Genomic DNA, 72089 nt, shown 5'->3' on the forward strand with positions numbered 1-72089 from the left:
CATTAATTCTAACTTGGATGGCGTTTGTTGTAGCAAATGACTTAATATCTTTATCTTCATTAGGCATAACTTTCAATTTCAAAAGATCAACATCAGCAGCAAGACTATCAACTTTAGAAGCAAGTATATCAATTTTCTCAAGCTTTTCTTCAACAGATTTGTTAAAAGCAGTTTGTGTACTAATAAATTCTTTAAGCATGGCTTCAAGTCCAGGGGTGTATTCCTATTATTGCTGTAAGAATTCCCATAAGAATTACCATAACTGTTACCATTATTATAAGGATATGGCCTATAGTTGTTTCTAGAATTGTTCCGATAAGCATTGTTGTTGAAATTATTATTTTTAATGAAGTTCACATCAACATGTTCTTCTTGGGCAACTAATGAAGCTAACGGAACATTATTAGGATCAACATTAGTCCTACCATTCACAAGCATAGACATAATAGCATCAATCTTATCACTCAAGGAGGAGGTTTCTTCGACATAATTTACCTTCTTACCTTGTGGAGCTCTTTCCGTGTGCCATTCAGAGTAATTAATCATCATATTATCAAGAAGCTTTGTTGCGGTGCCTAGAGTGATGGACATAAAGGTACCTCCAGCAGCTGAATCCAATAGGTTCCATGAAGAAAAATTCAGTCCGGCATAAAAGGTTTGGATGATCATCCAAGTAGTCAGTCCATGGGTTGGGCAATTTTTAACCAAAGATTTCATTCTTTCCCATGCTTGGGCAACATGCTCAGTATCCAATTGCTTAAAATTCATTATGCTACTTCTCAAAGATATAATTTTAGCAGGAGGATAATATCTACCAACGAAAGCATCCTTACATTTAGTCCATGAATCAATACTATTTTTGGGCAGAGATAGCAACCAATCTTTAGCTCTTCCTCTTAATGAGAAAGGAAACAATTTTAATTTTATAATGTCACCATCTACATCCTTATACTTTTGAATTTCACATAGTTCAATAAAATTATTAAGATGGGCAGCAGCATCATCAGAACTAACACCAGAAAATTGCTCTCTCATAACAAGATTTAGTAAAGCAGGTTTAATTTCAAAGAATTCTGTTGTAGTAGCAGGTGGAGCAATAGGTGTGCATAAGAAATCATTATTATTTGTGTTTGTGTAGTCACACAACTTAGTATTTTCAGGAGTACCCATTTTAGCAATAGTAAATAAAGCAAACTAGATAAAGTAAATGCAAGTAACTAATTTTTTTTGTGTTTTTAATATGGAGAACGAAAACAAGAAAGTAAATAAAGTAAATCTAGCAACTAATTTTTTTGTGTTTTGATATAATGCAGCAAACAAAGTAGTAAATAAAATAAAGCAAGACAAAAACAAAGTAAAGAGATTGGAGGTGGAGACTCCCCTTGCAGCGTGTCTTGATCTCCCCGGCAACGGCGCGAGAAAAAGCTTTGCTGCTTGTGACGGTAAAGCACACGTCCGTTGGGAACCCCAAGAGGAAGGTATGATGCATACAGCGGCAAGTTTTTCCCTCAGTAAGAAACCAAGGTTATCGAACCAGTAGGAGCCAAGAAGCACATTGAAGGTTGATCGCGGCGGAGTGTAGTGCGGCGCAACACCAGGGATTCCGGCGCCAACGTGGAACCTGCACAACACAAACAAGATACTTTGCCCCAACTTAACAGTGAGGTTGTCAATCTCACCGGCTTGCTGTAACAAAGGATTAGATGTATAGTGTGGATGATGATGTTTGCAGAAAATAGTAGAACGAGTATTGCAGTAGATTGTATTCGATGTAAAAGAATGGACCGGGGTCCACAGTTCACTAGTGGTGTCTCTCCCAAAAGATAAATAGCATGTTGGGTGAACAAATTACAGTTGGGCAATTGACAAATAAAGAGGGCATGACCATGCACATACATGTTATGATGAGTAGTGTGAGATTTAATTGGGCATTACGACAAAGTACATAGACCGCTATCCAACATGCATCTATGCCTAAAAAGTCCACCTTCAGGTTATCATCCGAACCCCCTCCAGTATTAAGTTGCAAACAATAGACAATTGCATTAAGTATGGTGCGTAATGTAATCAACAAATACATCCTTAGACATAGCATTGATGTTTTTTTCCCTAGTGGCAACAACACATCCACAACCTTAGAACTTTCTGCCACTGTCCCAGATTTAATGGAGGCATGAACCCACTATCGAGCATAAATACTCCCTCTTGGAGTTACAAGTAACGACTTGGCCAGAGCCTCTACTAATAACGGAGAGCATGCAAGATCATAAACAACACATAGATAGATTGATAATCAACATAGCATAGTATTCCATATTCATCGGATCCCAACAAACGCAACATGTAGCATTACAAATAGATGATCTTGATCATGTTAGGCAGCTCACAAGATCCAACAATGATAGCACAATTAGGAGAAGACGACCATCTAGCTACTGCTATGGACCCATAGTCCAGGGGTGAACTACTCACACATCACTCCGGAGGCGACCATGGCGGCTCCGGGAGATGATTCCCCACTCCGGCAGGGTGCCGGAGGCGATCTCCTGAATCCCCCGAGATGGGATTGGCGGCGGCGGCGTATCTGGAAGGTTTTCCGTATCGTGGCTCTCGGTACTGGGGTATTCGCGATGAAGACTTTAAGTAGGCGGAAGGGCGGAGTCGGAGGGCTGACGAGGGGGCCACACGCTAGGGCCGCGCGGGCCCCCTTGGGCCGCGCCGCCCTAGTGTGGCGGCGCCTCGTCGCCCCACTTCGGTTCCCTTTCGGTCTTCTGGAAGCTTCGTGGAAAAATAGGCCCCTGGGCGTTGATTTCGTCCAATTCCAAGAATATTTCCTTACTAGGATTTCTGAAACCAAAAACAGCAGAAAACAACAACTGGCTCTTCGGCATCTCGTTAATAGGTTAGTGCCGGAAAATGCATAAATATGACATAAAGTATGTATAAAACATGTGAGTATCATCAATAAAGTAGCATGGAACATAAGAAATTATAGATACGTTTGAGACGTATCAATGCCCAAGGCATCCCCTTCTTCATCAACAACTTATCAGGTCACCTCTAGTGAAACTATATTTTAATTCCGTCACATCTTATGTGCTTTACTTGGAGCGTCTGTGTGCTTTTATTTTCGTTTTGTTATTTTCATTCTCTGAATAAAATCGGATCCTAACATGCTTGCGTGGGAGAGTGACACGCTCCGCTTTTTCATATGAACACCGGTGTTCTTCGTTTTACTTTTAATGTTCATGGCAAAAGCTGAAAGCCGCTGCACTTATTGCTATTTGGTTGGAAACAGAAAATGCTTCATGTGGTAATTGGTATATTATCTTAAATAATTTGATACTTGGCAATTGTTTTGAGCTCTCAAGTAGATCATGTTTAAGCTCTTGCATCATGTAGTTTAAACCTATTAGTGGAGAACTACCGTAGAGCTTGTTGAAATTTGGTTTGCATGTATGGTCTCTCTAAGGTCTAGATATTTTCTGGTAAAAGTGTTTGAGAAACAAGGAAGACAGTGTAGAGTCTTATAATGCTTGCAATATGTTCTTATGTAAGTTTTGCTGTACCGGTTCATACTTGTGTTTGCTTCAAACAACCTTGCTACCCAAGCCTTGTACTTAGAGGGAATACTTCTCATGCATCCAAAACCTTGAGCCAAAACCTATGCCATTTGTGTCCACCATAACTACCTACTATGTGGTATTTTTCTGCCATTCCAAGTAAATACTTCATGTGCTACCTTTAAACAATTCAAAACTTTATTACTCCTTATTTGTGTCAATGTTTGTGGTGTATGTGGTGTTTTATCTTTCAATCTTGTTGGGCAGACTTTCACCAATGGACTAGTGGCACATCCGCTTATCCAATAATTTTGCAAAAAAAGCTGGCAACGGTATTCCCAGCCCCAATTAATCAACTTTCATTAATAATTCTCTTCACATGTTTTGCCCTGATTCATCAGTAAACAACTTAATTTTGCAAATAGACACTCCTCCATGGTATGTGAAATGTTGGAAGGCACCCAAGGATTCGGTTAGCCATGGCTTGTGAAAGCAAAAGGTTGGGAGGAGTGTCATCTCTAAATAAAACTAAAGTACATGTGTAAACAAAAGAGAAGAGGGATGATCTACCTTGCTGGTAGAGATAACGTCCTTCATGGGAGCCGCTCTTTGAAAGTATTTTTGACAAGGGGGTTAGAGTGCCCACTACCATTCATTGACAACAACAAACACCTCTCAAAACTTTACTTTTATGCTCTCTATATGATTTCAAAACTTGAAAAGCTCTAGCACATGATTTAATCCCTGCTTCCCTCTGCGAAGGGCCTTTCTTTTACTTTATGTTGAGTCGGTTTACCTACTTCTTTCTATCTTAGAAGCAAACACTTGTGTCAACTGTGTGCATTGATTCTTACATGCTTGCTTATTGCACTCATCATATTACTTTGTGTTGACAATTATCCATGAGATATACATGTTGAAAGTTGAAAGAAATTGCTGAAACTTAAATCTTCCTTTGTGTTGCTTCAAAACCTTCTATTAAGAATCTATTGCGTTATGAGTTAACTCTTATGCAAGACTTTTTGATGTTTGTCTTGAAAGTACTATTCATGAAAAGTCTTTGCTATATGATTCAGTTGTTTAGTCATTATCTATTTGTTAGCAAACTATAGACTATTGCTTTGAGTCACTTCATTCATCTCATATGCTTTACAACAGTATTGATCAAGATTATGTTGGTAGCATGTCACTTCAGAAATTATTCTTTTTATCGTTTACCTACTCGAGGGCGAGTAGGAACTAAGCTTGGGGATGCTTGATACGTCTCCAACGTATCTATAATTTCTTATGTTCCATGCTAGTTTTATGACAGTAACTACATGTTTTATTCATACTTTATATCATTTTTATGCATTATTCGAGACTAACCTATTAACAAGATGCCGAAGCGCCAGTTCCTGTTTTCTGCTGTTTTTGGTTTCAGAAATTCTACACAGGAAATATTCTCGGAATTGGACGAAACAAAAGCCCACGGCCCTATTTTCCACGGAGTGTTCCAGAACATCGAAGAAGAGTCGGAGACGGCCAGCAGGGGGGCCACCCCATAGGGCAGCGCGGCCCCACCTCCAGGCGCGCCGAGGTGTGGGGAGCCCACCCCCTGGCTCCCCCGACGCTGCCTCTTCGCCTATATATTCCTTCGTATCGGAAAACCCTAGTACCGAGAGCCAAAATACGAGAAAAGTTCCAGAGACGCCGCCGCCGTCAACCCCATCTCGGGGGGTTCTGAAGATCACCTCCGGACCCTGCCGGAGAGGGGAATCATCACCGGAGGGCTCTACATCACCATGCCCGCCTCCAGACTGATGCGTGAGTAGTTCATCCTTGGACTATGGGTCCATAGCAGTAGCTAGATGGTTGCCTTCTCCTCTTATGCCATCATGTTTAGATCTTGTGAGCTGCCTATCATGATCAAGATCATCTTATTGTAATGCTACATGTTGTGTTTGTTGGGATCCGATGAATATGGAATACTATGTCAAGTTGATTATTGATCTATCATATATGTTGTTTATGATCTTGCATGATCTCCGTTGCTAGTAGAGGCTCTGGCCAAGTTGATACTTGTAACTCCAAGGGGGGGTATTTATGCTAGATAGTGGGTTCATGCCTCCATTGAATCTGGGATAGTGACAAAAAGTTCTAAGGTTGTGGATGTGCTGTTGCCACTAGGGATAAAACATCAATGCTTTATCTAAGGATATTTGTATTGTTTACATTACGCACAGTACTTAATGCAATTGTCTGTTGTTTGCAACTTAATACTGGAAGGGGTGCGGATGCTAACCTGAAGGTGGACTTTTTAGGTATAGATGCATGCTGGATGGTGTTCTATGTTCTTTGTCGTAATACCCTAAGTAAATCTCATAGTAGTCACCATGATATGTATGTGGATTGTTATGCTCTCTCTATTTGTCAATTGCCCAACTGTAATTTGTTCACCCAACATGTTATTTATCTTATTGGAGAGACACCACTAGTGAACTATGGACCCCGGTCCATTCTTTTACATCTGAAATACAACCTAATGTAATCATGGTTCTCTTTTGTTTTCTGCAAGCAAACATCATTCTCCACACCATACGTTTAATCCTTTGTTTTCAGCAAGCCGGTGAGATTGACAACCTCACTGTTAAGTTGGGACAAAGTATTTTGATTGTGTTGTGCAGGTTCCACGTTGGCGCCGGAATCCCTGGTGTTGCGCCGCACTACACTCCTTCATCAACAACCTTCACGTGGCCTTCATCTCCTACTGGTTCGATAACCTTGGTTTCTTACTGAGGGAAAACTCGCTGCTGTACGCATCATACCTTCCTCTTTGGGTTCCCAACGGACGTGTGTTTTACCGTCACAAGCAAGGAGCACTAGCACTGCCCACTATATTAGAGGAGAAAAAAATACACTACAAGAATGTAGAAATTGATCATTGCTACAGTTTGTTTTCTGTTTGTTCCAAATTACATTTCATTTCTTGGATATACACATAGCACTGCTCATTATATTAGAAAGAGATTTTTTGCAAGACAATTATAGCACCTATATGATGAGTCTCGGAGTAATATTTGTAGTAGTTCTGGAGAATGCTTCTATATATTCGGATTCGGTGCCCTTATGCTGCTGCAACTCTAGGACATTTGAAAAAAAGATGACCTTTCAGTTTTTCTCATGCAAGTCAATTGCAGTTTTTTATCAAATTAAATTTCAATTAAAGTAAGTATAATCTTATTCTTGTTGAGATATTATATAGCTATTTTTTATATGCTTTGTGAGATACGTTAAATAGCGGTCCGGCAGCAGCATCACACGTGAAGGGCAGACGATGGTGAACACTCTTGAGTATAAGCTGATCTACATACCTTGGTTCATGATTTACCTTGGTCATTACCACCTCCCTAAATTCAAATATAGCTTATCCACCTAATGTTAAGATGACCAACTGAAAACACTGTGTCTATAAAATGGGATCTCTAACTTTATCTTCTACTAATAACTCTTACTGGATGCCTAATAGGCCAAACCTCAAATTATCATGCCTGCCATTGTACATAGTTCCCAAGTCACGAAGTAAGAATGCAGTGTATTAATGGGGCATCTTTCTCCCTGTAATTGAGATTCACTTCGGATTTTTGAGTCAAATTGAGTTCTTCTTGTTAGTAAGTTTTAGCCACTCTATAAGCATGACTAACTTGATAATGATGACTTGTTACAAGATTACTAAATTAATATTTTAACATAAACTTACAATGGAGAAAGAGCAAAACCAAAAAAGACTGGAGATGGGGTGGATGGACACTAGCTGGAGCTTGAAAGGATTACTAACCGAAGAGGATGAAGGCCTATTTCAAAAAGAAAAAATGTTTTTAATACTTTAGCTATGCCCACGAATGAACTGCATTTTCTATATTTTCTTTTTCCAGGGCTCTACTCATGTTTTGACTTGTTTCTCTTCTTTTTTCATTTGCAAGAACTTTGTAGCGTGGTTTCTTTAATGAAGATCAATGATGCTCGTTATCTCTAATTTATTTTTACGGTTTTCATTGAGGCGACCTTTAAGTTTTTTCTTACTCATTAGTTTAACTTAATATGATCTTGTCGCATTTAATTGTTTAGATATTACATTGTTTGACTTAATAATTTCCTTATGGCCTATAGACACAAAAGAGTGCCAGCAACATTTGGTGCAAATTTGCGGTGGAGGCTAAGGCGGATCGTGGTGACAAAGGAAGGCTAACCAGTATCAAAATCTTATAGTCCCCACCACCAATGGCGAATATAGAGAGATAATGTCTTCATTATTTTGAATGTTACATGTATAAATTACTTTTCTATTAATATGATAAAAAATACAATAGGCATGACTGGGGCATATGAGCCGAATAAGATCATGGCTTGGGATGATGGAGCAGAGGGACAATGCAGGCCGGAGGATGGGGTGTGAAGGAGATCACAATCAAGGCAACAATCAATTACTTCTATATTTCTTTATGTTATCCCATAGCAACTCCGAAGTCATGAGCTTTTTAAATGAATATGGTGATTTTCCAAAGTCTTAGAAAACACCGATGTGCATCGGCCAGTTCCATGTTGGGTTAGGGTGAATGTGGAGTTCATTAATTTTATTATTGTTGGAGTGGGATTCGTTTGCTAATAGAAAAAAAAGCCGTAGCAACGCACGGGCATTTAACTAGTGCTTTGTAACAAGTGAGTAAAAAAAAAGTCTCGCATAGTCTCCACTTTCTTTCTTAAAAAATATATACAAACGCAAACGTTCACTTACACACGTCATAGAGTAGCTACAAGACTACTTTTCTTTTGACATTGCTACAAGACTACTACTAGCACCCAAGAGTATTTGAGGACACACGTGAAAATTAAACCAAAGAAATCCTTGTAAGATGTAGTCGCAGATGAGTGCATGGAAATCCAGAAACAGCAACGAAAACCCCGCGGGAGAAATTCCAAAAGTATTGCTTCTCATATGAGCCAAACAAACTAAGTTTGCAAAAGTATTGCATCCTCTGTTCACTAATATGACATGTTTAGGCGAACTAATTTAGTGCCCAATCCCCTGTATAATGAAAACGTTCCATACTGTTTCCATTTACGGAATCTTAATCGAATCTCAAAATTAGTTTTATCCAAACCAAGCAAACCGTGCAGACAATCCGTTTCCATATCGAGTACCAGTTGCAGAGTCTGCCGAATCAGGACCGTACCTCTGTTTCTTTCATCTTCTTCTTCCCGGCGCGTCAAAGATTTGCGCGTAGTCCGGCGAGATCTCCAGGCCAACGGCGAATCGGGCGGCGAAGATGGGGGACCGGGCGGAGGAGGGCCAGCTTGCCGGCTTCGCGCGCGGGCGCCACGCGGCGTACCTGCAGGCGATGGCCCTGGAGCTCCCCAGGGACTACGCCAATCAGGAGGTCATGCACCTCACCCTCGCCTACTTCGCCGTCGCCGGCCTCTCCCTGCTCCGGGCGCTCGACTGGGTAAGCCGAGATCTGCTACGCTATTTCCCGCTCTCCGCTCGCGCGAATTGCGCGGGAATCGCAGGGGAATCTCTTGTGATTTGTCATGTTCAAGCTTGGATCTCGAGGGTACCCATTGCTTGGGCACTGTCTCGTAGCTTTGCGAAGTAGAATTTGGCTTAAATGCATAATTGCAGGCTTCCTGCTTAATTACACATACTAGTAGAACTAGTGCACTGCGAATTCTTCTCGATTTGAACACGTTAATTAATCCACCTGCAAATAGTAGAATTATTTCAAGGAAATCGCAGAGAACAGAGGTGTTTTCAGTCAGGTTAAGAATAAGGGAGGGAGCAACAACGATATAAAACTAAAAACCTGCATCGGCAGATTCAGTTTAATGCTTATCGACTGAAAGACAGCTCAACATATCTGTTGCCTTTTACTTTCGTTTATAATCAGATCACATGTATAATTGTATATCTACGTGCCAAGTAGTTAAAATTTGTATAAGCAATAAGTGCAGTTGAATCACGAATGTGGACCGACCGACGTTACGGAACATGCTTGTAACAGCAACCACTACCTGCAAGATTTAAGCATTCAAGCCCACTAGTGACCAGTCTCCTCAAAGTGGTTAGGGGTTAGTGAGGTTATGGGATGTACATCTGTCCGACAACTACATGCCATAACTAAGTTCGACATGGTTGCAACTAGATGCGAACTGCCACTTTAATTACATGAGCTTCTACTGGAGCGACCAACGATGTTAGGTTGCTGGCTGATTCGCTCCTTGTGGAAATTTCAGTTTACTGTGCCTTTTGGTTGTTTGGGACGAATTAATAATGCAGTAATAATTCGAGAAGCTGTGTGTCTGCCTTTGTGTTTAGGTTAACAGGGATGACATTGCAGAATGGATTTTGTCTTTTCAAGTGCACCCAGAGGCAAATGACGATTTTGACAGCGGTAAGGTTTCCCCGCTACTTATGTAACAAGAACTCTTATGGTATCCATAATTCATATTTCCAGACGTAATACGTTTCTTATATAACACTTCACTCATTTCTAGGACAATTTTATGGATTCTGTGGTTCTAGAACAACTCAATATCCTTCAAATAGTGTGAAGGTGCGCCTCACTAATGCTTCACTCAACCTTTTCTCGTCATACAAAGTCCAGATTAGTGCCATTCCATTAATTTATCGTGATAGTTCCAAATACCGATATATGCTCTGTTTCAGGACCCTTGCCATAATGGTAGTCATCTAGCAAGCACTTATTCTGCGCTTGCTATATTGAAGATTGTAGGTTATGATGTACTAAACATTGATAGCAAGTCTCTTTTACTGTCGATGAGAAACCTCCAACAACCAGATGGAAGGTATTGCATTTAGCTTTGGTCTCCATGTTACTTAGACTGTTAGATTTCAAAATTTGTCCGAGTAGTACCTTTGTATTTAAAAATCTATCTGCATCAACATTGTCACATGAATATATGTACTTTTTTAGGAAAAATCACCGGAATAGTTTCACCTAGTCACCCGCCTGACAAGTTGTTTCACAATTTTCGTAACACCCCATGTTTGGTTGACAGGTCCACGTCCTGCATTATAGTTCTGTTTCAGAAACATATGCATTGGCTTCTATCATTTTCTTCTACCATGCGGTCATTTTATCTGAACAAACATAAACCATGTACTCTCGTTGCAACAAACTTTACGTTGCTGAACGACACTTTCTGGTGTGTTTTTGAACTGCTAGAATAAGCAGTTGTGTTCAAGGAATGTTGAGGTTTTGTATGGTGATGATCCTTGTAAATACATGCAAGTAGTCTACATTGCTTTTCTGCACATGTGGCATTTACATGCAAGTAGTCTACATTGTCACATGAATATATATTTTTTTAAGGAAAAATCACTGTAATAGTTTCACCTAGTCACCCCCGCCTCGCAAGTTGTTTAAATTTTTTTGTAACACCCCATGTTTGGTTCACAGGTCCACACCTTCATTATAGTTCTGTTTCAGAAACATATGCACTGACTACTATCATTATCTTCTAACATGTGGTCATTTTATCTGCATGAACTTAACCTATGTTCTCTCGTTGCAACAAACTTTACATTGGTGAATAGCACTTTTCTGGTGTGTATTTGAACTGCCTGAATAAGTTATTGTGTTCAAACATAATGTTGAGGTCTGTACGGTTATGATCCTCGTAAATGCATTTAAGTACTCTACATTGCTTTTCTGCGCATGTGTGCACCTGTGTGTGCGCTTTCCCTTCTCTAGCATTTAGTTGGTTACATGGTCTAGTGGTTAACTTAGAAAGCTTTGATTTCGTGAGTGTGCTGTTCAACACATTGGGTTATTGGCTAACTAGACGTGCATCTTTTTGTAGCTTCATGCCAACTCATATTGGTGCAGAAACAGACCTACGTTTTGTATACTGTGCAGGTGAGGAGCACTATTATTTTTATATGCTAATAATTGAGTTTTTTTAATATAATATATAATTTAATACATTTGAGCTCTTTTCTCAGCTGCTATCTGCTCAATGCTAAAAGACTGGTCAGGAATGGATAAGGAAAAGGCCAAAGAACACATTATTAACTGCCAGGTTGGCTTGCGAAAATTCCGAATGCACCGTAGTTGGCAATGATGTAATGTTGTCCTTGCCTTTTTCTAATTCTTGTTACTACCACTTGCAGTCATATGATGGTGGCTTTGGCATGGTTCCTGGTTCCGAATCTCATGGTAGGCAATAAATTTTTAATCTTTTGATGCATTTTTGTATATTGAGGTTATCTTTTGAAGTTTTGATTGTGTGTCAACAGAGTTAAGAAGAAGTCTTTTCTTCTGCAATTTATTACTACTGGCTATGGATTCTCATTGTATGACTTTGCGTTAGTGAGCCAGGTGGAGGGACTTTCTGTGCTGTTGCGGCTCTATATCTAATGGGTTTCATTCAACCTGATTTGGCATCAAATCTGTGGGAATCCGCGTTGATCGATGTGCAATTGCTCCTGGAGTGGTGTCTTCAGGTTAAATTCTGCTAAACTGTGTATCTGCAGCATCCAGTAAAACCACACTTTCACGTGGCGTAAATTGTACGATAGTTGGCAAGAGATTTTGGTATCTCCTGTTACGCACATGCTTAGAAACACCCACAGCGATACTTGCACGTTTAGGGGTGGACCTTACTAACTTATTTTACTATTGATGTGTAGAGGCAAGCGGCAGACGGTGGATTCCAGGGGAGAAGAAACAAGCCAAGCGATACGTGCTACGCTTTCTGGTTAGTACATTATATAATCTGTGTACTAGTTGGCTGAAAAGCTAGCGGAGGCGGCAACCTTGATGGAAATTTCTTTTTTGTTCATTTCACTAATATTCAGGATTGGAGGTGTCTTGAAGATGCTTGGCGCCTACCACTTGATCGACCATACGGCCCTGCAGGAATTCCTGTTCACCTGCCAAACAGACGTAATGACTTCAGAACCTCTATTGGCAACTTGTCAAACTGGTCTATATGATTTTTATTGACTCTTATGATGTCTTTTGTTTCGCTGGGCTGACAGTTTGGAGGCTTCTCGAAATTCCCGGAAAAAGTTCTCCCGGATATCTACCACTCGTACTATGGGCTGGCCGCCTTCTCGCTGCTGGGCGAGGATGGGGTCGAGCCGATGTGCACCGAGCTGGGGATCATTGCTGCTGCCGCACTGTAGCTGCTAGCTAGGGAGCGGTGTTTTTCTTTTTTCTGAGATTGTAATTTCGAGATTGCTCGCCACACGTGTATGTGTGACAGCATTGTACCGATTCGCCATGTTTTGGGGTTGAGAAAACAAGTGATTTTTTGCGTGAAGGAGGTTGATCTGTTATACTAGAGTGTTTGTTTTTGGTTGAGGCAGATCAATGCAACATTACATATATTTCTGATAATATTATTAACATGACGAAAAGCAATGGACTTTTTTTAATGGGGCGTGTTCTCTACTTCTGTTGCACGAGTTAGTTGAGCTGTTTGCTGGGAGTTGTTGAGTTTGCTCAACTGTTTAATCTCTTGGAAAGCTACTGAAAACGGCAGAACAAGACGTACTGTTTTTCCTTGGTATGATCTGATGTGATCCTGACTGAATTGCATGTGATTTGCGTGCTGCAAAATGCAAAAACTGCCGGTCACATGGTTCGAACTGGCAGTCAGTCTGTTAGAGCATCTCCACTCGTCCCCCCGAACAGGCCCCCGGCGAGCGTTTTTTCCATCCGGACGGCGTAATTCGGCCCAGTCGCGCCCCCGGTTCCTCGTTTTCGTCCGGATTTGGGCCTAAATTCATCCGGCGATCCCACGACATCCCCGGCCCCCCGGGGAGCGCTCGGGGACTCCGGACGAAACGAAAGCGCGCGAAACGGCGAGGAAACTTCCCGCGCGTCTGGTGGCCCCAACTTGTCGGCGAGAGAAACCGATCGTCGTCCTCATCGCATCGTCTTCCGCGCGCTGTAAAAGCCTGCCCCGGGGTGGGGAGACGCCGGCCAGGGCAGCAGCAGCCAGGCCGCGCAGCCGAAGGCCAACGACGACGGCTCCGACGACGACGACGGCGACTACACGGTGTTCTACCGCCATTTCGGCATGTAGAGCGCCGTGTTTTAAAATTAGCGTTTGAATTCCCCTAGCCGAATTCGAAATATAGTCGAATTCGGCCTCTATGTATGAACTCCTCCCGTAATGTAATAAATATCATTAAATTTAGTCTATATTCACCCGTTTTTAGCCGTAGTTTGTCAAGTTTCCATTTTTTAAATTCGCATCGTCGACTTCGCCTGGGCACGCGGCTGGGAAACTACTACTCCCCACGCCAAATCTTCCTCCAATCCGGACGAAAATTTCGCCGGATTTGGGCGTGGGGAGCGCCAACGAGTGGGGATGCTCTTAGAGCATCTCCACTCGTCCCCCCGAGGAGGCCCCCGGCGAGCGTTTTTTCCATCCGGACGGCGTAAATCGGCCCAGTCGCGCCCCCGGTTCCTCGTTTTCGTCCGGATTTGGGCCTAAATTCATCCGGCGATCCCACGCCCCCCCCCCCCCCCCGGCCCCCCGGGGAGCGCTCGGGGACTCCGGACGAGTGAAAAGCGGGGAAGGGCCCGATCTGTCGGTGACTCGACGCACGAACCCCACCGCCACGTCGCTCAAAATCTCCCCCACCCCTCGTATCTCTCTCGCCGCCGGAACCACCCCGCCGGCTTGTTGCCCAGATTGCGCCGCCACTCCTTCCCCACCTGCCTATATTCCGCCGTGTTTGGACGACGGCCTATCTGGCTGCTCTTCCGGCGGCCTGTTTTCCGGCCTGCTTGCTCGTCGTCGCTCGCGGCTCGGGTTGCCTCAACCACGCCCGTCAGGTGTTCGTCCATTTGCCTCGCCGGCCATGGACTCGGACGAAGAGGAGGAGCAGATGTTCGTCGAGCTTATGCAAGAAGAGATGGCAGCAGCCGCCCAAGACGACGAGCACATGATGATCCTTGGTTGCTTGGCAAGCATGTACGCTGACCGGCACCTCGTCGGCGTGGTGGGTCGGCACGAGGTCGCCGGAAGTGCAAGCCGAGACAGCGAATGGAGGGCTACCGCATGTTGTACGCCGACTACTTCGCCGAGAATCCATTGCACGGTGAGACTGTTTTCCGCGTCGTTTCAGATGAGCGAAAGCTATTTCGCAAATTGTGTATGCCATCCGCCACTTTGATCCCTACTTCGGATGCAAGGCGGATTGCACCGGTTTGGTTGGATTTTCGTCACCGCAGAAGTGCACAAAAGTGGCTATGAGGATGCTTTGGCGTATGGAGCTCCCGGTGATACTGAGATGACTATCTTCGGATGGCGGAGTCCACCGCCCTTGATTGTTTCTACCGGTTCGCAGGCCGTCATAGCGAGTTGTTCGGGGACTATTACTTGAGATCACCCACCGTCGAAGACACTCGGAGGATCCTTGCAACAAATGAAGCTAGAGGTTTTCCAGGGATGCTTGGAAGCATTGACCGCATGCATTGGCAATGGAAGAACTGTCCGTTTGCGTGGCACGGAATGTACAAGGGTCACAAAAAGGCTGCACCGTGATACTTGAAGCAAGTGGCTACCCATGATCTTTGGATTTGGCACTCTTTCTTTGGTATGCCTGGATCCAACAATGACATCAACGTCCTAAACTGCTCCCCGGTCTTTTCCAAGCTTGTTGAGGGTCATGCTCCCCGGTGGACTATGTGATCAATGGTCGGCACTACAACAAAGGATACTACCTTGCAGACGGTATCTATCCAAAGTGGGCAACATTTGTGAAGACGATCTCCAACCCTAGCACCCCCAAACTTTGCGAGTTTGTCAAGAAACAAGAAGCTTGCCGAAAAGACGTCGAGCGAGCATTTGGTGTCCTACAAGCAGAGATTTCTTTGTCGTCCTGGTTCCCGCTATGACTTGGTCCAAAGATCAGATGTGGGAGGTGATGAACTAGCCGTGTGTGCCTACACAACATGATTATTGAAGATGAGCGAAAGCATCCGGTTCCTCTGGTGAGCAAGAAGCACCATATGAGAGAGAGGGTCCTCTTGCACGACCTAATCACCAGTGCCTCCATCATGGGCCGCCTTCATTGCTATGCGGCAGAGATTCGAGACTCTACAATGCACCAGTCGCAAGATGATCTGGTGGAGCACATATGGAGGCTCCGAGGCAACGCCAACGCCGACGCCAACTAGTCTGTCTTAATTTGTTTGAAAAATTGTGAAATTTGTGTGCTTCATTTGTTTCAGCACTTGTTAAACATTGTACTGTTATCGCCGAATTTGTTTCAGCAATTTTCGTCCTCTTGTTTGCCGAACTTGTTAAATTTTATGTTGAATTTGTTTGAAATATGTCAAATGGTCGAGGTTGGGGGTTTCCTGCCGGGGGGACGGCTGGAACTTCGGCGCTCCCCACGCCAAATCTTCATCCAATCCGGACGAAAATTTCGCCGGATTTGGACGTGGGGAGCGCCAACGAGTGGGGATGCTCTTAGCTGAGCAGCTGCAGCGGCAATACCTGCCACCTCCGTCTGTCCGCGTCCGAGGGATCCGATCTCACCGGATTCCGTCCCGATTCCGGCAAGTGGTTGGCCAGCCGCCACCGCCCAATCCAATTCCCGACCCGAGCAGGTCAGGACACCGTTGAGTATTTCATTGGCCGTCTCCGTGTGGCACTCGGTTTCTGAACTGAACCCATCGGGCCTGACCTGAGTCGTCCTCTTCTGGACCTCCTCACTGAAGCCCTCCAAATAATGGCGGCCGCCGCATCGGCGCTTCGGCGGGTCTACCTCGCCGTCTACAACTGGGTCGTCTTCTTCGGATGGTGAGCGCGCGCCTGCCTTTGCTTTCCTTGGAAGAATGGATCTCTCTGCTTTCTTGCCCTGTTGGCCGCCAGTTTCTTGGTTAATCTGACCGGGGAGATTGACGTTTTTGCAGGGCGCAGGTGCTGTATTACGCGGTGTCGGCGCTGCTAGGGAGCGGCGGCCACGAGGCCGTCTACGCTGCCGTCGAGAAGCCTCTGCAGTTCGCGCAGACCGCCGCCGTCATGGAGGTCTGCTTCTCTTATTCCCCCCTCTTCTATTTCTATCATCTTACTTACTGGTGCACTTCGACTCTTGCTTCAAAATGTTACGTACTTGATGATGATTTTCTTGTGAGCCCTTTTTCTTAATCTTCTTGAAGTGTTATTTTGATATGCTCAACTTAGGATTCAACATCATTGCTCTTTCTGTACCACAACTTCGTTCCAAGCTTATTTCAGTATTCTAGTACTTGATATAGCAATTTTTTCGTTTCTTTACTCGTTGAGTTTGAGAAGTAATAATAACCATCTTGTGTTTGGCTGGTCGTGATGGTGTTGCTGGTACTGCAGATTCTTCATGGGCTTGTAGGTAACAACTTGCTCTTTTCTCTTCCGGCTGTGTTCTTTACACTGCATATCTTCACCGCTATTGACAACTGTGGTGTACTCACATCTGGCGTATCACTTGCAAGCTAGATTTATGTCAACAACAAACTGATTGTCTTGTCTGAAAATCCACACAAAATATTTCAGGCACACACAAAAAATACTTGCATGCTAATCCATTGTTAACTCAAAAGGGTATAAATTAATGATTTCTGAATCTGCTGGTAGATGCTTAGCTGTGTGCCCAGTTTTCCAAGTAGGTTCATTTCTAATCTAGTCAAAAACTATGACAGGGCCACTTTCATATGTAGATATCAAATCAAAGTCAAGTTTGATTTTACAGAAAATTGTCGTGCTTGGCTATGATGTTGTATTTCTTACGCTCTTGTGATATCTGTTCGTTTTAATCATAATGTATCATTCCCAACTTTCTAAGGATTGGTGAGGTCTCCGGTCTCTGCAACCATTCCACAAATTGGATCCAGATTGTTTCTTACATGGGGCGTCTTGTGGAGCTTTCCTGAGGTACCAGCTCATCACTTGCACTTTGTATATTTCCTACAAGACATGGAAGCAAAGTAAACGTAATACTTGTTTTCTTGACAACATCAAGTGATCATTATGTACTTTTTTTTTTTCTTGCAGACGCAGTCTCATATTCTTGTTACTTCCTTGGTCATAAGTTGGTCCATCACTGAGGTACATATTACTTACTAGATATCTCTTTTGTCTTGCTTATCAAACGTAAATGTTGATTGTTTCCTGCACTTAGTAGTGTAAGTATTTAAAATTTTCTGTTTCCTGCAGATCATTAGATATTCTTTCTTCGGTATGAAGGAGGCACTTGGACTTGCACCTTCTTGGCTTTTATGGCTTAGGTTTGTACGGATTCGAAGCAGTGTATTATTCATCCAAATTTAGAGAGATGTTTACTATATTTTGAATAAATTTTCTCTTAAAAGTAGCTTCCTTATTTTTGTGGTGCTGATTCTGTGCAGGTATAGCACTTTTATGATATTGTATCCAATTGGTATCCTTAGTGAAGTTGGGCTAATCTACATTGCTCTGCCCTACATGAAGGTAAATTGAATATATAGCTGCACCAATTGATTTATCCATGGCATTCATTTGATAACAACATTATATGTTTGCTCTAATTTTTCTGGGTGACTAATATCAGGCATCCGAGAAATATTATCTTAAGATGCCTAACAAATGGAACTTCTCCTTTGACTACTTCTACACATCTGCTATTGCCATTGGCGCTTATGTTCCTGGTACTCCCTTCTACCTTGCGTCTGTTGTACTGAATGTTCTTGTCATTTACGTTTCTAGGAGCTTATCCTGCAAGTTAAGAGGTGACAAATCTCTTTTTTCTTTCATTTGATGACTGTAGGAGGGCCACACATGTTCACTTATATGCTTGCCCAGAGGAAGAAGGCCCTGTCAAAGGCAAAGACTGCATGAATTTTTTAGAGCTCTGTAATTGGAGTTTCTAATGTGACATGTGAAAGCGCCAAACAACTCAGATCTGTTGTTCTCTGTAGTAGAACTTAGGCAGTGACCGAGAATGTCATTGCTAGGCCCGAGTTACCCAACTTGTGTTGTAACAGTATGATCGTTGTAGTTTCCCTGGTTGCTTGATTTAAACACGATGTGGTACCGACCTAGGACAATGTACCTACTACAGCTACAGTTGTACAACGTTTAACACCAACATCAAATTATAATTATAAGATAAATTAAGAAAACCAGGATTCGAATTCAAGACCCTGACGGGTGATACCATGTCAAGCATGGTTCAAAAAAGCGTACGCCTAGGTACGCTTAAGCGCGCTTAAACGCTGAGCGGTTGCCTTCCGCTTCGCTTTTGGCCTAAGATTTCGATTAAGCGAGACAGGGAATCTGGTCGTCTTTTGTGCTAGAATCTCCTCTATGCGAGTGTTGGTGTGTTGCCTGTGTTGCTCTGCTCCTTGCTCGACGCATTGATGCTATATTAATTTGGTTAGGTCTTGCTTAGCTGCTTGCTACTCCATTACTGGTTAGCTGCTTGCTACTCATGTACTGCTTAGCTGCTTGTTTGTGTTTGTTACATTGTTTGCTTAGCTGCTTGTGTGTTTATAAGATATTGGAGCAAAACCGAGGCTAACCAAGGTATTAATCCCCGTATTTCTCAGAAATGTAGCATTACATGCTTAGGATACAAATTTACAGCATATTATAGGGGTATATGTGCCCATCTTGACTTCCCCGTTTCATGTTAGTACGATTTTAGCCTGAGCGCTTAAGCGGCGCTTAAGCTCGCTTAAGCAGCAGTTCCTCTAAGCAGTGCCTCGCCGCTCGCTTAGCGCCTAGCGCTTTTTTGAACCTTGATGTCAAGCTTCACGCACTAGCTAACGCAATAAAAAAAACTTATGGAAAGAGCTAGTGTGATCTACTTATACATTTCAACACTCTCGATTAATCACAGATAGTAGTAGAATTACAACACGATTCTCAAATCGAGTTCAAACGAGAGGGGAAGGAGAGAGCATGATGCCAATCGTGAGCGAACGCTCCACGGCAAGCCAAAGCCGTGATCTAACCAGATGCTAACTACAGTCCGGTTGCCTTTCCCTTTTGTACTCGCTGACATCGCACTTGTATGTCCAATCTAGCTAGGATTCTCGTACTATGGATTGGGCTTAGGTATCCTCTTGGGTCTTAGCTTGTTATCTTAGGCCTCAAGCCCATGTGCAGGAGACAGGCTGGCAAAGCCTTACACAATGGAAGGTCTTAGCACCATATAGGCAAAAAAATTCTTATTTAGCATCATAATTAATGAGAAGAGATAGAGGTGCGAAGAGAATCAACCTGTGGTTGGATGGTTAGGACAGTGGGACGCGACGTTCCCGTCGACAGCGAGGCGCCTGTGGTGACTTCGTCAATCTTAAGACCTACCGGATCAGTTCTCCAACGCAGTCTCTTGGAGGTGCTCATAGAGATAGGATATGCGTGTGTACGTTCATAGGGGTGAGTGTGTGCGCGTATGTATGAGCGTCTTTGATTGATTGTACTGTGTTTCGCAAAAAAAGAGATAGAGGTGTGAAAAATCAGTTCTGGACACAAGCTCATGTACATGAACATTTTTTTTAGATTCACAGGGAGACAACCTCTTCGGTTCCATTTATAGCATAAACGAAATCAGTGTTCAGGAACATATTTAGAGTTATTCAAACTGAAAAGCTAAAACAAAGCCGCAACTTAAGAACGAAACGACAAGTTTTAAACCTAAACACTACTGCCCACATCAGAGGGAACTGAACCAAAACCTCACCTCGGCGCTAGCAAAAGCACGCCAACTCTCTAGCCAAAAAAAAACTATCCAAAAAGCCACCACAAGCCTTACATTACACCAACAGCTAACAATCACTACCACTTGCAAGCTATTTTGGAACAGATCATCCTAGCACGGCATGGACCGAGGCGTCTTCCTCTAAATGCTCCTTCATGTAAGCCAGAGACGCTCTCCCGCCGTGCTCAAGATTTGAGGCCGGGTCCAGGAGGAAATCCATTCGAAGCTGGTGCACTTCAGCTTGACATCAGTTCCAAGGGTGCTTTGATGAGTTTCACCAGGATCTCCACAAACATGTTCACATCCTTCCAAGTTTGATCCTTGAAAGGAACTTTCCAGTTCCTCGGGTATGATAGAATCAATATCCGCACCTGCTTCAAATTCATCCAAGTCGGTCTATTAAAAACTATACTATTTCTAGAATTTCAAATGCCCCACAAGATATCAGAAGAAATGAAATTAAATTGCAAGAATCTATTATTGGATAGCCATCTACCAGCTACATCTACAAATTTGTCAATTCTATACTTAAAGCTACTCTCTACCAAAAGCCAAATGCTTTTAGGTACAATGCAATCAAAGAAAAGATGATTTACACTCTCAAACTCTTTAAAAAAGAACATTCCATAGGTTTTAAAATTCCTCTATGTCTCAAATTATCTCTAGTCATAATTTTATTTTAGAAAAACAACCAAAGAAACACCTGGACTCTGGGAGGAATTTTGAGATACCAAACTGCAGGAAGATAAATTTTGGTTATACCCCTAAAATTAACTAAAGAATACATGGACTTGGAAGAATATATTCCATTAGTTTCATATGACCAGATAAGCTGGTCTTTCTCAGCATCTAATGTTATGGTATTAGCAATAGCAACTAACTCCTACCACTGCACCATCATTTCATCAGAAAAGGTTTTCCTAAAATCACATCTCGGGTTTATTCCTTCCCGAACCTCACAAACAGTTTCAGTCTGTTGGTTAGAGATAAAATATATATCCCAAAACTGTGTAGCTAGATTAGTATTACCAAACCAGATGTCTTCCCTAAATCTAACACTTATACCATTACCAATCTTCCACTTGTAGCCAAAACTCACAGCCTCAGCAACTCTAATTGCACACAAAAACTCCGAAGATATATGTAGCAGTGGTCTGCGAAAAAAAAAACACAAAATGCGGTGTTGTTCGGAACATCTAGATTTGTTGTTTATATCATTCCATTTTTTTTTTGCATAGACTACTACATACGTCTTTTCTTGAAGACTGTTTGCAATTATAACACTTGTTCATGTTTATTGTACAAAATTTCAGATTTTGTAAATTTGTTTGCTATCTTTTTTTATTCAACCAGAAGCATATGAGATCGGGTTTGGAAACGCTTTATCGGATAGCGGTGTTGTATCTTAGGGCATCTCCAACCGGGCGACCCAAACAGACGTCCGTTTTGGGTCGTTTGGGTCGTCGCGCGGACACGCGGACAGCGTTTCGGTCCGTGAATCCGTTTGCATCGCACAGTACGTCCAACGCTCTGACCCAAATAATTATTTCTCCTTCTTCTTCCTAGTAGTACTAGTTGCGACAGGAACGGAAGGAGGCCGCCGCGGGTGAGCCTGTGCGCGCGGCTGCTAGCTGCTGGAGCTTGCTGCTTTGCTCGCCCCGAAGCCGTCGAGCATGGCCAAGGCGCCGTCCATTGCAGCAGGGCCGCGCGCCGCGGAGCACAGCACGTGGCGAGGTGGCAAGCACGGACGCCGTCCAGAACAGCTCGTCCACCGTCCGCGGGCGCGCCGTCGAGTGCAACAGGGCCGCGCACTTCGGACCACAGCACATCACGCGGCGAGGAGGCGAGCGCGAACGCCGTCCAGTGCGGCTCGGCCACCATCCGCGGGCGCAGCGTCGAGCGCGGCCGTCGAGCACGGGCGTGGCTCGACCACCTTCTGTTGCGCGTCGGCGTCGGGCGAGCGTCCAGAACAGGCGCGGGTAGGGAACAGCGGGGCGGCGAGCGCCGGCAATCGCGAAAGCGCGCACAGCAGCAGAGCTCCGCAGCGCGGGCGGCGGAGGCGGCCCGAGGAGCGGCCAGCGGCGGCGTGGAGAGGCGCGGTCCGCCCCGTGCCCGCGGCGGCGTGGCGAGGCGCGGCCGGCCCCGTGCCCGCGCGGCGGCGGCGTGGAGAGGCGTGGCCGTCCCCTTGGCCGCGCGGCCAGCCCCGTGCCGACGGCGGCGTGGCGAGGCGCGGCCTGCCCCGTGCCCACGCGGTGGTGGCGAGGCGAACCGCAGCCAGCCCCATGCCTGCGCGTCCGGCGCCCACGGCGGCTTCGCGAGGCGAGGCGCGGCCAGCCCCGTGCCCGCGGCGAGTTCCGGCGACGCGCGCGAGCTGGGCAGGCCATGGCGCTGGCGGAGTCCATGGCGCGGTGGTCGTTGCCGACACGCAGAGATCATTTTGTATCCGGCGAGTTTCAGCAGGGGTAAAAAAAAGGAGTATCCAGCGTCGGGAGCTTCCAGGTGAGGCCGACGACAGAACTTGGCTAGGCGAGCTTCACTCCGGCGAGCTCCAATCCATGGCAAAAAGTAAACAAAAGGGGCAGAGGAGAGAGAAGATATGGAGCCTTGCGAGTTGTATTTTCTTTCACTGCCAAATGGGCCACGAACGGACATGTGCGGATGGAAAAGCACGCCCGCGTTTGTCCGGCTCGCCCCAAAAGCCACGCAAATTTGGTCCGACTTTGGGTCGTTCCGGACGCGGCAGCTGTCCGTTATTAGTTTAGGTCCACGCATTGGGAGCTGGTTTTACCCAAAGAGACCAATTTGGCGTCCGTTTGTCCGTTTGGGTCTCTGCGTTGGAGATGCCCTTAGCCACTTCCATGCGCTGCCTTGTAGTCACACGTGCAGCAACGCCGATGCAGCCACACCAGACGGCACACTCGTCACATGCACGTATGGACGAAACTGGACGCATATCCAAATTAAGTGGTTGCAGCGGCGACCGTTGCACTGCCTAACCGTTCAACACGTCTAACTAGAGCAAGGATTCCTCAGTCGCCATCCGAGAAGCCCCACTGGTCCATGCCACGAAGATGCTGCTATACTCGCTAAGCTTGCTCCTAGCTAGTAATATTAATTCCACTGAATGCAGCTGAGGATGTTAAAAAGGCTGCTTTTAGTATTGGAGATTATAAGGCTCCAGGCCCAGATGGACTTCACGCGGCGTTCTATAAGAACTTCTGGAACATCTGTGGCAACGATATTACTCAAGAAGTGTTGAATGCGGTAAATTCTCGTCAAATTCCTGAGGGATGGAATGATACTACAGTGGTACTACTTCCAAAGGTTGATGTCCCGGAGCTAATCACTCAGTATCGGCCTATCAGTTTATGCAATGTTATTTATAAGATCATCTCCAAGATGCTTGCTCATCGTTTAAAGGAGATACTACCATATATCATATCACCTATGCAGAGTGCTTTCGTTCCTGGAAGGCTCATTACCGATAATGTGCTTGTGGCTTATGAGTGCATTCATGCGATCAAAAATAAGAGATCTGGATCCGGTGGTTCGTGTGCTGTCAAGTTGGATATGCACAAAGCCTATGACCGGGTGGAGTGGATTTTTCTTGAGAACATGATGAGGAAGTTGGGCTTCGATGACCAATGGACCTCGATGATGATGGCTTGTGTTCGTTCTGTGAGGTATCAGGTCCGTTTTAATTCTGAGGAGACGGACATGTTTGTTCCTTCAAGGGGTCTTCGCCAGGGGGACCCCCTCTCGCCTTATTTGTTCCTTTTGTGTGCGGAAGGTTTATCGAGTCTCTTGCTGCATGAAGAAGAAGTTGGTGGCATTGATGGGGTTAGGGTGTGCAGAAATGCACCGTCAGTTTCACACCTTTTATTTGCTAATGATTCCTTGATTCTCATGAAGGCGGATATGACTAATGCAACTTCCTTGCAACAAGTGCTTGACTCCTATTGTGCAAATTCTGGACAATTGGTGAGTGTGGCAAAATCTAGTGTTTTCTTTTCTCCTAATACTCATGTTATTTTGAGGTCAGAAATTTGTGAAGCCCTGCACATAAATACAGAAGCTTTATCAGATAAATATTTGGGTCTTCCTGCGCTTGTTGGAGCGGATAGGAGCGATTGTTTTCTACACTTTGTGGAAAGAATTATTCAGCGCATCAATGGCTGGAAGGAGAAACATTTATCTATTGGAGGTAAAGAGATCTTATTGAAGGCAGTAGCACAAGCTATCCCGGTTTATGCTATGTCGGTATTTCAGATTCCAAAAGGAGTTTGCAAGAGAATGATGGATGCTATCTCACAATTTTGGTGGGGAGATGATGCAAACAGCAATAAAATGCATTGGTATGCTTGGTGGAAATTGTGCTATCCAAAAAACGAAGGTGGTATGGGTTTCAGGGATTTTCATTCTTTCAACCTTGCTATGCTGGCTAAGCAAGTGTGGAGATTAATAGATGAACCAGATTCCTGTGTGCTAAAGTTCTGCGGGCTAAGTACTACCCCATGGTGATATTCTTCATGCTGGACCCAAGGCTGGGTCATCCTTCACATGGCAAAGTATTGTAGCAGGTTTAGCTACCTTCAAAAGAGGATATATTTGGCGCGTGGGAGATGGAGATAGTATCAACATCTGGAATGATCCTTGGATCCCTTCTAGCCGCAATAGAAGGATTTTGTCGCCGAGGGGACAGTCCATATATACAAAGGTCTGTGAGCTCATTAGTCCAATTTCTGGGCAATGGGATGAAGAGATATTGCGGTCTATTTTGAATCCAGTGGATGTTGGGCGTGTGCTTCAGATACCATTAAATAATCAGGGGTTCCATGATTTTATAGCCTGGAATTTTACCAAGAATGGCCGGTTTACTGTTCGATCGGCGTACCATCTCCAATGGAAACACCAATTTGGACCTTCTGCAGGGCAACTAGCGCTACCAGGACAAGCAGTAACAAATCCAGTTTGGAAGATTATATGGCAACTCAAGGTGCCGGCCAAGGTGAATTTTTTTATATGGCGATCTCTGCACGGAATCATCCCGGTTAAGTGTGTATTGGCTAACCGCCATATTGGTACCAGCGGTGAATGTCCTATTTGTCATCAAGGAGCGGAAGATATTCGACATTTATTATTTATGTGCCCTACTGCAGTCGAACTCTGGACTGAACTCGGGATCAAATATATCATCGATGATGCTACTTCAGTGGACCGAGCAGGCTCAGGTATCCTGGAGTACTTGTTTCGGTCCTCAACTAATTCTTTCCCTGGTATGCAGATAGTCAAATTAAAAGAGACGATCGCCGTGGCTTGCTGGTATTTGTGGTGGATCCGACGACGTCGGACACACAATGAGGACGTACCACCTTTATCTAAATGCAAGGTTTCAATTCTGGCAATAACAGCAAATGCTGCAAAGATAAACAATAGCAGCATTACAATGGGATTAGATAAATGGTTAAAACCAATGCCTAGATATGTTAAAGTCAATGTTGATGCATCTTTTCATGAACAATCTTGCTCTGGCTCGGCAGGAGCGATCATCCGGGATTATGAGGGAAAATTTGTTGCAGCCTCAGGGATGATTATCCCACATGTAACTTCGGTGGCTATGGCTGAAGCAATGGCAATGAGAGCGGGCCTCGAACTTGCTAACAGATTGGGGTTCAATAGAGTCATAGCGGAATCTGATTCACTCGAAACTGTTGAAGCATGTAATGGGAGCGACAGATGGTGGAGTGAATCTTCGGCCATCCTTGCTGATTGTGTGGATTTTGCATCTTCCATAGGGAATGTCACCTATCAATTCTGTCCAAGAGAAGCCAACAAGGTTGCTGATGATATAGCTAGGTTTTGCTTTCAGAATAAGATCACTTGTACCTGGGACGATGATCCCCCTAGCTTTCTACTAAACTCGATTGTAAACGATGTAACTATTCTGTGATCGCAGCAGCAAGTTCCAGACGCACACTTTTCCTTACCAGGGTACCTAAGGGGACTGGAAGGTTTTTAATGAGGCGGCTTGCTGTTTGCTTAATATATTGATCGTTTACTTCAAAAAAAAATTCCACTGAATGCAGCAGCACCAGATCAGATCGATGGGTGCCTGACCGCGTGCGTCCCAGGAACTGCAAGACATCCGTTCCATACTAGCTAATGGCGAGCAGGGCCGTCGAGTCGGCGGCGCAACGGGTCTACCTCTCCCTCTACAACTGGGTCGTCTTCTTCGGATGGTCAGTCAGTCACCATCTCGTCGCTCTGTCTGTCTGTCAGCTTACAGTCTGGTATCTTCATTCGCTTCGTGTATGCATGCAGGGCGCAGGTGCTGTACCGTGCAGCGGCGGCGTAGCTGCTCGGGAGCGGCGGCCATGAGGCTGTCTACGCCGCCGTCGAGCGGCCGCTGCTGCTCGCCCAGACCGCCGCCCTCACGGAGGTAGGTCTCTGCACCCTACAATATTATTCCTACGCTATGATTCTTTATCCAACATTCTATTTATTTTTCACCTAGCTGGTAAAGAATTACCAGTTCATTGATATCTTTGCGCGCGTGTGGAGACTGTGATGAGCTACTGACTAAACTTTTTTGCCTCCCCGGCCGGTGATGGGGTTTTTCCTGGTACCCCAGATTCTTCATTCCATTCTAGGTAACAATAACCAGTTCTTAATTCGTTTCTCCTGCACTATCCTTGCCTGTGAGGCTTGAACATTGTATTTCGGTTGTGTGCAACATTGGTATCTGGACTAGATTTTGATAGTATGCTATTGCAGAGATTGGGTGTAATTAGTATCAGCTTTATTTTTTATAGATAAGTATTCAAAAGAATTCACAATTAATTGAACATTATTGTATTATGTATCACTGTATAGTGTGTGAGCAGATTTTGTGTTTATAAGAACACAATAAAAGTGTGATAGGGGAAATTTAAGTAAATTTTTTACACATCAACGCAATTCAAAAATTTGAGAAAGTTTCCGAGAATTACTTTCCTTCGCGCTCATGGTTCATCATCATTTCTAAAACCTTGACCAAATGTTCAAGGCTTCGTGAGGTCTCCGGTCTCTGTATCTCTTTCACAAATCAGTGGAAGGATGTACCACATGGGGCATCCTGTGGAGCTTTCCTGAGGTATCATCGGTGCCTTATCCCTACCAAGTCTATGCACATGAATTTAGTTCTAGTTTCTCCACAATATTAGGTGATCACTCTGACCGATTTGCAGGTACAATTTCATATTCTTGTTACTTCTTTGATCCTAAGTTGGTCCGTCACTGAGGTAACACACCATGAGTTTATAATGCCGTACTTAGTATGACAACCTGAACTGACAGCGAACCCAGTTTCTTGTGATCAGTTTTTTTATAGATAATATCTAGTGAGGTTAGCAAAAAAAGTTTAACTTTTCTTCACTTGAAAGTGATGTTGCAGAAACTTGTTGGTTGCCTGCAGGTCATCAGATATTCATTCTTCGGTACGAGAGAGACATTTGGGTTTGAACCCTCCTGGCTCCTTTGGCTCAGGTAGGTATTGGTTCTTACTAATAAGAAGAAATCAATTTATTCAACACATCTCTTAAAGAAAACTGGTGCACTTTTAGAAAATTATTTTGAACCAACTTCTTTGCAGGTACAACACATTTCTGGTGTTATATCCTATCGGTTTGTTAAGCGGGGTTGGCCTAATCTTTGTTGCCATGCCCTCCATGAAGGTAACCCAAATTAATAGCTGAAGATATTGAGAGCTCCATTGATAACAGTCTCTCCCTTACATGCTCTGATATTTGGGGTTTAACTCAGACATCAAGGAAATACTGCCTTACTATGCCTAATACATGGAATGTCTCCTTCGACTACTACTACGCATCGACTATCCTCACGACTCTTTACGTTCCAGGTAGACACTTTGGTCTTCTCGCAGTTTTCCTTCATTTCACAACCAAAGTAATCTTGTTTTTTTCAAACAACCGACAAGAATGGTGTCTAATAATTATGAATAGTACATGAAATAATTATAAACAATGAACCATATGTTTTTATGGGGAGATTTTTGAAGCCCTCATTGCATACCTGTGTTATACTGAGTCATTTCGGTTCATTTGGAGTAAGTGCCAAAGTAGATGGCCTTCTTGTTGATGTCTTCCAAGGCCAGGTCGCCAGGACGACCACTTCGGCATAGCTTTGGGTCTGCCCCGTGCAAATTGCTTCCATTTCTTTTTCCACATGATGTAAGCCGACTCTCTTGTCGATCCGGAACGACATGCATTTCCATCAATCCTCAACCATCATCTAACCAAGTGTAGAACAAGCACCATACCTCCTTGGAAGGGGTACTCCTTCTCGAGGTAGGTAGTAGTCTCCGATGTGCCGAGGAGAAGTTGCCAAAAAGGTTCATTGGGCTAGCCGCTGAACGCAATATTTTCAGCCATGAGAGGATCTTGTTATTAATTAACAAGACAAGTGAGCCAAGTGCACTTGGGTAACCCATTAGCCTTCTAGATCTTCTGCATTAAGAATTTCTATGTGAATTTGGCCTTGCGGGTTTTGGGTGCATCAATTGATGCAAAGCCTGAGATGCTTCCTCTAGTAATTTCAGAATAATGTTAAATTTATTTTTGTAAAAACAACGTTGAATTTTGACAATACACTATGTTTTCATCTGCTTGTTTGCAGGATTTCCGTACCTGTTCCGTTACATGCTTGCTAAGCGGAAGAAGGTCTTGTCAGCGGCAAAAACTGCATGATATTATATTGCAAGTGCTTCTTTAGCAAAACCAGTTGAAATTGATAGAATTGTGGACTATCGCAATAAAGCTCTTCATGTGAATGGCTAATCGTGTATTGTACCACTCATAGATCACTAGCTTCAATCTCCTGAATCGTTTTGTCTGTAATCTTTGTGTTGGTTTCGTTTCAACCATCAGTTGCAAGAAATGGCTCGCTGCAGTGTTCCAAAAAATATGTTGTGTGACTTGTACCAAGACTAGCTATTCTTTCCCCCGCTTATGTTTTTTTGCAGTGGTGCAGCCTAGAAGGAGACACTGTCATTTGCTATTTGCTTTAGGTCAGCTAATTAACTTATTTCTATTATGAAAAGGCTAAGCGACGAAATGGAGGGTGTAAAGTTGGTATACGGTTGTACTCCCTCTGTTTTTATTCACTTCGTGTTGTAGGTTTAGTTAAAGAAAGGGTTCTTTGCAAAAAAAAAAAAATTTGCTTCTGCTAAAAAGGATCTATAACTTGGATTCAGGTAGTTTATGTACCCAGGGCTGGCCCTATGTTTTCCGCGGGGGTGCCTTGGGCGAAGTCGATAAAAAAGACCCTTAAGGCTAATATATGTGTATGCAACGAATAATACATTGGTGCACATGGGTGCCAGATCACCCTATACATGAAAAAACATCAGTAATGCAAACAAGTCAAATTTTTGAATCTTTTTTAAATCAAAGATGATCAGTAATGCATTCGTATAAGAAAGATTCGGCATGGAATGATTTCCTTGTTTCTTGGATGTCTGACTAGGCGAGGTGACCGTCCAGCAGGGGTGTCCAGGTGAGGCGATCAACGAGATGGAGAGATGAGGTAAACAGACGAACAACCCACTATGTCGATTAATTGTATCTATTCATGTCTTTTCAAGGGATTCGATTGCAGCATGTAGTCGTTGTCTTGTGGGAGACTCCGATGAAAGTTGGGGCGATCGGTGGACTCGCTTGCATACTTATTAGGTCCTTTTCTCGCCGGGCATGTTTATCCGTATTAATTTTTTTAGCTCATTGTAAAGAAAAGCTTCGATCCTGGACCCCTCCCGGCCAGGGCCCTAGACGGCAGCCCATGGCTGCCATGGGCCAGGGCCGGCCTGTATGCACCTGCAGAGGATTTAACCGACCCTTCAAACTCTACTAAGTTTGACTGAAAAATAGAAAAAATATCGACATCTATAATACTAAATGCATATAATATAAATATATACTTGATAACGATTTCAATAATACAGGGTTTATATTATAGATGTCGCTACTTTTTTCTAAATATTTAGTACAATTTTGAGTTTGCCTTTAACTAAATCTAAAGGAAAACTAATTGTGGATGGAGGAAGTACCTTTCTTTCTGCAACCAAAACTGCTGAAAAGGTGTCTCTCCTTTCCTTTTCTTTTCTTTTGCTGAAAAGTTGGTTCCTACTACGTGTATCCTATCCATATTGTATATTTGGATCATCCTAACAACCACGAGTGGTGATATATGTTGGCTTGTGTATGGTCTTCTCGTCCTTTTGTGTAATATTGTGCTGATAACTTTGTGTGCGTCTCGATCAACACTTAAAGGTAGGTTAACAAATGTTCATGTGGGCAGTCAAATCTTGAATGTCAAGTCGGTATTGAAATGCTAGAAAATAGATATTATCCTTTTATCAGAATAATTTTAACCACTTGGGCTAGAGGATTTACCATATATTGCAACAGTCTTGGAACAACTTGCAGAATGGCTTGACAATTTTCCTGAACTCTTCCCTATATATGTTGGCTTGTGTATGGTCTTCTCGTCCTTTTGTGTAATATTGTGCTGATAACTTTGTGTGCGTCTCGATCAACACTTAAAGGTAGGTTAACAACAGGTTCATGTGGGGCAGTCAAATCTTGAATGTCAAGTCGGTCTTGAAATGCTAGAAAATAGATATTATCCTTTTATCAGAATAATTTTAACCACTTGGGCTAGAGGATTTACCATATATTGCAACAGTCTTGGAACAACTCCTGCAGAATGGCTTGACAATTTTCCTGATTCCAGGCTCTCCTTGTACACGGTGAAAGCACATAAGGATCAGACAAACGCATTTAATAACGATTTTAAACCTTTTTTTTTTACGAAACAGAACACAGAGGCAGAAAGTCATAAACACGTACATGCATGAAATCTTCCCTATAAATGCATGAAACTCTTCCCTATAAATGCATGCACGTATACGGTCACTAGTGGAAAACAGGTGATGTGGGCATAACCCTTCGGGTACTAGACATTGCCATACCCGATACAGATTATCAAGATGGACCAGCACAAGGACTCGACAAGCTGGACCTGCACGCGCCTCAACTTGGACTACAAGGAAAGAAGACTCCAATACAAATCCTACTAGGACTCTTGTAAACCCTAGCTTGGCTGATATATAAAGCCAGGCAGGGGCACCCCTTAGACGGGCATATTCAGAAACATAATCATAGAGGCGACACGGCCTAGACACCGCAACTCGCGGATTAGAACTAGACTAGATCCAACAACTCCGTCTATGGCGGCCCCCTGTACATATATTTTCATATACTGGATTGCTAGCAGGACGTAGCGATTCTCCACCGTGGGGACGTGAACCTGGGTACGTGGTGTACCGCCTCGCTCCCGGAACTTCCATTGTCGCCTTTCTCTAAAATCCAAGCCCCTCATGGTGGACATTGCCGAAGAACCGCCTCGTCAATTGGCGCCGTCTGTGGGAATCGCGACGCTGGATTTTTTCATCTGGGCGGGATCCTTCGTTATCAACAACATCTGAATCGTGTCTGTAGCACTTCCGATATGCGTCGGCCCACGCGCCTCGAAGCGCCCAATTCCGTCTTCGACAAGCAGCGCAACTTCATCGTCAAGCGTCCGGAAGATGAAGGCCACCTGCCATCGAATTTATTGATGACGCTTCTTCCGCAGGGCCCTGCTCCAATCAAGTTTTCAATGACAGCAGCAAGTTCCGAGGAAAAGACATTCACGTGGAAGCTGGGAAATCAATTCTTGATTAGCTACTGGAAGGAAGTATCACGTAACAAGGAGCTTGACAAAAATCGAGTATGGACTCGTCGGAACAAACCATGGCAGCGCTACTCTAGAAGCGGCGTTGCACAACATCAACAACCACCCCAGCCAGATCCGTCCATCTCATCGCAGGCGAATTTGCTAAAGAAAAGAAGAAGATGAGGAGTATAAGAAATCTGTCGTCGGTTGCGCACATCCGGCCGGCACGCAGCAGCCATGGACCCGATATCAATACTGGATGACACCTTAACCGATCGGATCAATCAGCGTATCACAGGTCTCACAGAGAAAAAAAGCAAGAAATGGTATTCATGTACGGTGCATGAGAATCAATTATCGCAGATCCTGCTCAAGCCATGTGTGCGCGTGAAATTCCCTTCACAGGCGCCCATGAGATTTGCAAGAGAAACAATACAAGAATATATCATCTGGAGAACTACATCGTGGGGATCAGTTCTGGTTTTTGTTGAGGCCGACTTTACTTACCGTCCAGATAAATATTGTTTCATCACCAACGGCTCCGACGGGATTGCTGATGGAGCTTCAAACCCTCTATCAACAAAGTGCATCGTGCAAACTACTCCAGGTTAAACGTCGTTCCACTTCATCTGCGCCGTGCTTCGTCGCGAACTCTTCATCCGACACAAGAACCATCAGGGCTCGCCTATCTTGGACCCAACTCGACTTCTCGGGAGCTCACCTGTTGTGGACCCGACATTACGGACTCGATATATTCGGGTGCTCGCCCGTGGCGGATTGGACATATCGACTGCGCCCGCCGCATGGACTATCTTTGGCAGCGCAACTATTTCGGCTGCGCCTGCAGCATGGACTATCTTTGGCGGCACAACTATTTCGGCTGCGCCCGCGGCGTTGATTACCTTGGATGGCGCAATTATTTCAGCTGCGCCCGCCGCATGAATTATCTTGGATGGCGCAATTATTTCGACTGCGCCCGCCGCATGGATTATTTTTGGTGGCGTTTCAACTGCATCAACTATTTCTGGACGGATGATTACTTCGATTGCGTCCGTAGTACGACCTGTGTCCATATTGGCCTCGCCGCAGCCAAGCTACTGGATTTATCTTCTTCGGCTCTGGATATATCTTCTCCCGATGAGCTTTCGGGTCGGTGGATTCATCATCTAGAGTATTCAATGGATATCATATTATATAATATTGACCCGATGCGCTTCTATCGGGAGCGCTGGAATTACTCAGGGGCTCTTGGATTATCTTCAAACTATTGAGCGCTGGAATTCAAAGAAATATGAAGACTCCTTACACTATTACTCCCATCGGGAGCGCCGGTGTGCTGGAATTATTACTCCCATCGGGAGCGCATATGTGTTGGAATTACTTGGGGACTCTTTGAAGATCGTCGGTGCGCTGGTTCGCTGGAATCCAAGAAAAGATATGAAGACTCCTTACTCCCATCGGGAACGCCGGTTCACTGGAATTCAAGAAGATATGAAGACTCCTTACTTCCAACGGGAGCACCGGTTCACTGGAATTCAAGAAGATATAAAGACTCAAGGTTCATGAAACAACGGGGACCTTGCTCTTTTCCTTCGCTATAGATGCCTCAAAGAGTGCCGCAGATAGCAAGGATCATGAAACAACGGGGATCTTGCTCTTTTCCTTTGCTATAGATGCCTCAAAGAGTGCCGCAGATAGCAAGGATCATGAAACACGTACGAAAATGACCCACGCTCGATACTTTAAATTACAGAAGTATCAAAGAGCGACGGAGTCGTCGTCAAATTTAGTGCCACCGATCTATTCGGGAGCTACTGTCAAGTCATGCATCGGTTGAAAGCAAATTTGCACATACAACAGGTTTAGCAAAACCTGCAAGGAGCTGATCACTCAATTTGCTGCCGATAAACTTACAAACAATGGCATCAACGATGCCCAAGGTGAATTAAGAATTGCCCCTTGAAATAAACAACAATGTGTCAACGGCACCTGCAGAAAACTATAAATATCGGGTTGCTCGACTTGAGTCTACTCACGGTTGCAAGCATCAGTGCCCAGACTCGGGGGCTACTTCCATCGGGAGCGCTGAACGCGCACCCAATAAAATTATCGGCTCCTCTGGGATATTGATACGCGTACAACACGCGTCCGTTGGGAACCCCAAGAGGAAGGTGTGATGCGTACAGCGGCAAGTTTTCCCTCAGTATGAAACCAAGGTTTATCGAACCGGTAGGAGCCAAGAAGCACGTTGAAGGTTGATGGCGGCGAGATGTAGTGCGGCGCAACACCAGGGATTCCGGCGCCAACGTGAAACCTGCACAACACAACCAAAGTACTTTGCCCCAACGAAACAGTGAGGTTGTCAATCTCACCGGCTTGCTGTAACAAAGGATTAGATGTATAGTGTGGATGATGATTGTTTGCAGAGAACAGTAGAACAAGTAGTGCAGTGGATTGTATTCGATTAAAAGAATGTTGGGCAATTGGGCAATTGACAAATAGAGAGGGCATGACCATGCACATACATGATATGATGAGTATAGTGAGATTTAATTGGGCATTACGACAAAGTACATAGACCGCTATCCAGCATGCATCTATGCCTAAAAAGTCCACCTTCAGGTTATCATCCGAACCCCTTCCAGTATTAAGTTGCAAACAACAGACAATTGCATTAAGTATGGTGCGTAATGTAATCAATAACTACATCCTCGGACATAGTATCAATGTTTTATCCCTAGTGGCAACAGCACATCCATAACCTTAGGGGTTTCTGTCACTCCCCCAGATTCACGGAGACATGAACCCACTATCGAGCATAAATACTCCCTCTTGGAGTTACAAGCATCAACTTGGCCAAAGCATCTACTAGTAACGGAGAGCATGCAAGATCATAAACAACACATAGATTGATAATCAACATAACATAGTATTCTCTATCCATCGGATCCCAACAAACACAACATATAGCATTACAGATAGATGATCTTGATCATGTTAGGCAGCTCACAAGATCCGACAATGAAGCACATAAGGAGAAGACAACCATCTAGCTACTGCTATGGACCCATAGTCCAGGGGTGAACTACTCACTCATCACTCCGGAGGCGACCATGGCGGTGTAGAGTCCTCCGGGAGATGAATCCCCTCTCCGGCAGGGTGCCGGAGGCGATCTCCTGAATCCCCCGAGATGGGATTGGCGGCGGCGGCGTCTCTGGAAGGTTTTCCGTATCGTGGCTCTCGGTACTGGGGGTTTCGCAATGAAGGCTATTTGTAGGCGGAAGGGCAGAGTCGGGAGAGTCACGAGGGGCCCACACGCTAGGGTCGCGCGGCCAGGGGTTGGGCCGCGCCGCCCTACTGTGGCGCCGCCTCGTGGCCCCACTTCGTCTTCTCTTCGGTCTTCTGGAAGCTTCGTGTGAAAATAGGCCCCTGGGCGTTGATTTCGTCCAATTCCGAGAATATTTCCTTACTAGGATTTTATGAAACCAAAAACAGCAGAAAACAGCAACTGGCTCTTCGGCATCTCGTTAATAGGTTAGTTCCAGAAAATGCATAAATATGACATAAAGTATGCATAAAACATGTAGATATCATCAATAATGTGGCATGGAACATAAGAAATTATCGATACGTCTGAGACGTATCAGCATCCCTGCTTAGTTTTCGTCGTCCCGAGCAGGTAAACGATAACAAAGATAATTTCTGGATTGACATGTCATCATAACCATGATCATACTATTGTAAGCATATGTAATGAATGCAGCGATCCAAACAATGTAAATGACATGAGTAAACAAATGAATCATATAGCAAAGACTTTTCATGAATAGTACTTCAAGACAAGCATCAATAAGTCTTGCATAAGAGTTAACTCATAAAGCAATAATTCAAAGTAAAGGTATTGAAGCAACACAAAGGAAGATGAAGTTTCAGCGGTTGCTTTCAACTTGTAACATGTATATCTCATGGATAATTGTCAATGTAAAGTAATATAACAAGTGCAATATGCAAGTATGTAGGAATCAATGCACAGTTCACACAAGTGTTTGCTTCTTGAGGTGGAGAGAGATAGGTGAACTGACTCAACAATAAAAGTAGAAGAAAGGTCCTTCAAAGAGGAAAGCATCGATTTCTATATTTGTGCTAGAGCTTTAATTTTGAAAATAAGAAACAATTTTGTCAACGGTAGTAATAAAGCATATGTGTTATGTAAATTATATCTTACAAGTTGCAAGCCTCATGCATAGTATACTAATAGTGCCGGCACCTTGTCCTAATTAGCTCGGATTACCTGGATTATCATCGCAATGCATATGTTTTAACCAAGTGTCACAAAGGGGTACCTCTATGCCGCCTGTACAAAGGTCTAAGGAGAAAGCTCGCATTGGATTTCTCGCTATTGATTATTCTCAACTTAGACATCCATACCGGGACAACATAGACAACAGATAATGGACTCATCTTTTATGCATAAGCATTCAACAACAATTAATTTTCTCATATGAGATTGAGGATATTTGTCCAAAACTGAAACTTCCACCATGGATCATGGCTTTAGTTAGCGGCCCAATGTTCTTCTCTAACATTATGCAATGCTCTAACCATTCTAGCGGTAAATCTCCCTTATTTCAGACAAGACGAACATGCATAGCAACTCACATGATATTCAACAAAGAGTAGTTGATGGCATCCCCAGGAACATGGTTATCGCACAACAAGCAACTTAATAAGAGATAAAGTGCATAAGTACATATTCAATACCACAATAGTTTTTAGGCTATTTGTCCCATGAGCTATATATTGTAAAGGTGAAGAATGAAAATTTTAAAGGTAGCACTCAAGCAATTTACTTTGGAATGGCGGAGAAATACCATGTAGTAGGTAGGTATGGTGGACACAAATGGCATAGTGGTTGGCTCAAGGATTTTGGATGCATGAGAAGTATTCCCTCTCGATACAAGGTTTAGGCTAGCAAGGTTATTTGAAACAAACACAAGGATGAAGCGGTGCAGCAAAACTCACATAAAAGACATATTGTAAACATTATAAGACTCTACACCGTCTTCCTTGTTGTTCAAACTCAATACTAGAAATTATCTAGACCTTAGAGAGACCAATTATGCAAACCAAATTTTAGCATGCTCAATGTATTTCTTCATTAATAGGTGCAAAGTATATGATGCAAGAGCTTAAACATGAGCACAACAATTGCCAAGTATCACATTATCCAAGACATTATAGCAATTACTACATGTATCATTTTCCAATTCCAACCATATAACAATTTAACGAAGAAAAAAAACTTTCGCCATGAATACTATGAGTAAAGCCTAAGGACATATTTGTCCATATGCAACAGCGGAGCGTGTCTCTCTCCCACACAAAGAATGCTAGGATCCATTTTATTCAAACAAAACAAAAACAAAAACAAACAGACGCTCCAAGCAAAGTACATAAGATGTGATGGAATAAAAATATAGTTTCAGGGGAGGAACCTGATAATATTGTCGATAAAAAAGGGGATGCCTTGGGCATCCCCAAGCTTAGATGCTTGAGTCTTCTTGATATATGCAAGGGTGAACCACCGGGGCATCCCCAAGCTTAGAGCTTTCACTCTCTTTGATCATATTGTATCATCTCCCTCTCTTGATCCTTGAAAACTTCCTCCACACCAAACTCAAAACAACTCATTAGAGGGTTAGTGCACAATCAAAATTTACATGTTCAGAGGTGACATAATCATTCTTAACACTTCTGGACATTGCACAAAGCTACTGAAAGTCAATGGAATCGAAATATCCATCAAGCATAGCAAAACAGGCAATGCGAAATAAAAGGCAGAATCTGTCAAAACAGAACAGTTCGTAAAGACGAATTTTATTGAGTCACCAGACTTGCTCAAATGAAAATACTCAAATTGAATGAAAGTTGCGTACATATCTGAGGATCACTCATGTAAATTGGCATAATTTTCTGAGTTACCTACAGAGAATTAGACCCAGATTCGTGACAGCAAAGAAATCTGTTTCTGCGCAGTAATCCAAATCTAGTATGAACCTTACTATCAACGACTTTACTTGGCACAACAATGCACAAAACTAAGATAAGGAGAGGTTGCTACAGTAGTAACAACTTCCAAGACTCAAATATAAAATAAAAGGTACTGTAGTAAAAACATGGGTTGTCTCCCATAAGCTTTTTTTCTTTAACGCCTTTCAGCTAGGCGCAGAAAGTGTGTATCAAGTATTGTCAAGAGACGAAGTGTCAACATCATAATTTGTTCTAATAATAGAATCAAAAGGTAACTTCATTCTCTTTCTAGGAAAGTGTTCCATACCTTTCTTGAGAGGAAATTGATATTTAATATTACCTTCCTTCATGTCAATAATAGCACCAATAGTTCGAAGAAAAGGTCTTCCCAATATAATGGGACAAGATGCATTGCATTCAATATCCAAGACAGCAAAATCAATGGGGACAAGGTTATTGTTAACGGTAATGCGAACATTATCAACTCTCCCCAAAGGTTTCTTTGTAGAATGATCAGCAAGATTAACATCCAAATAACAATTTTTCAATGGTGGCAAGTCAAGCATATTATAGATTTTCTTAGGCATAACAGAAATACTTGCACCAAGATCACATAAAGCATTACAATCAAAGTCATTGACCTTCATCTTAATGATGGGCTCCCAACCATCCTCTAGCTTCCTAGGAATAGAAGCTTCGCGTTCTAGTTTCTCTTCTCTAGCTTTTATGAAAGCATTTGTAATATGTTTCGTGAAAGCCAAGTTTATAGCACTAGCATTAGGACTCTTAGCAAGTTTTTGTAAGAACTTTATAACTTCAGAGATATGACAATCATCAAAATCCAAACCATTATAATCTAAAGCAATGGGATCATCATCCCCAATGTTGGAAAAAATTTCAGCAGTTTTATCACCGGCAGTTTCAGCAATTTTAGCAGTTTCAGGCAGTTTTTCGCGCTTTGCATTTGAAGTGGAAACATTGCCAACACCAATTCTTTTACCATTATTAATAGGAGGTGCAGCAACATGTGTAGCATTAGCATTACTAGTGGTGGTAATAGTCCAGACTTTAGCTATATTATCTTCTTTTTCATTTTCTTTTTTCTCCCACCAATTCGGCCATCAATCTTATATTCTCATTAATTCTAACTTGGATGGCATTTGCTGTAGTAACAATTTTATTATTATGATTCTCATGAGGCATAACTTTCGATTTCAAAAGATCAACATCAGCAGCAAGACTATCGACTTTAGAAGCAAGTATATCAATTTTCCCAAGCTTTTCTTCAACAGATTTGTTAAAAGCAGTTTGTGTACTAATAAATTCTTTAAGCATGGCTTCAAGTCCAGGGGGTGAATTCCTATTATTTTTGTAAGAATTCCCATAAGAATTACCATAGCCGTTGCCATTATTATAAGGATATGGCCTATAGTTGTTACTAGAATTGTTCCGGTAAGCATTGTTGTTGAAATTATTATTTTTAATGTAGTTTACATCAACATGTTCTTCTTGAGCAACCAATGAAGCTAACGGAACATTATTAGGATCAATATTTGTCCTATCATTCACAAGCATAAACATAATAGCATCAATCTTATCATTCAAGGAAGAGGTTTCTTCGACAGAATTTATCTTCTTACCTTGTGGAGCTCTTTCCGTGTGCCATTAAGAGTAATTAATCATCATATTATCAAGAAGCTTTGTTGCTTCACCAAGAGTGATGGACATAAAGGTACCTCCAGCAGCTGAATCCAATAGGTTCCGCGAAGAAAAATTCAGTCCTGCATAAAAGGTTTGGATGATCATCCAAGTAGTCAGTCCATGGGTTGGGTAATTTTTAACCAAAGATTTCATTCTTTCCCATGCTTGTGCAACATGCTCATTATCCAATTGTTTAAAATTCATTATGCTACTCCTCAAAGATATAATTTTACCAGGGGGATAATATCTACCAATAAAAGCATCCTTGCATTTAGTCCATGAATCAATACTATTCTTAGACAGAGATAGCAACCAATCTTTAGCTCTTCCTCTTAATGAGAAAGGAAACAATTTTAATTTTATAATGTCACCATCTACATCTTTATACTTTTGCATTTCACATAGTTCAACAAAGTTATTGAGATGGGCAGCAGCCATCAGAACTAACACCAAAAAATTGCTCTCGCATAACAAGATTTAGTAAAGCAGGTTTAATTTCAAAGAATTCTGCTGTAGTAGCAGGTGGAGCAATAGGTGTGCATAAGAAATCATTATTATTTGTGGTTGTGAAGTCACACAACTTAGTATTTTCAGGAGTACCCATTTTAGCAATAGTAAATAAAGAAAACTAGATAAAGTAAATGCAAGTAACTAATTTTTTTGTGTTTTTGATATAGCAAACAAGATAGCAAATAAAGTAAAACTAGCAACTAATTTTTTTGTGTTTTGATTTAGTGCAGCAAACAAAGTAGTAAATAAAATAAAGCAAGACAAAAAAAAAGTAAAGAGATTGGATTGTGGAGACTCCCCTTGCAGCGTGTCTTGATCTCCTCGGCAACGGCGCCAGAAAATCTGCTTGATACGCGTACAACACGCGTCCGTTGGGAACCCCAAGAGGAAGGTGTGATGCGTACAGCGGCAAGTTTTCCCTCAGTATGAAGCCAAGGTTTATCGAACCAGTAGGAGCCAAGAAGCACGTTGAAGGTTGATGGCGGCGAGATGTAGTGCGGCGCAACACCAGGGATTCCGGCGCCAACGTGGAACCTGCACAACACAACCAAAGTACTTTGCCCCAACGAAACAGTGAGGTTGTCAATCTCACCGGCTTGCTGTAACAAAGGATTAGATGTATAGTGTGATGATGATTGTTTGCAGAGAACAGTAGAACAAGTATTGCAGTGGATTGTATTCGATTAAAAGAATGGACCGGGGTCCACAGTTCACTAGTGGTGTCTCTCCCATAAGATAAAAAGCATGTTGGGTGAACAAATTACAGTTGGGCAATTGACAAATAGCGAGGGCATGACACCATGCACATACATGATATGATGAGTATAGTGAGATTTAATTGGGCATTACGACAAAGTACATACACCGCTATCCAGCATGCATCTAGCTATGCCTAAAAAGTCCACCTTCAGGTTATCATCGGAACCCCTTCCAGTATTAAGTTGCAAACAACAGACAATTGCATTAAGTATGGTGCGTAATGTAATCAATAACTACATCCTCGAACATAGTATCAATGTTTTATCCCTAGTGGCAACAACACATCCATAACCTTAGGGGTTTCTGTCACTCCCCCAGATTCACGGAGACATGAACCCACTATCGAGCATAAATACTCCCTCTTGGAGTTACAAGCATCAACTTGGCCAAAGCATCTACTGGTAACGGAGAGCATGCAAGATCATAAACAACACATAGATTGATAATCAACATAACATAGTATTCTCTATCCATCGGATCCCGACAAACACAACATATAGCATTACAGATAGATGATCTTGATCATGTTAGGCAGCTCACAAGATCCGACAATGAAGCACATAAGGAGAAGACAACCATCTAGCTACTGCTATGGACCCATAGTCCAGGGGTGAACTACTCACTCATCACTCCGGAGGCGACCATGGCGGTGTAGAGTCCTCCGGGAGATGAATCCCCTCTCCGGCAGGGTGCCGGAGGCGATCTCCTGAATCCCCCGAGATGGGATTGGCGGCGGCGGCATCTCTGGAAGGTTTTCCGTATCGTGGCTCTCGGTACTGGGGGTTTCGCAACGAAGGCTATTTGTAGGCGGAAGGGCAGAGTCGGGAGAGTCACGAGGGGCCCACACGCTAGGGTGGCGCGGCCAGGGGTTGGGCCGCGCCGCCCTACTGTGGCGCCGCCTCGTGGCCCCACTTCGTCTTCTCTTCGGTCTTCTGGAAGCTTCGTGTGAAAATAGGCCCCTGAGCGTTGATTTCGTCCAATTCCGAGAATATTTCCTTACTAGGATTTCTGAAACCAAAAACAGCAGAAACAAAGAATCGGCTCTTCGGCATCTCGTTAATAGGTTAGTTCCAGAAAATGCATAAATATGACATAAAGTATGCATAAAACATGTAGATATCATCAATAATGTGGCATGGAACATAAGAAAAATTATCGATACGTCGGAGACGTATCAGATATCACCCCAATTATCGGCTCCTCTAGGATATCACCCAAATTATCGGCTCCTCCAGGATATCATCCAAATCATCGGCTCCTCCTGGGTATCATCTGAATCATCGGCTCCTCCTGGATATCATCCGAATCATCGGCTCCTCTGTGACGTCATCAAAATCATCAACTCCTCTATCTATGACATCATCAGAGTCATCGACATCATGTTCTCGGAACTCGAAGACATGTACGGTATTCGACTCAGCATTTTTAACACCCTGTACATAACTATTTCTTATTTATTTACAGGCTCGGGGGCTACTCCCATCGGGAGCGCTGGTCGCGCACCCGATAAAAAGATGACAACCTCGCCAACAAAGAAGAATAAAGTTGAAAACGTCGGCATCAACAATCAAGATCTTCGAGTAGTACAACTTGAGTCTATGCGTGGCTGCAAGCACCCGCCCGTAGACTCGGGGGCTACTCCCATCGGGAGCGCTTCGCGCACCCGACAGAAAGCAACTTCGACTCAACATCAAGCACAAGATTCAACAGATGATCAAGGCATTCGGCGAAGACAACTTTAGTCCCTGCCCGAAGCTTCACTTCGGCCAGACACTCGGGGGCTACTGATGTGGGCATAACCCTTCGGGTACTAGACATTGCCATACCCGATACAGATTATCAAGATGGACCAGCACAAGGACTCGACAAGCTGGACCTGCACGCGCCTCAACTTGGACTAAAAGGAAATAAGACTCCAATACGAATCCTACTAGGACTCTTGTAAACCCTAAATTGGCTGATATATAAATCCAGGCAGGGGCACCCCTTAGACGGGCATATTCAGAAACATAATCATAGAGGCGACACGCCTAGACACCGCAACTGGCGGATTAGAACTAGACTAGATCCAACAACTCCGTCTATGGCGGCCCCTGTACATATATTTTCATATACTGGATTGCTAGCAGGACGTAGCGATCCTCCACCGTGGGGACGTGAACCTGGGTACGTCGTGTACCGCCTCGCTCCCGAAACTTCCGTCGTCGCCTTTCTCTAAAACCCAAGCCCCTCATGGTGGGCATTGCCGAGGAACCGCCTCGTCAACAGGTGAGCATTAGTCTCGGTCGCGTTTGGGACACCAACCGGGACTAAAAGTCCTTCAGTTTCGGTTGAAGACACCAACCCAAACTAAAGGTTTTCTGCGGTTTTTTTGGCTCCACACACCCCTGTGGATCGCCTTTTCTAGCTTTGTAAAATACAGAAGAAAAATGATAGAAAATAAAAAATAAAAAAATGCTTTTAGATGTAGCTGGTTAGATGATCTAGTTATTGAGAAAAATAACAAACATGAATTTTGAATTATTTTGCAAAAAATGATATTTTTTAGTAAAATGACAATACCTTTTGCATAAGAACACGAAAAAATGTTTCATATATGAAAAATCTATCTACACGAAAAGTTATGTCCGATTTCATCGGGTGCGCCCGATTAGACAATCTTTAGATTCTCAAACTGCCAAAGGGAAATATGAAAAATTTCAAATTTAGGTTTTGCCAAAAAAATATAAAAGAATTAAAATTTTATTTTTATTTATTTATTCAAGATTATTATTACTTAATCACTTTTGTTTATTAAAATAATTATTTGAAATTCAAATAATAAAGAAGTGTGACATCGTGACCAAGAGATTAATAGGATTGATATGATACTAATATCCGGTAAGTGCGTGCAAAGCACCTGGAAGCGGGAGGGAAGGAACTTAGAAGTTAAGTGTGCTAGTGCTAGAGATGTTTGAGGATGGGTGATCGATTAGGAAGTTTGATCACAAGTAAGTAATTTGACTAGAAATTAATTAAGTGTAGTTAAACTGATTAGATAACTCAAAAACTAGAAATTCTAAAAATAGTAGAAAAACAAATTGAATGGAAAAAATTCGAAAAACATTGGATAAAAAAATTAGTGTTACAAACCGGGACTAAAGATCTTCCGCCCAACGCACACCCGCAGCCCACGTGGAGAGCCTTTAGTTCCGGTTCATAATACAACCGGGACTAAAGAGGGAGGGATTTAGTCCCGATTCCGTAGTCCCGATTGCAAAGCCAGGACTAATGACCTTTACAAACCGGGACTAAAATCCCTTTTTCTACTCCATGTGCCTCGATATTGATGGAAACATCACCTCCCACTAAAATAATACTCCGCCTTTTATAAGAAACCAAAACGTCAAACTTAGGGTTTAAACTCTGTTGGGTTGAGGTGTCACAATCCTCCTAACCATCCAACAACGGTATGGTTCATGATCTTAAATTGCTCATAAACACCTAATTTACACATCTAAAAAGTTTAGTACTTACTCACTAAAATGAAGCGCAAGTACACACAACAAAAATATAAATTTTTTCAATTGAAAACACCACCAAGATAGCACCAGAAATCTATTTTCTCCAAAAGCGACGCCTCTAAGAAGGAAACGGTGCATAATCGTTGTTATCGTCCCGATCATAGATCATATGTTTTCACTCATGATAACGTTTAGAAAACAATGTCTTCAACAAAATCATTGTCAGGCACAACCAATTAAGATCAGACATTGGATTTTCATCTGCAAGTTTAACTCTGAATCTCTCCTATGTCCTCTACATCACTTTCCAATGTCGCCGCTCCAAGTCACGGACCATCAATCCAAAACCTCATCGCCGCCAGAACTAGAATCACCATTACTAGTCCTCATGTCTCGGCTTTCATCTCATTCTCCACGACTGACTTCACCATTAGACTAAAGAGGTTTGCTTCGGTGTCTCCCTCACCAAAACTTGAAGGGGTAAGTTGTCACTGGTGTCTTTTTTCCGCAAAAAACCATATCAAGCCCTATATACCCTCATATAGATATACTAGGTGTACTCAATATTCCTACCTGTCGATGTGACTGACGGAATATTTTACCCACGGATGTTTCGGTTTTCAGCACCGTACGGGCTACTCTAGGGCTTGTACTTAGATCTTTTTATTCACTTTTAATCAATAGGCCCCTGGTTACAAAAGAGGTATGAACAGATTCTAGCCATTCATATGTTACAGTCACCAAAATTTGAAACAAGGGGAGGACATCAAAGCAAAAGTGTAGACTAAAGACATGTCTCATGATGGCAACAAAAACATAAATTAAAACGATCTATTATATTATTAAACAACAAACAACCAACGGTGTAGATTAGCTAGGTCTAATTAAACAAAAAAAAAACAATGGCCGAGATTAGCTTTTCTCGCGTCCGGGCGTCCGGCCGGTGATGATTTCCATGTACAATGACCTTTTTCCCACGACATGATACGTGTAAGACCCAGGCTCTATATTGACCCTTTTCTACGTTTAGATTAGATCCGAATTTGTCCCTAACCATTGGCGATCTTGCCGGACGAAAAGTGACCAACACCAAGACGATTCTCATCTGCGTTACAAGACGAGTAAGATCGACGGGGAAATATGCGGCAAACACAGCGCGACGGCAGCTGAGCGACTGGCCGCCACCACAGCGCCACGGTTTCTGGCGACCAGGTCCATCAAGAAAATTGTTCAAACTGATTGCCTAATGCAGCAAGGAGATTTAGGTAGGTTCAGTTATCTCCTTCACCTATCATGCGGTGCATCATGACGCATTATGCATACACGCAATTTGATAAACCTGTGAGCCTGCAGAGCATCGTATGAAAGATTGAAGTCATCCCATCCATCGCGTGTGAAGGACCAGACAAGCAGCCGGGCTGCCCGACGAGGCGACGACGCCGAGCAACAAGGCACCTGCGACATGGTATCATACGAGGTTCAAATAACAAGAATAGAAGGCACATTGCTCTCTAGAGGATGAAAATTTGCATTACTGGTTGTGATGGCCGGGACCACAGTTGTAGATTCTGACATAAATAGGAAAAGAAGCCACCAGGTTCGTTCCCATGTGCTTTCAAAATAAGTACCGTCGATTCTGTAGAAACTACTCCATATGAAAAAAAACAGACAACCACGTTGGAATACTTGCACCATTCAGAGTGATAATTCTAGATTATACTGACGTTTTTTTTTTCCAACTGGGACTTCACTCCCCTTTCCATTACTTATCATAACGGAAATACAATGTTCAGTCAAAAGCAACAGGAAAGAAAAGAGCAGATAAAGAAGACCCACAAGTTTTAAACACAACGTGACAGGAAAACCCGCTGCTTGCTCATCGGCGTCGAAGAACAAACTACGGGGCAAAAAACCTGTCCTAAACTACTACATTCAACAAGGAGTCCACAAAACAGCCACAGGATATCAGGTTCAAGAACAACCAAAAGCGAAAACTGGCTAGCCACACCACAATCAAACCCCGCCGTTGGAGGTCAGCACCATCTCCGTCCTTGGCGACGGAGTCCCAGTCATCGGAGAGCCGGAGTGAAGAATCATCACCTGCTGCAGCATCTGGTCAGCGCCACTCTTGATTCTTGCTCCATCTTCCACACCGTAGAGTCCTGCCTAGTAATGTAGAAACGAACAAACCGAAGAGACCGTTACCAAAGGAGACCGAACCATAGCTTTATCAAAAGTGATTTTGTTCGTGATATTCCAAATCCCCCAACAAATCGCAGCAAGTAACACCATATGGAATTTCTTCCCCTTTGGATAGAACTTACAAAACCAAGCTAGACTCTGCCAAAGCGAGGAAGGACACAAATTAGTCCCAAGAATACTGCCCAGGTTACCCCAAACCACCCTGGCATTCGAGCATTCGAAGAATAAGTGTTGAGCAGTCTCATTATGCAAGCAAAAAGAGCACACAGGAGATCCAAGCCACTTCCTTTTTTTCAGGTTATCCCTGGTTAGAATGGCATTTTGAAATATTTGCCAAAGGAAAATCTTTATTTTCAAGGGGATCTTAGATTTCCAAATCCACTTGTTATGCGACCCAGCTAAGTTTCTTTCTAGGAATTGGTACATGGATTTCGTGGAGTAAATTCCATTCAGCCTCCAAGAAACGGCATCAGGAACCCCAGCTTTGTGATTCAATTTCGCGTGCATCACGATATACTCCCAGTGAACTACCATCTCAGGGGATAGTCTCCTACGGAAAGGTATTACACAGTTACTACCAATGACTCTCTCAAGAGTCCAATCTTGCCCATGGCAAATATCAAACAAAGCAGGATAAGAATCACACAAAGCAGCATTATCAAGCCAGGGATCATGCCAAAATCTTACCAGATCACCACCATTCAAGATAACTTTTCTTCCAGCAAAGTAATAGTCCCTAACTTTCATAAGGGTTTTCCATCCAGGGGAATCCTGCATTCTTACCTTAACCGATGCCACACTTTTATTCTTAAGATATTTAGCTTTGATAATCTGCTGCCAAAGCCCATCTTGTGTTTCTAATCTCCACCACCACTTAACAAGGAGACTGATATTTTGTTTTCTGAGATCCTTGACCCCTAAGCCTCCCTTACTTTTGGAACGACATATTCTCGTCCATTTTACCAAATGATACTTCCTCTTCTTTTTTCTTCCAGCCCAAAAAAATGCCTCCTATGTTTATCAAGTTTCTCGACAAACATTTTATTTAACAAGAACATATACATATAAAAATAGGGGATGCCAGATAAACTGGAGTCAAGCAGGATGAGACGCCCTCCAGAGGTTGCGGAATCACCAATCCAGGAATCAAGTTTCTTGAGCATCTTGGCATCAAGAAAATCCCAATCCACACTTTTAATTTTGGCAAAGGTAACAGGCATGCCAAGATATTTCATTGGCAGTTGCCCGACTTGACAATTGAAAAGGTTAGAGTAAAAACTAGTAACATCATTATCCGCATTGATAGTGAAAATCTCACTTTTAGAAAAATTTATTTTCAGACCTGACATCAGCTCAAACATATAAAGCAACATTTTCAAGTTTACTGCTTTTTGTGGATTATGAGTCAAACATAAGACAGTGTCGTCGGCATATTGCAAAATCACTATCCCATTATCAATCAAATCTGGAGCCAACCCCTCAAGCAACCCGTTTTGCTGAGCATGCAACACCATTTTAGTTAACGATTCTCCAACCATATTAAAGAGGAAAGGTGCCATAGGGTCCCCTTGTCTAACACCCTTGGCACTCTGGAAGTAAGGACCCATCTCATTGTTAATTTTCACACTAACCGACCCATTATACAGAGATTGTCTGATCCAAGAGCACCACATGGGACAAAACCCTCTAGCCTCATGACACTTCATAAGGAAATCCCAATTAACTTTGTCGTAAGCCTTTTCGAAATCGATTTTTAGAATGATGCCCACTTTATTTTTAATATGCACATGATGCATAACCTCATGCAACGAAAAAACCCCATCCATAAGGAATCTATTCTTAATAAAAGCATTTTGTTGCACACTGAACAACTTTGACGCATATGGCTCCAACCTAATAGTCAGTGTTTTTGTGATGAGCTTGTATATACATCTCAACAAACAAATGGGCCTGAATTGATGAAATTAGCATCAACCATTTTAGGTAGCAAGGTAATCACACCATAATTGAGGCGTTGCACATCAAGGTTTCCTTCATGAAATTTTATGAAAAGGTTCATGATATCGTTTTTTTACCACCACCCAGCAGTGCTGATAGAACTCTGTAGGAATATTATCGGGACCAGGGGCACGATTCGTTTCCATGGCAAACAGAGCATTTTTCACTTCCTCCTCTGAGAAAGGTCTAGTTAGGTCACGGTTGTCTTCAACCGACAAGGTTTCCTCCATACTCCAAAGATTAGAAGAAAGCTTGAACATGTTCCTAGGTGCAGGACCAAAGAGATCCTTATAATAGGCCGTGGCATGTTTTAAGAGATCAACAGTTCCTTCAACCAAAGTACCATTATCATCCAGGGAGTACAACGTGTTTTTCCTTTTTCTCCCATTAGCAATTTTGTGGAAGTAAGTCGTATCTTGATCGCCTTGCAGGAGCCACCTAGCATGCAATCTTTGATGCCAAGAGGACTCCTCGTCCACATGGATGTTATATAATTCGACCATGATCTCCGTCTTTCTAATCACATCATCAGGAGATAACTCATCAGATTCTTCCAACTGCTCCAGAGAGTCCAGTTCCATTTTTAGCTCCCCTTTTTTTTTTTAACGTGGCCAAAGAGGTTTGAGCCCCACCCTTTAAAATATTTTTTGACCCTTTTCAACTTGATGTTCAAAACATCAATAGGATCAGTGCTGCGCACAGGATGCGTCCAAATCTCCTCAACTTTTTCTAAGAAACTATTATTTTTCAACCAATTAATGTCAAACTTGAATTCTCTTTTTTTAGGAAGCACTACACCATCACCAGTATCTAAAACAAGCGGGTTATGGTCAGACTGATCTCTGACCAACCGTTTCACAAAGGCAAGGGGAAAGAGGGTCTCCCAGTTAGGGGACATCAAGATTCTATCCAGTTTTTCAAGAGTAGGTGTTTTTTGTTTGTTTGTCCAGGTATATAAGCCACCCGTCATGAGGATCTCTCTCAAACACATAGTATGAATAAACGAATTGAAAATATCAGAGGAGCGAGGAAGGGTGCAAGGCTTATTCTTCTCCAACACATTTCTCAAAATGTTAAAATCACCGCCAACAATGTAAGGACAATCAATGACTTGACAAAAAGAGGATAGCTCAACAAGGAAATCTTCTTTTCTGTTTTCGTGTGTGCAGGACCATACACCACAATCACGGCCCATCTGCACTTTTTAATTTTATCCCAAAGGTTCAAAAGAATGATGGAGTTACCCAACTTCATAGACTGAACCTCCAACACGTCATACCTAACGCCACAAAGGATAACCCCTGATTTGCCTACTGAAGGAATCCACTTCCAGAAAAAATTGTTACCCGGGTCAATGTTCCTAAAAAAAACTTTGCTTATAATATTTTTTCATAGTCTCCTGTAAACCTATAAGATCCAGCTTGTTATCCGCAATAAAATCAGTAAGGCAAGAGGAAAAACCTTTCTTCCCCGCGCCCCTAATATTCCAGAACCCAACTAACATTTAAATCTAAGAGGGGTACTTCTTGCTCTGACAGATCTGCCAGGAGGAAGGGCAGACATGTCATTTTTCTTTTGACTTCTAGTCACCGGTCTTGAAAAAATGGATGATTTCTTAGCAGCTTTTTTCCTCGACTTTCTGGAGCTTACAACCGTAAATGGCTCCTCAAGTTCATCAGAACTCAACCAGGTTAAGTTTAGGGGAGTCTGTTTACCATGATCATGATGAATAACAAAAGAAGATTCAGCAACAGACATGTTTTTTTGACTTAAATTCGCCCTAGCTTTTTCTAGTTCCCTAAGCAAATCAATATTCTCAAAATTATCAGACGGAACATCAATACCCATCATAGAAGCTCTAGCCATAATCTCAGAATTCGAGAAAACACCAAAAGAATTAGACGAGAAAGGGGCTGAGTTACCTTCCAGGTTTCTCTTTCTCGTTGCCGCAGTAGCACGCTCCATAACATGATCCATCTTTTCTTCAGGATTGCGAAGATTAACTCTCATTGCCCCTTCCGGCGGCACCAACTTTTCAACAGGAGATTCATCAGCCCGATCAGCAGAGGGAGGAGATTGAACATAGTACTCAGCTTTCTCACCATTGCAATCAACATATTCCTCCACCTCCGTAATTGTAGGAGCAACAGATAAGCTAAACCCAGCGACAACATTCGCATATGAGGCCGTTAACTGCCTGCTAGGTTTGACCAAAACAGGGGATACATTTTCTTTCTCAACCACAGGTGTAATAGGAGCCTGAACAAACGCCACAGGTAACATAGGATTACCACTTGTAGAACTCTCAGTTTCAAGAACCTCCGTCCCCACCATGGATTTCCCTTGATCAGGTTCAGGGTTCTCCCTTACATATTGACAGGTATCATTATTTTCTCTAGCTATTTTGTCAATAAGGAGCTCAGATTCCTCCTCACTCTCCTCCTCCTCTTCCTCCTCTGACTCATGCTCATGTTCACGCTCATGCTCGGAAACTGTAGCTAGCGCTAGCCCAAACGACCTCCCAGCACCAACCCCACCAGATTGACCCTCCTCCGACTCATGCTCATGCTCATGCTCAGAGACAGTAACCAGAGCCAGCCCATAAGATCTCCCAGCACCAACCCCACCAGATTGACTACCTGCCCCATTACCATTATCAGTGGACGCCACCGAAGCAGACGAGAAGTTATCTGTTCTAGGACGTTTTGGTGATGGTGGCATAGAAGAATTTGAAACATTAACCGCTGAGGGGATAACAGGAGGCCCTTGCACCACAACAGTTTCAACCTCATAAGAGAAGATGTAAAAATAATCTCCCAAGGTCCCCTCTGCATTTTCAGGAATTTTGTTGATATCTCTGCAACCCAAAAGGATACGACAAAATTCAGATTTGTGAAGTGTTTCCTGATCCACTTCTAGAGTGACACTAACCAGAGAACCAACGTAAGCAGCAATTTCATCACAACGTTTCTCAGCTGGGATATTCTTGACACGAACCCAAGCTCTATTCAGCATACCAGATGACCCAACAGCAGCAGTCCAGGGAGCAAGGTTCAGCACAGCTACACATGATTTCATCTCCATTCTTTTTCCAAAGAACACAACACGTTCAACCTCCTTTGGGTTAGGGAACCTCATAATGTACTGAGAAGAATTAATAGGCCTAGCGGTGCATCTCCAACTTGACCCCAGATAAGCAGTAAATTCTTTCTCAATATCTCTGGAAGAAGGGTTACCCTCAACCACTGTAATCACCAAACTAGATGTGCGATCCTGCACCTGACACTACAGGAATGGCAGTAGACGCCGAGGGCCAAAGTGTACGCCGACGGCCAAATGTCGGGGCCGTCGGCGTACGACCTCGCCAGGGCACCGCCGAACGTGGACCGTCGGCGTACCCATGCCGTCGGCGTAAATGTGGCTACGCCGAGGCCTGCCCTCAGCGTCTACCTAGCCCTCGGCGTAGCGTCGGCGTCGCCACCCCTCGAGCAGGAGTCGTCAGGGCGCTGTTACGGCGTCAGTCCATACGCCGAGGGCCACCCTCGGCATAGGGCATGCCCCTCTTATGCCGACGGCCACCCTCGGCATATGATTTATTTTTTATTTTTTCCTCTCTTATATTACTTTATATTATGTTTGTATTATTTATTTACTAGTATGAATTATGTAAAAAATGGTTCTACTTTTTAAGAATTGGTAGATGTACATATGGGTCAACCGGAGCCACTAGGCCCAACATTTGCTATCGATGTACATATGGGTAGATGTGCGGGGTCCCCGCCCTACGGTTTCCCTAACCCTAACTCTAACCCTAGCTCTAACCCTAACCCTAACCCTAACTCTAACCCTAACCCTAACCCTAGGGTTTCCACATACATTGCTAACCCTAACTCTAACCCTAACCCTAACCCTAGGGGTAGATCTGCGGGGTCCCCGCCCTAGGGTTTCCCAAGATACAGATCATCGGAGCGTCAGAATTGTTGGAAAACTTGCATCTGTCCCTAACATATATTTACAAGTGTGATGTAAGGTTTGGCTAACCTTGCATGTACCCGGCGTTGACGATTTCCGCATACATGGGCTAGCACTTGGTAAAATCCAGGATCTGTATGTGGAAACTCCCGCCACGGCTCAAACGGAGCCTATTTTATGGTAAAGTATGCCCAACCTATGGTTTCCATGTACATATGTCCTAAACAAAGCAAAACAAGTAAAAAAGTCCATTGGTAAACCCTCGCACGGAGAAAGCTATAGGGGTAGATCTGCGGGGTCCCCGCCCTAGGGTTTTCCGAGATACAGACCACTGGAGCGTCGGAATCGCTGGAAAACTTGTGTGTGTCCACATGGCATGCACAAAAGTGATTTGAGATGGTTTTATATCCAAGTCTACCCCCAGGTGTGTCCGGCTTCTCGGACAGGGGGTTCCTACACTTGGGCAGATTCTGGATGTATAGGGGGGAACTCCCTCGGAGGTGAACCGGAGAGAATCTTGGGATCATATGGGATGATCCTTGTTTTCACATGTACCTATGACCTAACCAAGCTCAAATGGAGGCATATGCCCACCGGGGGACCCCCGATGGGATGCAGTCAAAGGGGTAGACCGCGCGGTCAACAGAACTAGGGTTTCGTCAGAAATAGAGCGTCGGATCTAGGGAATGGCCCCAAAACTTGTGTGTGTCCACATGGCATGCACAAAATTGATTTGAGATGGTTTTATATCCAAGTCTACCCCCCAGGTGTGTCCGGCTTCTCGGACAGGGGGTTCCTACACTTGGGCAGATTCTGGATGTATAGGGGGGAACTCCCTCGGAGGTGAACCGGAGAGAATCTTGGGATCATATGGGATGATCCTTGTTTTCACATGTACCTATGACATAACCAAGCTCAAATGGGGGAACTCCCTCGCAGGTGGCAGCCGCGCGACGCGCCACGTCGCTCCACGGCGCGCAGATGGCTGCCCTATGCCGAGGGCAATGCCGTCGGCGTCTGGGGCGCTCAGTTAACGGCGACGGCGCACCGTGGCGAGACGCCGAGGGAAGCGGCGCCGAGGGTGAAGCCGCACCGTCGGCATAGGAAGCGTACGCTGACGGCCGGGCCTACGCCGACGGCAGTGTGCCAGGTGCCGAGGGACCTGAACGCCGAGGCGATATGCCGAGGGCTGCCGTCGGCGTAGCCTACGCCGAGGGCCAGGCGTGGCTACGCCGAGGGCAGCCGGCCGTCGGCGTCTACGTCGATTCCTGTAGTGTGACCTTGTCTAACAGCAGCAGAATCAGGAATGTAAAAGAAGCCCTGCCCAGGAGACTGGAACCCGCACAAGGAAGCATTGCATTGCCATGGCCACACGGTTTGGCAAATTTGGTTAATGTGCCCAAGTTTACCACATCTCTGACATCTGATAGTGGGGCAACGAGCAGTGAAATGATTCCTTAGATTATATACTGACGTAACTGAATCAAAATTTATATACAATTTGATAGCTAACTGGACCTGAAGACTTAGGTGAGATGGTAGAGTGAACCCTATAGGTGAAATAGTGTGGTAACCTGGTCCATGAAAACATGGATATTTACATTGACTTTGATCTTTGCTGCAACTTTTACGATCTTTCATTATGAATTGATATCGGTTCACGGTCAGATTATGGTGGCCTGTTTGTCGGAGGATTCAGAAAGAACAAGATTTCTTTCCCCTTTTGGTATTTTTCCCACGGACGTTTGTGTATCCTTTTGAAAGCCAATTTGATATGAGGAAAATACTTATATTTGTTTCTACAGATTTTATATTGGTATATTCACTGGCTGCAAAACTTACGTAAGCCCATTGTTTTGTAAATATTTAAAATGTAAAATTAAATGGATCTTAGTGTACTTATACCACTTCTTACATTTAAGAAAGTTTCCTTCAATGTTGCCATTAGATTTTCTACAATTGCTTGGTATGATGTACTAAAAATTCCTTTTTACTTGCAGATGACTCAACGGTCATAAAATCACTGCTACTTCAGCTCTCCCGTTATCCTAGAAACAAGAAGGAAAGCCAAAAGCCTCAGCCCAAGCGATATTTATATATTTCATTTTTCTATATTTTGGCAGGTGTGAGATTCATTTGGATAATGGTTTGTAGAATACATGACAATAAAATTTCAGTACAATATTTTGGGAGCATATCTGGTACAGTTTACTTGCTTTCTTTTTGATTTTTTCGTAGATATTAAGTTGAAATTAAAATAATATACATGTTTATTCTCCATTAATAATGAAAACTATTAGTTGGAGAAAATGTGGAGATGGTTCAGAATAAAATATCCAGGTGGAGTGCACTATTTCACAGAAATATCATATGTTTGTAGGAGACGGATTACATCGGATAATGCTTTGTAGAATACATGACGATAAATTTTCAGTAAATCTTCCAGAAGGATGTCCGGTAGAATTTAGTTCTTGCTTTCTTTTTTATTGATAAAAATAGTAGGTCAGATGTTGATAAAACAACAATATATATATAAAAACAGAAAATAATAAGGTGAAGATAATATCGAGACATTCCTCAATAAAATGTGCGGGGGTGCACTATTTCACAAACGCATCACTATAAAATCCTTAAATTTCAGGATAATGTGGTGAGTTTGCATACTCATTTCAAACATTGGTGAAATAGTGTGGTAACCTGGTCCATGAAAACATGGATATTTACATTGACTTTGATCTTTGCTCCAACTTTTGCGATCTTTCAGTATGAATTGATATCGGTTCACGGTCAGATTATGGTGACCTGTTTGTCGGAGGATTCAGAAAGAACAAGATTTCTTTCCTCTTTTGATATTTTTCCCACAGACGTTTGTGTATCCTTATGAAAGCCAATTTGATATGAGGCAAATACTTATTATCTGTTTCTACAGATTTTATATTGGTATATTCACTGGGTGCAAAACTTACGTAAGCCCATTGTTTTGTAAATATTTAAAATGTAAAATTAAATGGATTTTAGTGTACTTATACCACTTCTAACATTTAAGAAAGTTTCTTTTAATGTTGCCATTAGATTTTCTACAATTGCTTGGTATGATGTGCTAAAAATTCCTTCTTGCTTGCAGATGACTCAACGGTCATAAAATCACTGCTACTTCAGCTCTCCTGTTATCCTAGAAACAAGAAGGAAAGCCAAAAGCCGCCCAAGCGATATTTATATATTTCATTTTTTCTATATTTTGGCAGGTGTGAGATTCATTTGGATAATGGTTTGTAGAATACATGACAATAAAATTTCAGTACAATCTTTCGGGAGCATATCTGGTACAGTTTACTTGATTTATTTTTTATTTTTTTTGTAGATATTATGTTGAAAAATAATATACATGTTTATTCTCCATTAATAATGAAAACTATTAGACGGAGAAAATGTGGAGACGGTTCAGAATAAAATATCCAGGCGGAGTGCACTATTTCACAAAAAGTATTGTAGGATAACGTTGCATAGAAAACAAAAATTTTCCTACCGCGAACACGCAATCCAAGCCAAGATGCAATCTAGAAGACGGTAGCAACGAGGGGATTATCGAGTCTCACCCTTGAAGAGATTCCAAAGCCTACAAGATGAGGCTCTTGTTGCTGCGGTAGACGTTCACTTGCCGCTTGCAAAAGCGCGTAGAAGATCTTGATCACCGGCGCCACGAACGGGCAGCACCTCCGTACTCGGTCACCCGTTCGGTTGTTGATGAAGACAACGTCCACCTCCCCGTTCCAGCGGGCAGCGGAAGTAGTAGCTCCTCTTGAATCCGGCAGCACGACGGCGTGGTATCGGTGGTGGTGGAGAAATCCGGCGGAGCTTCGCTAAGCGTGCGGGATGCGGTGGAGGAGAGAGGCCACTAGGGTTTGGGGAGAGGGGGCGCCGGCCACTATAGGGGTGCGGCCACCTTGTGGTTCTTGGGTCGCCGGCCCCCTCCCCTTGGCCCCTCATTATATAGGTGGAAGCCCCAAGTGTTGGACTACAAGTCTCCGAATAAGACCCGAACCCAAAACCTTCCATGTGATAGGGAAACCTACCCAAGGTGGGAATCCCACTTGGGGTGGGATTCCCCCCTTCCATGTGCGGGGTGGCCGGCCCCCATAGGGGGAGTCCACTTGGGACTCCTCCCCCTCTAGGGTTGGCCGGCCATGGAGGTGGAGTCCCTCCGGGACTCCACCTTCCTTGGTGGTTTCTTCCGAACTTTTCTAGAACCTTCTAGAACCTTCCATAGAACCTTCCGAATCATTTTAAATCACATAAAATGACATCCTATATATGAATCTTATTCTCCGGACCATTCTGGAACTCCTCGTGATGTCCGGGATCTCATCCGGGACTCCGAACAAATATTCGAACTCCATTCCATAATCAAGTTCTACCATTTCAACATCCAACTTTAAGTGTGTCACCCTACGGTTCGTGAACTATGCGGACATGGTTGAGTACTCACTCCGTCCAATAACCAATAGCGGGATCTGGAGATCCATAATGGCTCCCACATATTCAATGATGACTTTAGTGATCGAATGAACCATTCACATACGATACCAATTCTCTTTGTCACGCGATATTTTACTTGTCCGAGGTTTGATCTTCGGTATCACTCTATACCTTGTTCAACCTCGTCTCCTGACAAGTACTCTTTACTCGTACCGTGGTATGTGGTCTCTTATGAACTTATTCATATGCTTGCAAGACATTAGACGATATTCCACTGAGAGGGCCCAGAGTATATCTATCCGTCATCGGGATGGACAAATCCCACTGTTGATCCATATGCCTCAACTCATACTTTCCGGATACTTAATCCCACCTTTATAACCACCCATTTACGCAGTGGCGTTTGGTGTAATCAAAGTACCTTTCCGGTATAAGTGATTTACATGATCTCATGGTCATAAGGACTAGGTAACTATGTATCGAAAGCTTTATAGCAAATAACTTAATGACGAGATCTTATGCTACGCTTAATTGGGTGTGTCCATTACATCATTCATACAATGACATAACCTTGTTATTAATAACATCCAATGTTCATGATTATGAAACTAATCATCCATTAATCAACAAGCTAGTTAAAAGGCATACTAGGGACTCTTTGTTGTCTACACATCACACATGTACTAATGTTTCAGTTAATACAATTATAGCATGATATATAAACATTTATCATAAACATAAAGATATAAATAATAACCATTTTATTATTGCCTCTAGGGCATATCTCCTTCAGTCTCCCACTTGCACTAGAGTCAATAATCTAGATTACATTGTAATATACCTAACACCCATGGCATTCTGGTGTTGGTTATGCTTTGCCCTAGGGAGAGCTTTAGTCAACGGATCTGCTACATTCAGATCAGTATGTACTTTGCAAATCTTTACTTCTCCATCTTCGATGTACTCGCGAATCGAGTGGTAACGCAGCTTGATATGCTTCAGCCTCTTGTGTGACCTTGGCTCTTGTGCATTGGCGATGGCACCCATGTTATCACAATAGATGATTAATGGGTCCAATGCACTAGGAACCACACCGAGCTCTACAATGAACCTTTTCATCCATACCGCTTCTGATGAAGCCTCTGAAGCCGCTATGTACTCTGATTCTGTTGAAGACTTCGCCACCGTGCACTGCTTCGAGCTTGCCCAGCTTACTGCAGCACCATTCAATATAAACACGTACCCAGACTGTGACTTAAAGTCATCAGGATCGGTGTTCCAACTTGCATCGGTGTAACCGTTTACAACGAGCTCTTGGTCACCTCCATAACAAAGAAACATATCCTTAGTTCTTTTCAAGTACTTCAGATATTCTTGACCGCTGTCCGATGTTCCATTCCTGGATCACTTTGATATCTCGCTAGTCAAACTAACAGCATGCGCTATATCCGGTCTAGTACATAGCATGGCATACATGATAGATCCTACTGCCGAGGCATAGGGGATATTACTCATCCTTTCTCTTTCTTCTGCCGTAGCCGGTCCTTGAGACTTACTCAAGACCTTGCCTGGTAACATAGGTAAGAACCCTTTCTTACTTTCGTCCATTCTAAACTTCTTTAGAATCTTGTCCAGGTATGTACTCTGTGATAGCCCTATTAGGCGTCTTGATCTATCTCTATAAATCTTGATGCCTAATATATACGATGCTTGATACGTCTCCAACGTATCTATAATTTCTGATGTTCCATGCTTGTTTTATGACAATACCGACATGTTTTGTTCACACTTTATGTCATTATTATGCATTTTCCGGAACTAACCTATTGACGAGATGCCGAAAGGCCAGTTGCTGTTTTCTGCTGTTTTTGGTTTCAGAAATCCTAGTAAGGAAATATTTTCGGAATCGGACGAAATCAACACCGAAAGTCTTAGAATTCCCGGAAGCTTCCGGAACACTGAAGGAGAGTCGGAGGCGGGCAGCAGGGGGCCCACACCATAAGGCGGCGCGGGTGGCCCCCTGGCCGCGCCAGCCTATGGTGTGGGGGCCCCAGCCGCCTCCTTGCGCCGCCTCTCCGCCTATATATTCGTCCCTGACCTAAAAACATCGACGAGTTCGACGGAAACAGAGAAAACCATCCAGAGCCGCCGCCATCGTGAAAGTCCAATTCGGGGGACAGAAGTCGCTGTTCCGGCACCCTGCCGGGACGGGGAATTGCCCCCGGAGTCATCTCCATCGCCGTCTTCACCGCCATCTTCACCGCCATCGCTGCCTCCATGATGAGGAGGGAGTAATCCACCCCCGAGGCTGAGGGCTCCGCTGTAGCTATGTGGTTAATCTCTCTCCCATGTACCTCAATACAATAATCTCATGAGCTGCTTTACATGATTGAGATTCATATGAGTTTTGTATCACAATTCATCTATGTGCTACTCTAGTGATGTTATTAAAGTACTCTATTCCTCCTGCATGGTGTAAAGTGGACAGGGTGTGCATCATGTAGTACTTGGCGTAGTTTATGATTGTGATCTCTTGTAGATTATGAAGTTAACTATTACTATGATGGTATTGAAGCGATCTATTCCTCCTTTCATAGTATGAAGGTTACGGTGTGCATGCTATGTTAGTACTTGGTTTAGTTGTGTTGATCTATCTTGCACTCTAAGGTTATTTAAATATGAACATTGAATTGTGGAGCTTGTTAACTCCGGCATTGAGGGTTCGTGTAATCCTACGCAATGGTGTTCATCATCCAACAAGAGTGTAGAGTATGCATTTATCTATTCTGTTATGTGATCAATGTTGAGAGTGTCCACTAGTGAAAGTCTGATCCCTAGGCCTTGTTCCTAAATACTGCTATCGCTGCTTGTTTACTGTTTTACTGCGTTACTACTGCTGAGTTACTTCTGCTTGTTTCTTGTCCTGGGCAAAGCACTTTTCGGTGCCGTTGCCTTTGCTCATATATATTCATACCACCTGTATTTCACTATCTCTTCGCCGAACTAGTGCACCTATTAGGTGTGTTGGGGACACAAGAGACTTCTTGCTTTGTGGTTGCAGGGTTGCATGAGAGGGATATCTTTGACCTCTTCCTCCCTGAGTTCGATAAACCTTGGGTGATCCACTTAAGGGAAACTTGCTGCTGTTCTACAAACCTCTGCTCTTGGAGGCCCAACACTGTCTACAGGAAAAGGAGGAGGTGTAGACATCAAGCTATTTTCTGGCGCCGTTGCCGGGAACGAATCAAGACACTCCACCAAGCCCGTCAACCGCCATTAAACCTCCCACGTCAACTACGCGCCAGTTGTGGACAGCAAGCTATTTTCTGGCGCCGTTGCCGGGAAGGAAAGGTAAAAGGTACTCACACTCCGGATCTCGGATACTAAGCTATTTTCGCCGTTGTAAGTACTCAAAGCTATTTCCTTTAGATCCTGCAATTGCATCTTTTTGTTTCTTGTTTACACTAGTTTGGCATAATGGACAAGAATGAGCTTCTTATTCTATTTCCTGATTTAAAACATGGATTGTTTGATGCGAAAATTAAAAAACCTATGGAATCTTATTTGCATGCTGGTAGTAATATTAGTATGAACGCTTTGAACACCATTGTTGATAATAATATAGAAAGTTCTAAGCTTGGGGAAGCTGGTTTTCATGATCTTTTTAGTCCCCCAAGCATTGAGGAGAAAATTTTCTTTGATGATACTTTGCCTCCTATTTATGATGATTATAATGATAGTGGTCTTTTGGTACAACCTACTATGGAGAGTAAATTTTGTTGTGATTATACTATGCCTCCTACACTTGATGAGAATAATAATGATAGCTACTTTGTTGAATTTGCTCCCACTACAACTAATAAAATTGACTATGCTTATGTGGAGAGTAATAATTTTATGCATGAGACTCATGATAAGAATGCTTTATGTGATAGTTATATTGTTGAGTTTGCTCATGATGCTACTGAAAGTTATTATGAGAGAGGAAAATATGGTTGTAGAAATTTTCATGTTACTAAAACACCTCTCTATGTGCTGAAATTTTTGAAGCTATACTTGTTTTATCTTCCTATGCTTGTCGCTTTGCTCTTCATGAACTTGTTTATTTACAAGATTCATTTGCATAGGAAGCATGTTAGACTTAAATGTGTTTTGAATTTGCCTCTTGATTCTCTCTTTTGCTTCAACTACTATTTCTTGCGAGTGCATCATCAAAATTGCTGAGCCCATCTTAATGGCTATAAAGAAAGAACTTCTTGGGAGATAACCCATGTGTTATTTTGCTACAGTACCTTGTTTTATTTTTGTGTCTTGGAAGTTGTTTACTACTGTAGCAACCTCTCCTTATCTTAGTTTTGTGTTTTGTTGTGCCAAGTAAAGTCGTTGATAGTAAGGTTCATACTAGATTTGGATTACTGCGCAGAAACAGATTTCTTGCTGTCACGAATCTGGGCCTAATTCTCTGTAGGTAACTCAGAAAATTATGCCAATTTACGTGAGTGATCCTCAGATATGTACGCAAATTTCATTAAATTTGGGCATTTTCATCTGAGCAAGTCTGGTGCCATTTTAAAATTCATCTTTACGGACTATTCTGTTTTGACAGATTCTGCCTTTTATTTCGCATTGCCTCTTTTGCTATGTGGGATGGATTTCTTTGTTCCATTAACTTCCAGTAGCTTTGAGCAATGTCCAGAAGTGTTAAGAATGATTGTGTCACCTCTGAACACGTGAGTTTTTGATTATGCACTAACCCTCTAATGAGTTTGTTTCGAGTTTGGTGTGGAGGAAGTTTTCAAGGGTCAAGAGAGGAGGATGATATACTATGATCAAGAAGAGTGAAGAGTCTAAGCTTGGGGATGCCCCGGTGGTTCATCCCTGCATATTTCAAGAAGACTCAAGCATCTAAGCTTGGGGATGCCCAAGGCATCCCCTTCTTCATCGACAAATTTATCAGGTTCCTCCCTTGAAACTATATTTTTATTCGGTCACATCTTATGTACTTTACTTGGAGCGTCTGTGTGCTTTTTTTTTTTTTGTTATTTTCATTCTCTGAATAAAATGCTTGTGTGGGAGAGAGACACGCTCCGCTGGTTCATATGAACACATGTGTTCTTAGCTTTATCTTTAATGTTCATGGCGAAGGTTGAAACTGCTTCGTTCATTGTTATATGGTTGGAATTGGAAAATGATACATGTAGTAATTGCTATAATGTCTTGGATAATGTGATACTTGGCAATTGTTGTGCTCATGTTTAAGCTCTTGCATCATATACTTTGCACCCATTAATGAATAAATACATAGAGCATGCTAATTTGGTTTGCATATTTGGTCTCTCTAAAGTCTAGATAATTTCTAGTATTGAGTTTTGAACAACAAGGAAGACGGTGTAGATTCTTATAATGTTTACAATATGTCTTTTATGTGAGTTTTGCTGCACCGTTCATCCTTGTGTTTGCTTCAAATAACCTTGCTAGCCTAAACCTTGTATCGAGAGGGAATACTTCTCATGCATCCAAAATCCTTGAGCCAACCACTATGCCATTTGTGTCCACCATACCTACCTACTACATGGTATTTCTCCGCCATTCCAAAGTAAATTGCTTGAGTGCTACCTTTAAATTCCATCATTCACCTTTACAATATATAGCTCATGGGACAAAATAGCCTTAAAAACTATTGTGGTATTGAATATGTACTCATGCACTTTATCTCTTATTAAGTTGCTTGTTGTGCGATAACCATGTTTCTCGGGACGCCATCAACTATTCTTTGTTGAACATCATGTGAGTTGCTATGCATGTCCGTCTTGTCTGAAGTAAGAGAGATCTACCACCTTATGGTTAAGCATGCATATTGTTAGAGAAGAACATTGGGCCGCTAACTAAAGCCATGATTCATGGTGGAAGTTTCAGTTTTGGACATATATCCTCAATCTCATATGAGAAAATTATTAATTGTTGTTACATGCTTATGCATAAAAGAGGAGTCCATTATCTGTTGTCTATGTTGTCCCGGTATGGATGTCTAAGTTGAGAATAATCAATAGCGAGAAATCCAATGCGAGCTTTCTCCTTAGACCTTTGTACAGGCGGCATAGAGGTACCCCATTGTGACACTTGGTTAAAACATGTGCATTGCGATGATCCGGTAGTCCAAGCTAATTAGGACAAGGTGCAGGCACTATTAGTATACTATGCATAAGGCTTGCAACTTGTAAGATATAATTTACATGATACATATGCTTTATTACTACCGTTGACAAAATTGTTTCATGTTTTCAAAATCAAAGCTCTAGCACAAATATAGCAATCGATGCTTTCCTCTTTGAAGGACCATTCTTTTACTTTTATTGTTGAGTCAGTTCACCTATCTCTCTACCTCAAGAAGCAAACATTTGTGTGAACTGTGCATTGATTCTTACATACTTGCTTATTGCATTTGTTATATTGCTTTGCATTGACAACTATCCATGAGATATACATGTTACAAGTTGAAAGCAACCGCTGAAACTTAATCTTCCATTGTGTTGCTTCAATGTCTCTACTATGAATTTATTGCTTTATGAGTTAATCCTTATGCAAGACTTATTGATGCTTGTCTTGAAAGTACTATTCATGAAAAGTCTTTGCTATATGATTCAATTGTTTACTCATTGCATTTACGTTGTTTCTAATCGCTGCATTCATCTCATATGCTTTACAATAGTATGATTAAGATTATATTGGTAGCATGTCACCTCAGAAATTATCTTTTATCGTTTACCTACTCGAGGACGAGTAGGAACTAAGCTTGGGGATGCTGATACGTCTCCAACGTATCTATAATTTCTGATGTTCCATGCTTGTTTTATGACAATACCGACATGTTTTGTTCACACTTTATGTCATTATTATGCGTTTTCCGGAACTAACCTATTGACGAGATGCCGAAAGGCCAGTTGCTGTTTTCTGCTGTTTTTGGTTTCAGAAATCCTAGTAAGGAAATATTTTCGGAATCGGACGAAATCAACACCGAAAGTCTTAGAATTCCCGGAAGCTTCCGGAACACCGAAGGAGAGTCGGAGGCGGGCAGCAGGGGGCCCACACCATAAGGCGGTGCGGGTGGCCCCCTGGCCGTGCCAGCCTATGGTGTGGGGGCCCCAGCCGCCTCCTTGCGCCGCCTCTCCGCCTATATATTCGTCCCTGACCTAAAAACATCGACGAGTTCGACGGAAACAGAGAAAACCATCCAGAGCCGCCTCCATCGCGAAAGTCCAATTCGGGGGACAGAAGTCGCTGTTCCGGCACCCTGCCGGGATGGGGAATTGCCCCCGGAGTCATCTCCATCGCCGTCTTCACCGCCATCTTCACCGCCATCGCTACCTCCATGATGAGGAGGGAGTAATCCACCCCCAAGGCTGAGGGCTCCGCTGTAGCTATGTGGTTAATCTCTCTCCCATGTACCTCAATACAATAATCTCATGAGCTGCTTTACATGATTGAGATTCATATGAGTTTTGTATCACAATTCATCTATGTGCTACTCTAGTGATGTTATTAAAGTACTCTATTCCTCCTGCATGGTGTAAAGTGGACAGGGTGTGCATCATGTAGTACTTGGCGTAGTTTATGATTGTGATCTCTTGTAGATTATGAAGTTAACTATTACTATGATGGTATTGAAGCGATCTATTCCTCCTTTCATAGTATGAAGGTTACGGTGTGCATGCTATGTTAGTACTTGGTTTAGTTGTGTTGATCTATCTTGCACTCTAAGGTTATTTAAATATGAACATTGAATTGTGGAGCTTGTTAACTCCGGCATTGAGGGTTCGTGTAATCCTACGCAATGGTGTTCATCATCCAACAAGAGTGTAGAGTATGCATTTATCTATTCTGTTATGTGATCAATGTTGAGAGTGTCCACTAGTGAAAGTCTGATCCCTAGGCCTTGTTCCTAAATACTGCTATCGCTGCTTGTTTATCTTGTTTCTTTGCGTTACTACTGCTGCGTTACTCTTGCTTGTTTTACTGGCCGGGGCACAGCACTTTTCTGGTGCCGTTGCCACTGCTCATATATATTCATACCACCTGTATTTCACTATCTCTTCGCCGAACTAGTGCACCTATTAGGTGTGTTGGGGACACAAGAGACTTCTTGCTTTGTGGTTGCAGGGTTGCATGAGAGGGATATCTTTGACCTCTTCCTCCCTGAGTTCGATAAACCTTGGGTGATCCACTTAAGGGAAACTTGCTGCTGTTCTACAAACCTCTGCTCTTGGAGGCCCAACACTGTCTACAGGAAAAGGAGGAGGCGTAGACATCAAGCTATTTTCTGGCGCCGTTGCCGGGGACGAATCAAGACACTCCACCAAGCCCGTCAACCGCCATTAAACCTCCCACGTCAACTACGCGCCAGTTGTGGACAGCAATGCTTCACCAAGGTCTTTCATTGAAAAACTATTATTCAAATAACCTTTTACACTGCTTAATAGTTCTATATCATTCCCAATCAATAATATGTCATCTACATATAATATCAGGAATGCTACAGAGCTCCCACTCACTTTCTTGTAAATACAGGCCTCTCCATGACACTGTATAAACCCGAAGTCTTTGATCACCTTATCAAAGCGTCGGTTCCAACTTCTTGATGCTTGCTTCAGTCCATAGATTGAACGCTGAAGTTTGCATACTTTGTCAGCATTTTTAGGATCGACAAAACCTTTGGGTTGTACCATATACAACTCTTCCTCAATGTCTCCATTAAGGAACGCCGTTTTGACATCCATCTGCCAAATCTCATAATCGAAAAATGCAGCTATTGCTAACAAAATCCTCACAGATTTTAGCTTCGCTACAGGTGAGAAAGTCTCATCGTAGTCAACTCCTTGAATTTGTCGGAAACCCTTTGCGACAAGTCGAGCTTTATAGATAGTAATATTACCATCAGCATCTATTTTTCTTTTGAAGATCCATTTATTTTCAACAGCCTTTCGGCTATCAGGTAAGTCTACCAAAGTCCATACTTTGTTATCATACATGGATCCCATTTCGGATTTCATGGCTTCTTGCCATTTGTTGGAATCTGGGCTCATCATCGCTTCTTCATACGTCGCAGGGTCCTCATCATTGTTATCCACAATCATGACATTTAGACAAGGATCATACCAATCAGGAGTGGCACGTTCCCTTGTCGATCTGCGAGATTCAGTAGTTTCCTCGTTCGAAGTTTCATGATCATTATCATTAGCTTCCTCTGTTGCCGGTGTAGGCGGTACAGTGTACAACTTCCAGATCTGCGCTACTCGATCAACGAGTATAGATTCATCAATCTCATCGAGTTCTACTTTTCTTCCAGTCACTTCTTTAGTGAGAAATTCTTTCTCAAGAAAGGTTCCGTTCTTAGCAACAAAGATTTTGCCTTCGGATCTGTGATAGAAAGTGTACCCTATAGTTTCCTTAGGGTATCCTATGAAGACACATTTCTCCGCTTTGGGTTCTAGCTTGTCCGGTTGTAACTTCTTTACATAGGCTTCGCAACCCCAAACTTTCAGAACGACTGACTTAGGTTTCTTATTAAACCATAATTCATACGGTGTCGTTTCTACGGATTTTGATGGTGCTCTATTTAAAGTGAATGCGGCTGTCTCTAATGCATAACTCCAAAATGATAACGGCAAATCAGTAATAGACATCATAGAACGAACCATATCTAAGAGAGTTCGATTACGACGTTCGGACACACCGTTTCGTTGTGGTGTTCCCGGCGGTGTCAATTGTGAAAGTATTCCGCATTTCTTTAAATGCATGCCAAACTCATAACTCAGATATTCACCTCCACGATCAGATCGTAGAAATTTAATCTTCTTGTTACGTTGATTTTCTACTTCACTTTGGAATTCCTTAAACTTCTCGAAAGTTTCGGATTTATGTTTCATGAAATAGATATACCCATATCTACTCAGATCATCTGTGAAGGTTAGAACATAACGATAACCACCGCGCGATGCTACGCTCATTGGTCCGCACACATCGGTATGTATGATTTCCAATAAGTCAGTAGCTCGCTCCATCATACCAGAAAATGGAGTCTTAGTCATTTTTCCCATTAGACATGCTTCGCATCTATCAAGTGACTCAAAGTCAAGTGATTCAAGTAATCCATCAGTATGGAGTTTCTTCATGCGTTTCACTCCAATATGACCAAGACGACAATGCCACATATAAGTAGAATTATCATTCAATTTAATTCGCTTAGCATCAATGTTATTTATATGCGTATCACTACTATCGAGATCTAACAGAAATAAGCCATTCTTTTCTGGTGCTCGACCATAAAAGATATTATTCATAAAAATAGAACAACCATTATTCTCAGACTTGAATGAATAACCGTCTTGCATTAAACAAGATCCAGATATAATGTTCATGCTCAACGCGGGTACAAAATAACAATTATTTAGGCTTAAAACTAATCCCGAAGGTAGATGTAGAGGAAGTGTGCCGACAGCGATCACATTGACCTTGGATCCATTTCCAACGCGCATCGTCACTTCATCTTTCAGTAGTCTTCGTTTATTCTTTAGTTCCTGCTTCGAGTTACAAATATGAGCAACCGAACCAGTATCAAATACCCAGGTACTAGAACGAGAACCAGTGAGATAAACATCTATAACATGTATATCAGATATACCTTCTTTCTTCTTCTTGACAAGGCCGCTCTTCAGATCAGCCAGATACTTGGAGCAATTACGCTTCCAGTGTCCCTTCTCCTTGCAGTAATAGCACTCAGCATCAGGCTTAGGGCCGTTCTTAGGTTTCATAGGAGGCGTGGCAGCTTTCTTGCCACCCTTCTTGAATTTTCCCTTAGACATGCCCTATTTCTTGAAACTGGTGGTCTTGTTGACCATCAACACTTGGTGCTCTTTCTTGATCTCAATCTCAGCAGCTTTTAGCATGCCAAAGAGTTCAGGTAACTCCTTGTTCATGTTCTGCATATTGTAGTTCATCACAAAGTTCTTGTAACTTGGTGGCAGTGATTGAAGGACACGATTAATCCCCAGTCTGTTAGGAATCACTATTCCCAAGTCACTGAGTTTCTTCGCATGCCCATTCATGGCGAGCATGTGCTCACTAACGGAGCTGCCTTCTTCCATCATGCAGCTGAAGAAATGTTTCGATGCTTCATAGCACTCTACGGCCGCATGAGTCTCAAAAATAGCTTTCAGCTCTTTCATCAACTCATGAGGATCGTGGTGCTCAAAACGTTTTTTGAAGATCGGATTCCAGACTGCACATGATGGCACACTGAACTTGAGAGTACCGAGTTTTCCGAGTCTCGTAAACAGCTTTTACTTCATCGGTTTCAGTTTCTGCAGGAGGGTCACCTAGCGGTGCATCAAGCACATATTGCAGATTTCCACCAGAGAGGAAGATCCTCACATGACGGAACCAGTCGGTGAAGTTGCTACCGTTGCTCTTAAGTTTTTCTTTCTCTAGGAACTGGTTAAAATTGATTGGGGACGCCATCTCTACAACATATATTTGCAAAAGTTTAGACTAAGTTTATGACAAATTGAGTTCAAATTTTAATTCAACATAATTAAAAATCTAGGTGAACTCCCACTCAAAACAATATCCCTCGCATTGTCTTAGTGATCACACGAACCAAATCCACCGCACCTAAGTCCGATCATCACGAGACAAGGTGTGATTTCAATGGCGAACACTCAAAGTGTTCATCATATCAACCATATGATTCATGCTCTACCTTTCGGTATCACGTGTTCCGAGACCATGTCTGTACATGCTAGGCTCGTCAAGGCCACCTTAGTATCCGCATGTGCAAAACTGTCTTGCACCCGTTGTATGTACTTGTTGATTCTATCACACCCGATCACACCCGATCATCACGAGATGCTTCGAACCGACAAGTCTTGGTAATGGTGCTACTAAGTATGAACACTTTATTATCTTGAGATTTTAGTGAGGGATCATCTTATAATGCTACCGTCGCGATCTAAGCAAAATAAGATGCATAAAAGGATTAACATCACATGCAGTTCACATGTGATATGATATGGCCCTTTTGTCTTTGCGCCTTTGATCTTCATCTCCAAAGCACGGACATGATCTCCATCATCTTCGGGCATGATCTCCATCATCGTCGGCGTAGCGTCAAGGTCAATGGCGCCGTCTTCATGATTGTCCTCCATGTAGCAACTATTACAACTACTTTGAAATACTACTCAACATGAAATTTAAAGAAAACCATAAGGCTCCTGCCGGTTGCCACAATACAATAATGATCATCTCATACATATTCATCATCACATTATGGCCATATCACATCACCAAACCCTGCAAAAACAAGTTAGACGTCTCTAATTTGGTTTGCATATTTTACGTGGTTTAGGGTTTTCGAGAGAGATCTAATCTACCTACGAACATGAACCACAACGTTGATACTAATGTTTTCAATAGAAGAGTAAATTGAATCTTCACTATAGTAGGAGAGACAGATACCTGCAAAGCCTCTTATGCAATACAAGTTGCATGTCGAACGAGGAACAAGTCTCATGAACGCGGTCATGTAAAGTTAGTCCGAGCCGCTTCATCCCACTATGCCACAAAGATGGAAAGTACTCAAACTAAAGATAACAAGAGCATCAACGCCCACAAAACCATTGTGTTCTACTCGTACAACCATCTATGCATAGACACGGCTCTGATACCACTGTAGGATAACGTTGCATAGAAAACAAAAATTTTCCTACCACGAACACGCAATCCAAGCCAAGATGCAATCTAGAAGACGGTAGCAACGAGGGGATTATCGAGTCTCACCCTTGAAGAGATTCCAAAGCCTACAAGATGAGGCTCTTGTTGCTGCGGTAGACGTTCACTTGCCGCTTGCAAAATCGCGTAGAAGATCTTGGTCACCGGCGCCACGAATGGGCAGCACCTCCGTACTCGGTCACACGTTCGGTTGTTGATGAAGACGACGTCCACCTCCCCGTTCCAGCGGGCAGCGGAAGTAGTAGCTCCTCTTGAATCCGGCAGCACGACGGCGTGGTGTCGGTGGTGGTGGAGAAATCCGGCGGAGCTTCGCTAAGCGTGCGGGATGCGGTGGAGGAGAGAGGCCACTAGGGTTTGGGGAGAGGGGGCGCCGGCCACTATAGGGGTGCGGCCACCTTGTGGTTCTTGGGTCGCCGGCCCCCTCCCCTTGGCCCCTCATTATATAGGTGGAAGCCCCAAGTGTTGGACTACAAGTCTCCGAATAAGACCCGAACCCAAAACCTTCCATGTGATAGGGAAACCTACCCAAGGTGGGAATCCCACTTGGGGTGGGATTCCCCCCTTCCATGTGGGGGGGGTGGCCGGCCCCCATAGGGGGAGTCCACTTGGGACTCCTCCCCCTCTAGGGTTGGCCGGCCATGGAGGTGGAGTCCCTCCGGGACTCCACCTTCCTTGGTGGTTTCTTCCGGACTTTTCTAGAACCTTCTAGAACCTTCCATAGAACCTTCCGAATCATTTTAAATCACATAAAATGACATCCTATATATGAATCTTATTCTCCGGACCATTCTGGAACTCCTCGTGATGTCCGGGATCTCATCCGGGACTCCGAACAAATATTCGAACTCCATTCCATATTCAAGTTCTACCATTTCAACATCCAACTTTAAGTGTGTCACCCTACGGTTCGTGAACTATGCGGACATGGTTGAGTACTCACTCCGTCCAATAACCAATAGCGGGATCTGGAGATCCATAATGGCTCCCACATATTCAACGATGACTTTAGTGATCGAATGAACCATTCACATACGATACCAATTCCCTTTGTCACGCGATATTTTACTTGTCCGAGGTTTGATCTTCGGTATCACTCTATACCTTGTTCAACCTCGTCTCCTGACAAGTACTCTTTACTCGTACCGTGGTATGTGGTCTCTTATGAACTTATTCATATGCTTGTAAGACATTAGACGACATTCCATCGAGAGGGCCCAGAGTATATCTATCCATCATCGGGATGGACAAATCCCACTGTTGATCCATATGCCTCAACTCATACTTTCCGGATACTTAATCCCACCTTTATAACCACCCATTTACGCAGTGGCGTTTGGTGTAATCAAAGTACCTTTCCGGTATAAGTGATTTACATGATCTCATGGTCATAAGGACTAGGTAACTATGTATCGAAAGCTTTATAGCAAATAACTTAATGACGAGATCTTATGCTACGCTTAATTGGGTGTGTCCATTACATCATTCATACAATGACATAACCTTGTTATTAATAACATCCAATGTTCATGATTATGAAATTAATCATCCATTAATCAACAAGCTAGTTAAAAGGCATACTAGGGACTCTGTTGTCTACACATCACACATGTACTAATATTTCAGTTAATACAATTATAGCATGATATATAAACATTTATCATAAACATAAAGATATAAATAATAACCATTTTATTATTGCCTCTAGGTCATATCTCCTTCAAGTATCATATGTTTGTAGGAGATGGATTACATTGGATAATGCTTTGTAGAATACATGACAACAAAATTTTCAGTAAATCTTCCAGGAGGATGTCCGGTAGAATTTAGTTCTTGCTTTCTTTTTTATTGATCAAAATAGTAGGTCAAATGTTGATAAAACAACAATATATATATATATATATATATATATATATATATATATATATATATATATATATGACATATTCATACTACACCCGGGTGTAGTTACACCCACGCGTGTTTCTCATAGTCTATAAAGTATCTATCATACCGGAGAGTATGTACATGTAGTATGAAGTATATAAGACTATTTTGGTAGTATATATAATATTTTTT

The 72089-nt window shown here is 42.9% G+C and overlaps 2 protein-coding genes and 1 pseudogene across 2 annotated transcripts; all 3 read left to right on the forward strand.

The window, feature by feature from the left end:
• Positions 1-8727: 8727 nt before the first annotated feature.
• Positions 8728-13002, forward strand: LOC127340590 (geranylgeranyl transferase type-1 subunit beta). The gene is made up of 11 exons (XM_051366328.2): positions 8728-9046; positions 9916-9991; positions 10095-10153; positions 10267-10406; positions 11424-11479; positions 11566-11642; positions 11734-11779; positions 11942-12066; positions 12253-12320; positions 12421-12508; positions 12604-13002. The coding sequence occupies exons 1-11, from the start codon at positions 8870-8872 to the stop codon at positions 12748-12750; spliced, it is 1059 nt and encodes a 352-aa protein (XP_051222288.1). The 5' UTR covers positions 8728-8869; the 3' UTR covers positions 12751-13002.
• A 3090-nt stretch (positions 13003-16092) lies between these two features.
• Positions 16093-18662, forward strand: LOC127340591 (very-long-chain (3R)-3-hydroxyacyl-CoA dehydratase PASTICCINO 2A). The gene is made up of 9 exons (XM_051366329.2): positions 16093-16388; positions 16502-16616; positions 16938-16956; positions 17410-17498; positions 17619-17672; positions 17781-17851; positions 17972-18053; positions 18154-18250; positions 18370-18662. Exons 1-9 carry the CDS (start codon positions 16318-16320, stop codon positions 18438-18440), a joined length of 669 nt encoding a protein of 222 aa, XP_051222289.1. The 5' UTR covers positions 16093-16317; the 3' UTR covers positions 18441-18662.
• A 7807-nt stretch (positions 18663-26469) lies between these two features.
• Positions 26470-29207, forward strand: LOC127338004 (very-long-chain (3R)-3-hydroxyacyl-CoA dehydratase PASTICCINO 2A-like; annotated as a pseudogene).
• The last annotated feature ends 42882 nt before the right edge of the window (positions 29208-72089 follow it).

The sequence above is a fragment of the Lolium perenne genome, chromosome 3 (assembly GCF_019359855.2).
Source record: "Lolium perenne isolate Kyuss_39 chromosome 3, Kyuss_2.0, whole genome shotgun sequence".
Taxonomy (NCBI): domain Eukaryota; kingdom Viridiplantae; phylum Streptophyta; class Magnoliopsida; order Poales; family Poaceae; genus Lolium; species Lolium perenne.

Excerpts from the sequence above, each read along its gene's own strand:
- LOC127340590 (XM_051366328.2), top strand. The coding sequence starts at position 8,870 with ATGGGGGACCGGGCGGAGGAGGGCCAGCTTGCCGGCTTCGCGCGCGGG. Across the intron at positions 10,154-10,266 it reads ATCCTTCAAATAGTGTGAAG|GACCCTTGCCATAATGGTAG; the intron begins GTGCGCCTCACT and ends GCTCTGTTTCAG. Across the intron at positions 11,780-11,941 it reads TCCTGGTTCCGAATCTCATG|GTGGAGGGACTTTCTGTGCT; the intron begins GTAGGCAATAAA and ends TTAGTGAGCCAG.
- LOC127340591 (XM_051366329.2), top strand. The coding sequence starts at position 16,318 with ATGGCGGCCGCCGCATCGGCGCTTCGGCGGGTCTACCTCGCCGTCTAC. Across the intron at positions 16,389-16,501 it reads TGGGTCGTCTTCTTCGGATG|GGCGCAGGTGCTGTATTACG; the intron begins GTGAGCGCGCGC and ends ACGTTTTTGCAG. Across the intron at positions 17,673-17,780 it reads TAAGTTGGTCCATCACTGAG|ATCATTAGATATTCTTTCTT; the intron begins GTACATATTACT and ends TGTTTCCTGCAG.